We start from the raw sequence: 63,305 nt of genomic DNA on the forward strand, positions 1-63,305 counted from the left end.
CGCACTAATGTAGCATTGTCGCTCTGTGCTTCTGAGACCAGACGGATCAAGGACACGGGAAAAGATATAGAGTGGAGAGAAATAATTTTATTTCCTCCCCCCGTTCCCTCTCTGTCACGTTTCTTACCATTTCAACTGCCATGTAACATTTTCTCTCTCCCTTCTTTTTTCTCTTTCTTGTCATCCCTCCATCCCTCATTCTATTCCTACCCCACTCTCCCCCTCCACTCTACCCATTCCCACTCTTTCTCGCTGCCTCTCTCTCCCCCCCTTGCCATCTCCCCCACCTCCCTTTACCTCTCAGATCTGAACTACTGCGGTACCCACCAGCCCTGTAAGAACGGGGGCACCTGTTCCAACACAGAGCCTAACGAGTACAAGTGTGAGTGCCAAGAGGGCTTCCGCGGGCGCAACTGTGATATCGGTGAGTTCGTTACTTCGGCAGTATTTCTGCATAGAATTCGGAGAATAATATCAGCATGAATGAACTTCTAGCACATGGGCAGTTAGCGACCAGATTCATGATTGAATTTGCCTTGCTTTTGAGTTTGACTTCTCTCTCTCTCTCCTTCTCCCTTCCCCCGTCTCTCCCTCTCTCCTGCCGTTCCTCAGTGGAGCATGCATGCCTCTCCTCCCCCTGTGTGAACGGGGCCACCTGTGCGGAGGACCCGTCAGGTTTCAGCTGTGTCTGTGCGGACAACTGGACCGGACACACCTGCGCAGACGGTAATTAGCGCCAATCAGCACGGCTGAGATTACCCAGGATTGGTTGTGATTGGAGCAGAGCCAATGCCCAGATTCTAATCAGTGTCCAGGATGAGACTAATTTACACAGAACACAAACAACGCAGTAATCAGATGCAGATATAATTCATTACACCACAAACACATGAACAACATGGGGTCGTCCATGCCCCCCCCCCCCCCCCCCCACAGTTGTTATGTGTGTCAGAGAAAGAGAGTGTTCTTCCCTGAGCGTGTTAGTGTGTGACTCACATAAGTAGCCCACATCAGTACAGTCACGGCACCCAGGACCCATTCTATGAGTCTAGTATGTGTGTGTCCCTGTCCGTGTCCCTTCAAAACAGGTAGAGCTTGCTAAGCTGCGCATGTTAACATGGGGTGTGTTTAGGGTAAATGAGGAGCGGTGGGGATATATTTTGACCTTCGCCAGAGATTCCCACATAGCCAATTAGCTAACAGGCTTAAGCATTTAAGGTAAGATGGGCACTTGGCCTTTCGTTAGAATACCAATCACCCCTGTCTGCCTTCCCCCTTCTTCCCACAAGTTAACAGGGGCCCACACAGCTTGGAGAATGTTCCACTTCATCGTTACGGGGGGGGGCATTGAGGTCACAAATGTTTAGGTGGATTACAGTGCCACTCTGGTCCTGCCTCTGATTCGAAGATCTAGCGATCTCTCGTGTGTGTGTGTGTTTATGTGTGTGTGTGAAGCAGTCACACAGCGTACGATAATATAATCATGTATAATAATAATATAATATTTGCCATTAAGCAGATGATTCATTTTACGTCTGGGTATCTAAGAGATGTCTGGATAAACATGCAGCGTTCCACTGTCTCTCGTTTCACCCCCATGTTTGTTCACTATGGTGAGTGACGGTGTCACAGGTGATCTCCTTCCCTCGGTGAGGACAGAGGGGAACCGTAGCCCCGAGTCACAAATGGGAAGGGGGGAGGGGTCCACATGTACTCTATCCCTCCCTCCCTCCCTCCCTCCCTCCCTCCCTCCCTCCCTGTCTGTATCGCTGCTTATTTTCCTTTAAAGTGTGTGGGAAAGTATGAGAGTCTGGCTGTGCTCAAAGAAAGAAGGCAATTTAGTCTGTCTGTCGCTCTCTCTCTCTCTGTCTCTCTCTCGCTCTCAATGGACACCATGTTGAAATGAAAATTCTCAAGGCAATTACATTGCAGTTGTGATACCAATTAGAATGCTATTATTTACGGAGAGTTTGTTGACAACATGGCTTACAGTTGAACTATCTATCTACTGTTTGTCACTGGGTGGGAGCATGAAGTCACACACACACACACACACACACACACACACACACACACACACACACACACACACACACACACACACACACACACACACACACACACACACACACACACACACACACACACACACACACACACACACACACACACACACACACTCTCTGGGGGACAGACTATCGTTTCGAGTTTTAGGGCATGGATGTCGGGAACCACAACACGGCTCTGTTCTTCGACGTGATTTATATATTGAACATTAATTAGAGGGTACTTTGTTTGTTATTGACTTTCCCCCTGCGCTGCGGTGGCTTTGAATTGGGTTACTGTGCAGGGCTGGGGTCAGGACCATGGAAACTGGTATGACTGTAGGGTTAGGTAAATTGGAAAGGTTACGAGAGAGAGAGAGTACGACAGATGAGAAATGTGCGCTTACAGTGGCTGTGCATGGAGAAACGATGACTGCCGTACTGTACAAATATGCCATGTTAGCCTATGGGTTCACCCGACCTACCGCTCTCTTTCTCACTGACGCTTTCTCTCTCACTTCCTCCTTCCCAGCCTCTGCTTTCTACCCATTCTCTCTATATTTGTCTCCCCTTTTTCTCTGTTTTTGAATTCCTCTCCAGAGTAGTGGAACGAGGCGTGGCTGCTCCTTCCTCTCCCCTCTCCCTCTTTCTCTCTCTCTTTCCCTATCTCTCGCTCCCCTATCCGTCTATCTCTGGATGGGAAAGCGAGCTTAGGAGATCCGGTGAGGTGTGAACAATGCGCGGCAGATGATTTTATTTATCAGTGTTTGCTCAGGAACCAGAGCAAGAGAATAGGGGAATGAAAACACGGCCCGCAGGAGCATTCGCATACCGACAGAACAACTAGGAACACACACACACACACACACACACACACATGCACATGTATCGCTAACACACACACTCACACATGCACATGTGTCGCTAACACACGCAACGTACAAGTGCACAGACATTTTTACATTTATATTCTAGTCATTTTTTAGCAGACACTCCAATCTAGAACGACTCGTTATGCGTGCAAATAAGAACGATGAAACAACCACATAAAACAAGCAATAATAGGAAAAACATTTCTAGAAAATGAGGGTAAGTACGAATCACGTTGAACACGCAGACTTGACAATTGGTTGGTTGATAAATTGTTTGATTGTTTGGTTGATTCATGTTCACTGGTTCTTTTATTGTTGGCCGTATAATCAAATGATTTAACTGGTTGATGAAATGATTTCTGTCTCCTTTTAGTGGTGCGGCAGTGTGACTCAAAACCGTGTGGGCGCGGAGCAACGTGCCAGGAGTCTCCGGAGAGGTTCCAGTGCCTCTGCCCCCCCGGCTGGACTGGCAGAACCTGCCGACTAGGTCAGTGAGAAGGACGCTATGGAACACTAGTAACCTAGAAGAGAAACCTCTTCTGTATAGATACGTCGGTATATCCACACAAAGCACTTCAAGCTAGAGAATCCAGTCACCAGATCAAACTCAGTATGCGTACAATGTTACACTGTGTCCATTACCCCCCAAGCACTCTCATATTCAGAAGAAATTCCCCAAAGCCCTGATGCATATTAGTTCTAATGACAGATGATACTTCAGTAGAGGCTTTGTATCAAATCAAGTTAAACGAGCGCACGCACGCTCACACACACACACACACACACACACACACACACACACACACACACACACACACACACACACACACACACACACACACACACACACACACACACACACACACACACACACACATACACACACACACACACACAGAGGATGGGGGCTCATAGTGTCCGTGGCATGTAGCCTCGTGGTTAGAGTGTTGGACCAGTAACCGAAAGGTTGCTAGATTGAATTGAACTGACAATTGAACTGACAATTGGGTTAACTGAATTGAACTGACAAGGTAAAAATCTGTCATTCTGCTCCCGAACAAGGCAGTTAACCCACTGTTCCCCGGTAGGCCGTCAATGTAATTAAGAATGTGTTCTACTTCATCACCCTCCCGGATCCGGGATCCTCCTCATCAAAAAAGCTGACTAGCATAGCCTAGCCTAACGGGACAGGGATATCATATAATATAATTTTCATGAAATCACAAGTCCAATACAGCAAATGAAAGATAAACATCTTGTGAATCCAGCCATCATTTCCGATTTTTTAAATGTTTTACAGCGAAAACACAATATGTATTTCTATTAGCTAACCACAATAGCCAAACACACAACCGCATATTTTCACCATGTTTCCACCGCAAAGGTAGCTTTCACAAAACCGACAAAATAGAGATAAAATTAGTCACTAACCAAGAAACAACTTCATCAGATGACAGTCTTATAACATGTTATACAATACATTTATGTTCTGTTCGAAAATGTGCATATTTGAGGTATAAATCATAGTTTTACATTGCAGCCACCATCAAAAATAGCACCAAAGCAGCCAGAATAATTACAGAGAGCAACGTGAAATACATAAATACTCATCATAAAACATTTATGAAAAATACATGGTGTACAGCAAATGAAAGATAAACATCTTGTGAATCCAGCCAATATTTCCGATTTTTTAAGTGTTTTACAGCGAAAACACAATATAGAATTATATTAGCTTACCACAATAGCCAAACACACAAACGCATTTATTCACCGCAAAGGTAGCTTTCGCAAAAACCAGCAATAGATATCAAATTAATCACTAACCTTTGGACAACTTCATCAGATGACAGTCATGACAGACATCATGTTATACAATACATTTATGTTTTGTTCGAAAATGTGCATATTTAGAGCTGCAAATCGTGGTTATACATTGTGAATACGTAGCAACATTTCCCCAGAATGTCCGGAGATATTTTGGACACTCACCTAATCTGACCAAAGAACTCATCATAAACTTTACATAAAAAATACTTGTTGTATGGCAAATGAAAGATACACTGGTTCTTAATGCAACCGCTGTGTTAGATTTTTTTAAATAACTTTACCACAACATACAGCTTGGGTTATTGTGAGACAGCGCTCACCAACACGGCGGAGAATAGGCATCAACATATTACACAGAAATACGGAATAACATCATAAATGTTGTCTTACTTTTGCTGAGCTTCCATCAGAATGTTGTAGAAGGAGTCCTATTTCCAGAATAAATCGTTGTTTGGTTTTAGAATGTCCATTTCTTCTGTCGAATTCGCGCCACAATGCTAGCCAAGGTTGCTAACATTTCCATCCTCTCTTGGCGCAAAGAACGGAAAACTCCAAAAGTCCCAATAAACGTTGAATAAACTGTTAAAAAACCTACTTTATGATGTTATTATCATATGTATCAAATAAAATCAGAGCCGGAGATATTCGCCGTGTATACCGAACGCTTTTCAGAAGACAATGTCGAGGTCCCTCGTGCGCCGTCGAAGACAAAGAAAATACCGGACCTGTCACTCCAAAAGCTCTTGTTCGGCCTCAGATAAAGCTAGACACCCCATTCCACCTTCCACTGCCTGTTGACATCTAGTGGAAGGCGTATGAAGTGCATACATATCGATAAATAAAAGCCAGTTGAATAGGCAGGCCCTGAAACAGAGCCTCGTTTTCAGATTTTTAATTTCCTGTATGGAAGTTTGCTGCCAAATGAGTTCTGTTTTACTCACAGATATAATTCAAACAGTTTTAGAAACTTCAGAGTGTTTTCTATCCAATAGTAATAATAATATGCATATTGTATGATCTAGAACAGTGTACGAGGCCGTTTAAATTGGGCACGATTTTTTCCAAAGTGAAAACAGCGCCCCCCTATTGACAAGAAGTTTTAACTGACTTGCCTAGTTAATTAAAGGTTATATTTAAACATAATAATTGAAGACATAGTTCGGGATGACAGTCTCCTTATATCCCTCTGTGTTGTAGTGATATGTCACACTGACACCTGATAATCACCTACAGTTCCACTTCATAGCGCGCAGTACATTGCTCACATTTAACTTGTTTGCACTCAGCACACGCACACAACACAGCCCAGGCTTTAGCTCTGACCCACAGGATAGGTTCCCAAAACTCCTGACCCTCCATCTGGGAAAAACAGACTCAGTACACACACAGAGAATATACGTTTCCATAGTTCTCTCTCTGTCTCTGAGCCCTTCCCAGTCTTCACTGTGTGGGTCAGTGAGAATCGCCTGCCTTCAGGCTGTTCCTACAGAGGTCAACGCTCCCCGGTCTCTCTGCTTTTCCCTTGCCTTCAGGCTGTTCCTACAGAGGTCAACGCTCCCCAGTCTCTCTGCTTTTCCCTTGCCTTCAGGCTGTTCCTACAGAGGTCAACGCTCCCCGGTCTCTCTGCTTTTCCCTTGCCTTCAGGCTGTTCCTACAGAGGTCAACGCACCCCGGTCTCTCTGCTTTTCCCTTGCCTTCAGGCTGTTCCTACAGAGGTCAACGCTCCCCGGTCTCTCTGCTCTTCCCCTGCCTTCAGGCTGTTCCTACAGAGGTCAACGCTCCCTGGTCTCTCTGCTCTTCCTCTGCCTTCGGGCTGTTCCTACAGAGGTCAACGCTCCCCGGTCTCTCTGCTCTTCCCCTGCCTTCAGGCTGTTCCTACAGAGGTCAACGCTCCCTGGTCTCTCTGCTCTTCCTCTGCCTTCGGGCTGTTCCTACAGAGGTCAACACTCCCTGGTCTCTCTGCTCTTCCCCTGCCTTCAGGCTGTTCCTACAGAGGTCAACGCTCCCCGGTCTCTCTGCTCTTCCCCTGCCTTCAGGCTGTTCCTACAGAGGTCAGCGCTCCCGGTCTCTCTGCTCTTTCTCACCCCTGGTGGTGAATCCTTATGGGTCTGACAGCAGCAGGGTTTCTATTACCTGACTGCTTCCTGTCTCCTAATTGACGCCCCCCCCGCTATGAGCACCAACACTCTGGAGTATGGTGGAGGAGGTGACAGAGACACTATTGCTTCTATAGCCACGCCGGAAGTGTGGCTATTTATTTAACTAGGCAACTAGGCATTTATTTAACTAGGCAAGTCAGTTAAGAACACATTCTTATTTTCAATGACGGCCTAGGAACGGTGGGTTAACTGCCTTGTTCAGGGGCAGAACGACAGATTTTTACCTTGTCAGCTCGGTGATTCGTTTTTGCAACCTTCCGGTTACTAGTCCAATGCTCTAACCACCTGCCTTACGTTGCACTCCACGAGGAGCCTGCGTGGCAGGCTGACTACCTGTTACGCGAGGGCAGCAAGAAGCCAAGGTAAGTTGCTAGCTAGCATTAAACTTATAAAAAACAATCAATCTTCACATAATCACTAGTGGTTGATGATATTACTAGTTTATCTAGCGTGTCCTGCATTGCATATAATCGATGCGGTGCCTGTTAATTTCTCATTGAATCACAGCCTACTTCTGCAAACGGGTGATGAACTGTCGTTGCACCAAACCTAACCATAAAAATCAATTCCTTTCTTTAAAATCAATACACAAGTACATATTTTTAAACCTGCATATTTAGTTAATATTGCCTGCTAACATGAATTTCTTATAATTAGGGAAATTGTGTCACTTCTCTTGCGTTCCGTGCAAGCAGTCAGGGTATATGCAGCAGTTTGGGCCGCCTGGCTCGTTGCGAACTGTGTGCAGTCCATTTATTCCTAACAAAGACCGTAATTAATTTGCCAGAATTGTACGTAATTATGACATAACATTGAAGGTTGTACAATGTAACAGCAATATTTAGACTTAGGGATGCCACCCGTTAGATAAAATACGGAACGGTTCCGTATTTCACTGAAAGAATAAACGTTTTGTTTTCGAAATGATAGTTTCCGGATTCGACCATATTAATGACCAAAGGCTCGTATTTCTGTGTGTTATTATGTTATAATTAAGTCTATGATTTGATATTTGATAGAGCAGTCTGACTGAGCGATGGTAGGCAGCAGCAGGCTCGTACGCATTCATTCAAACAGCATTTTGCCAGCAGCTCTTCACAATGCTTCAAGCATTGAGCTGTTTATGACTTCAAGCCTATCAACTCCCGAGATTAGGCTGGTGTAACCGATGGGAAATGGCTATCTAGTTAGCGGGGTGCGCGCTAATAGCGTTTCAATCGGTGACGTCACTCGCTCTGAGACTTGGAGTAGTTGTTCCCCTTGCTCTGCAAGGGCCGCGGCTTTTGTGGAGGGATGGGTAACGATGCTTCGAGGGTGGCTGTTGTCGATGTGTTCCTGGTTCGAGCCCAGGTAGGGGCGAGGAGAGGGACGGAAGCTATACTGTTACACTGGCAATACTAAAGTGCCTATAAGAACATCCAATAGTCAAAGGTATATTAAATACAAATGGTATAGAGAGAAATAGTCCTATAATTCCTATAATAACTACAACCTAAAACTTCTTATCTGGGAATATTGAAGACTCGTGTTAAAAGGAACCACCAGCTTTCATATGTTCTCATGTTCTGAGCAAGGAACTTAAACGTTAGCTTTTTTACATGGCACAGATTGCACTTTTACTTTCTTCTCCAACACTTTGTTTTTGCATTATTTCAACCAAATTGAACATGTTTCATTATTTATTTGAGGCTAAATTGATTTTATTGATGTATTATATTAAGTTAAAATAAGTGTTCATTCAGTATTGTTGTAATTGTCATTATTACAAAATAAAAAAATTGTCTGATTAGTCGGTATCGGCTTTTTTTGGTCCTCCAATAATCGGTATCGGCGTTGAAAAATCATAATCGGTCGACCTCTAGATAAGACGCCCACACACAGACACACAGACAGAGACACGCGCACGCACGCACACACACACACACAGCCTCTGGCTTAATTTAGCTTTATTGGGCTAACATTTCAGCTACCACAGCCTCTGTCATCTTTGTTATTTCTCTTTTTAAAAGGTTTCTTGCTCTCTGTATATATGACCGTGTAGATGTGAGTTATGCCAGGCTCTTACAAAAGGACTGCTGCTTTAAATTGGCGCAAGCTAAAAAATTGTCCTGAGACTCCACCAGTGATTTTATTGATGTGTTCTCTCTCTACTTCCCATCTCTCTCCACAGACACCAACGAGTGTGACATGGGTGTGTGTGTCCATGCCCGCTCCTGCCGTAATCTGATTGGTGGATACCTGTGTGATTGCCTGCCAGGCTGGGCGGGGCAAAACTGTGACATCAGTGAGTATAAGGTCAAGGATGGAGAAAGATGGTGTGTGTGTGTGTGTCTATGTGATTGAGTGTGCTGATCTATGTGTCTCTCTGTTCTGTAGGGAACAGCAGTTGCCAGGGGTTGTGTCTAAACGGAGGTCACTGTGAGGACTCTGTGTCAGGCTCACGCTGCCTGTGTGTGCCTGGTTTCTCTGGGAAGCACTGCCAGACTGGCCCCAGTCCCTGTGATAGCACCCCCTGTCAGCACGGAGGCCAGTGTGTGGACAAGGAGGAGCTGTGTAGCTGTCCGATCGGCTACTCAGGGACGTACTGCGAGGTCAGACTCCATTCTCAGATTCGTCATCTTCCCATTGGTTTTCTGTATCCTCCTCACATATTTTGTTCTTGTTCATATTGTCCAGGTGGTGGTGGATCTGTGCAATCCCAACCCATGCCAGCAGGGGGTGCCCTGTCGGAGCACCGAGGGCGGGTACATGTGTGCCTGCCCCGAGGGTTACTATGGTAACGAGTGCACAAGCCTTAAGGACCCCTGTCATGGCCAACACTGTCCAGGTGAGGCGTAGTGGAATGAGATTTTTTTTCACATTATATGTGTGTACAGGTGTGTTTGTTAACTAACTAACTTGTCTCCCTCTCTCTCTCTTTCTCTCTCTCTCTCTCTCCCTCTTTATTTCTCTCTGTGTCTCACTAGGTGCCATGTCGGACCCAGCTCGTGGAGGGGTCAATCTCTACATGGTGTTGGTGGGTGTGTCAGCGTTACTAATGGCGTGCGGCTGTGCAGCTTGCGCCCTCTTCCTCTCCCGTCTCCACCGACGACGGAAAAAGACACAGGGCGGGCCCCAGGAGGAGGGCATCAACAACCAGAGGGAGTTTGTCACCCTCGTCCGAAACCTAGACCGCCCCGCGCCCCTCCTGCCCCCTCTCACCCCCAACACCACCGCCCACACCCCTGTCCCTGTACCGCGCTGCTGCGAGGAGATCGAGCTCACTCTGCCCCCCTCCCCGGCCCACTCACAACTCTCCCCTGCACTCAAACCCTCAACCCCCACCGCCAAACAGGACATCTCCAACCTGGAGAGGGAGAAGCTGAACCGCTTCCACTACTCAGACAATCAGGAACTGGAGGTGTGACCTTTGAACTGTCAGAGGCTTTTATTATTTTGCGTCCACTTCTCTCTGCCTGGCCCTGGACCCCAGCGCTGTGCCATGCTGCATAGGTTCCTGTGGTGATGACCTCACCCGACCCATCCCTCTCTGAGTTGACTCCTCATCTTTTGTGAGCTGAGATTGTCATCTGCTACATAGCACATATTGTTGGTGTAGAATGCTGGGCCTACGGGGTAGCTGAGCAGATCATCAAGAAACAGCATGGCGGTGAACTTTAACCTCCGACTTATAACATCATGCACTTCTGACCTGCTGACCCCGGAGCTAATCTTATGAGGGTTGGCCTTGAGTTAGAGTCTGGCTTGTGTCTGAGTGTCTCTGTGTTTTATGGGAACAACTGTGAGGAGCCATTTGAGCCATTCCCCAGGTGTTAATGTCCCTCTGTAGGCACCCCACTGCTCTGGTTGCCCTGGAAGGCCTAGATGGCCTGCTAGTGATATCTGTAACTAGACCGCTACGGAGACTGTAGACCTGCACTGTGGCCTCCTGGGCCGTAAGGCAACTGACAGGGGATGGGAGGGAAGGGCAAAGTGGTTTTAATTCCAATTAGTCCATTTCCACATTCATTATTGAAGGATAAACGGTGGTATAATTATTGTGTGTGTGTGTGTGTGTGTGTGTGTGTGTGTCTTTGTGTCTGCGTGTGTCAGTGCGAGATGTGTGTACGCGTGTCAGTGCGAGGTGTGTGTACGCGTGTCGGTGCGAGGTGTGTGCGTGTGATAAGCATTACAGACCGTCATGCCTGTTGCCAGGAGAGAGAGAGAAAATGACTGAAGGAGCAACAAAAGAGCAAAAAAGAATCAATGAATGCAAGCTTTAGATAAAAAAAGAGGGAAAGGTCAGACAAGAGAGTAGAGCCTGACCCCAATCCATTTGAACCATGAGAGAACTGAGTTAAAACACGACACTGTTGCCTGTGCCGTCTCTGTAACACACTGCAGTTGTCGAAGATGTCAAATGTTTTTTTATACCTATGTGTAAAATAGCTCTGTTGTATATATGTTGTACATATTGGTATTGTTTTTTTTTTGTACTGTGGTTTGTCTCTGAATGTCGCTGTTTTACTTCGCTCTATTTGTCCTCTCTCTCCTTCCATTCGTCTGGGGCTGCCAGCAGGTGTGGATCGTAATTAAAGTGCATTTACCTTCCAAATCCATGTTTGTGTCACGGTGTTATTTGTGTCTCAGATCCAACACAAATGGATAGGTGAATAGATAGCTTTCAACCAATCCCGTCGCGGTAGATCAGTGAGTTCATCAAGGGAGGTAGGAAGGAAAGACATTTTCAAGTCGTTGAATGGGTCATGCAGTTCCATGGCTGGTAGAGCCATTCTATTCCACCAGTACTGGGAGTCCAGAAAGGATATTCCATCATGGAGAGCATGGCTGTAACCATGACTGTGTCGCCAGATCACGCAACACACACATACACAACCCCACAGCAATCACTCAAACCTAACACAACCACTCATGCACAACCCCACAGCAATCACTCAAACCTAACACAACCACTCATGCACAACCCCACAGCAATCACTCAAACCTAACACAACCACTCATGCACAACCCCACAGCAATCACTCAAACCTAACACAACCACTCATGCACAACCCCACAGCAATCACTCAAACCTAACACAACCACTCATGCACAACCCCACAGCAATCACTCAAACCTAACACAACCACTCATGCACAACCCCACAGCAATCACTCAAACCTAACACAACCACTCATGCACAACCCCACAGCAATCACTCAAACCTAACACAACCACTCATGCACAACCCCACAGCAATCACTCAAACCTAACACAACCACTCATGCACAACCCCACAGCAATCACTCAAACCTAACACAACCACTCATGCACAACCCCACAGCAATCACTCAAACCTAACACAACCACTCATGCACAACCCCACAGCAATCACTCAAACCTAACACAACCACTCATGCACAACCCCACAGCAATCACTCAAACCTAACACAACCACTCATGCACAACCCCACAGCAATCACTCAAACCTAACACAACCACTCATGCACAACCCCACAGCAATCACTCAAACCTAACACAACCACTCATGCACAACCCCACAGCAATCACTCAAACCTAACACAACCACTCATGCACAACCCCACAGCAATCACTCAAACCTAACACAACCACTCATGCACAACCCCACAGCAATCACTCAAACCTAACACAACCACTCATGCACAACCCCACAGCAATCACTCAAACCTAACACAACCACTCATGCACAACCCCACAGCAATCACTCAAACCTAACACAACCACTCATGCACAACCCCACAGCAATCACTCAAACCTAACACAACCACTCATGCACAACCCCACAGCAATCACTCAAACCTAACACAACCACTCATGCACACACAGAGCGATTGTAATTGTGCCAGGAAAAACTAAGGATGTAAATATGTGATTTATATGTGTGTTGTGAGAGAGAGAAAGTGAGAGGTCACAGCAGTTAGAGTGAGCAGGCTTATGGCTATGACGAATGTGACCTTTGCCCTTCTCAGACAGGCTAAAGGGTGGAAAATGACCATGGGCTTCCCGTCCCCACCCTGGCCACAAGGAAATGTAGGAAATAGAGTTTCTACCCCACACACATGCACACACACACACACACACACACACACACACACACACACACACACACACACACACACACACACACACACACACACACACACACACACACACACACACACACACACACACACACACACAAAATCACTGCATTGTAGAGACCTCGTCACACCAGCTATGCAGCTCAGGATGACTCCATAACCCACCCATCATCAACCATACATACAGAAAGGGTCAAAGTTCCTCATTGTACAAAGTTTCAAGTTCCTTGTTCATCGATCATCCATTGATTTTGCCATCATACTAATGCAGGGTATATATTACACATTCCATTTATGGTGATGTATCCTATTGGCTGTTCAGTCCAATGGTACTCGAGTGTGAGTTTGTCCACTTGGCATCTCTTGGATGCCTGTATGTATGCCCCTGCAGCTTTGAATCCATGAACTGGGGGTCAAGGTTAAAATCACAGAGGGTGGTTTCAATGTTTCTACCAGTTCCTCCAGATCTATTTTGAGGAACCAGAGACCAGCAGCTGTTGTAAACCTGCAGTGTTCGTTCTGGCCTCTCGATATTCTTGTCAGAAATTAGCTTTAGAGTGCTTGAAACTAGTGATGTTGAAATTATCAAGTTTCCTACAGGTTTCCTCATGGTTTTATTTCTAATCATGTTATACATTTTCTGGGGTTTTGTGGAGGAAAACGAAGTGATTCGAGCATAACAAGTCAACCCTGTTACCCATAGAAGTTAGGTTAGAAATGTTTGAACAATTATACTTTTATTTGGGAAGATTGCATTCAATTGCCACTCCCTGTTGCACACAACAAACTTCCATTCCCCCTGTCACAAGGGGATTTATGGCTGATTTAAGAAGAAATCGTCAACCCTGTTACGGTCAACCCTGTTATGGTCAACCCTGTTACTTTATTTGGCACTGGATAGGAACTTACTTTTATTATTATTTTTTTACGTGTTTTTTATGCAGAATGTAAAAATTGGACGAAATCAAGTTAGGCTACACTCATCAAAACGCACCGAATCGGTGGAACGACCGACCCCCATTTTCAATGTCAACATAACTCACACGTGTGGGTTAGGTATGATAAATATAAACCATTTGTCCCTCAAAAGTGTCATTTTTGGGAAATATTTCTGAAACCTCCAACTGAAATTGAACTCGACAGATCTCACTTTCTTCATATTCAAAGCAGCAGGGCATGTAGAATCATCTCAAAAGGGTCCTCGCTGAGTTTTGCTGAAGCTTTATCATCTGACAATGACTTCAGAGGTATGAGAGAACCATTAGGTTACTGAACCATGAAGAAAGGATAGGTCCTGTAACGCCATCTGGTGGCCAATCAAGTTAGTAATTCTGTTTACAGCCAGTGAGTTGCCGACGACAATTGTGACTGGTGTGCAGCCATCCTTCATAGCAGTAGGCGAGCTACCACCTCCAGCCGTGGCCAGCCTCTGGCATCGTACTCACCGCCAACGGATGGGCCCCAGCAGACCTGCACCAGCTGAGTTACAGGGTCCTTTGCCACACCTGGGGCGTTCCATGGCGCGGCCCAAGACTGCTTTTGTGTCCTTGTGCATTCTCCTCACGGGGCGGCACCTAAGCCCCTTACGTGAACCAGAGCAGCCACCCTCCTGGCCCCCATGGTTCTCTAAAATGACACTGGCTATCAGCTGCCCCTCTAGTACTGCCAGAGGCACACGAGAACTCGATCCTGTCTGGTCCCTTAGCTGCTCTGCCCCTCTGCCCTGCCTGTCATGCCGGATAGGATTATGCACGCGAGGACTAAACTCCCCATTGAGGCCTGTGGCCTTTTAGAGACTGTGCCATTTAGGTTAGAGCCCTTTTCGTGGATGTTCATATTTCCAAAACATATATTTCAGTCCTATGTATCTTTAAAAACACAACAATTTTACTAGCAAAGACAGTACAGCATGAAGCCAGGAACTGCTTCTCCAGTACAAATCCCTGATCACGCTTGTAGTCGATGTCATAGCGACGTTGGCTAGCTAAATTCACGCACAGAAACACGTCATCGGGTCTAACGGTCATATCACGCCTAACTGCTCATGTGCAGGCCGTCACCATCAAAGGCACTCCGATATAAAGTTGTTTTTGACGAAAATGAAAACATGTCAGTTTGTCACCTTCACAAGGTCTGAGTAATAACATGTTCAACTACTTAAAACATTGGCTAGAATCTAGGTTGTGCCTTTAGATTTAGAGAAAATGAACAACTATGGAAGAATGTTTTCCTTCTCTCGTTGACTTCTTAAACCCAAAATCCCAACCTGGTCTGCTTGGTCTGTTTCAAAAGCGTTCCCGGAAGTCTTGCGATGTTGCGCCTCTGGGGTAAGAAACTCTGTGTTATTAGGTATATAACATTTTATCATTTAAAAACGACACACCAGTGGCCATGAGATGGGGAGATGGGGGAATGCACAAGCCTTCTGGAAGATCTGATGAAGGAGAAGATGGCGAACAGGAATAAAAGGAGAAAATTGGAACATGTTTTCAGTGAATATGGAGTGGTGGATCAAACAGCACTTTTGTGAAGACCGCTGAGTTTGAGCCTCATCCTGATTCTGGCCCAGTGGGAGTGAGATTTTTCGGAGAGAATGGATCCTTGTCTTCTGGCAGATCCATATGTGGTGTCAGGTTGGGTGGAGAAAAGGTTGGGGAATGTTGGGTCGGTGTAAGGCAGTCAAAGTGGAATTGTGTTGGTTTTTTGCATTTCTGCCGTCCAGAGGGAGCGTGCGCTCTAAACCATGCGACTGGGGAAAGGAGTGAAAGGAGTGATAACTGGAGTGCCGTTAAGTATTGAGGAGGATCAACTGAAGTTGAAGATTCCCGGTGTCTGTGACACCCTCTGTTTGGTGCGATGCAGACTCGTAAAGAGCTTGGTGAAACAAAGAAGACACTGTCTGTACTACTGAGTTTTGAGGCAGAGTCTTTACCAGATAAAGTCAAGTTAGGATGTGACAGTTATCCCGTGAGCGCTTTTGTCCCGAATCCATTACAGTGTTTTAGGTGTCAAGCTTATGGTCAGGTGGCAGCAGTGTGTAGGAGGGATATTCCTAGATGTGAGAAGTGTGCAGGAGGACATGAGACAAAGGAATGTGTAGTATCGGTGGGAAAAGTTGTGAGTGTAAACTGTAGAGGTACCCATGGTGCTGGAGATCAGAGGTGTCTGGTGAGAGAAAGGCAGGTTGAGGTTGCCAGGATCAGAGTAGTGCAGAAGGTGTCATATGCTGAGGCAGTGAAGAGAGTAGTAGAGGAAGATGGGTCCAGGGTCAGGGATCCTAAGAGGATCCATGTGAGTAGCCCGAAGCTAATAGAGAGTGATAGGAATAACATGTGCTTCAGTAGGGTTGTTTTTTTGGCATTCAATGCCATGGTTGTCAATTGTACCCCAGGAATGGAACGTAAATCCCAGAGGATAGATGTTGTGATGTTAGATTACCTGTTAGATACTGCTGCAAAGTCGGATCTAGGAGCATAAGCATTTCGCCACACTCGCAATAACATCTGCTAACCATGTGTATGTGACCAATAAAATTTGATTTGATTTCGATGGCAGCTGCGGAGAAGTACTTGGGTGTGTAAGATTTTACTGCAGGAAAATTGCAAGATGTTTTGAACAATAGTGTCCCGTCCTCCCAGGCTGCTGGCCTGGAGTAGGATCAGACAGGGCCAAAGTAGTGGAATAGTGGTGCGGTTTAAATGGGTGCAGGGTTAGCTGGTAGGGCAATTTTTTCACAAAGTGTAATGAATTTATACTACAGAAAAGCAGGCTGATGCACAGCCAACACAATAGATGGCGGCATGCACCTATAACATGTGTTTGCGGACCGCCATAATACCAAAGAAGAAGAAAAATAAACAACACACAACTTTGACAACATTCCGCAAACGAAGAGTGGGCTTCCGGTCTGAAGGAGGTGTGACGGTAACGGGATGATATCGGCTGCCATCGCTCAGCCGAACAATTTGGAGAAACAATTTCAAGTGTGTGTTGGAGGTCTACAAAAACAGGTATCCTAATATGTGCCAAATAAATCAACTAAATTAATGATTGCATGTACTGTATGTATACACAATATTTCGAGTGCATTATTTCCGACCACACATGGAGGCCATCATTGCTAGTTAGCTTAATGACTAAGTAGCTAAGAAAGAGCTAAGCGGCTAGCTAGCTCACGTTAGTGGGACAGCAGTCATTGCGCTTAGTAGCTAGCAAATTCAGGAATCTAAAACGCATTTTCTGCAGACATGGTGTTTTTAAGTCTGCAAAACAAATATCGCCGTACTTCTTGCTCTACTAGGATAGCTAGGTTAACGTTAGCTAGCTAGCGTGCTACACTACACTCCATTTAGTGATAAACAGTTCACCATGTTTTGGTTGTGCTACAGTGCGTTGTAGGGGCAGGTCTCAAAATCAAAATAAATGTGTATTTGTCACATGCTTCGTAAACAATAGATGTAGACTAACAGTGAAATGCTTACTTACGGGAAAAATAGTAGCACGAGGAAATACACTGAGTAACGATAACTTTGCTAAACGGGGTACAAGTACCGAGTCGATTTGCAAGGTTACGAGGTAATTGAGGTAGATATGCAAATATAGGTGGGGGTATTGTGACTAGGCAACAGAATAGGTGATAAGCAGTAACAGCATATCTGATGAGTCAATGCCGATAGTCCGGGTAGCAATTTGGTTAACTATTTAGTAGTGTTTTGGTATGGGGGTAGAAGCTTTTCAGTGTCCTAATGGTTCCAGACTTTGTGCATCGTTACTGCTTGCTGTGCAGTAGTAGAGAGAAACGTCTGTCTTACTTGGGTGGCTGAGTCACTGACATTTTTTAGGGTCTCCTCTATACCACACCGCGTGTGGTCCTGGATGGTAGGGTGCTCGGCCCCAGTGATGTACTGGGCCGTATATACTACCCTCTGTAGTGCCTTGCAGTCAGATGCCTTGCAGTTGCTGTACCAAGCAGGGATGCAGGCAGTCTAGATGCTCTCAATGGTGCAGCTGTAAAACTTTTTGAGGATCCCATGCCAAATATTTTCAGCCTCATGTGGGGGAAGAGGCATTGTCGTGCCTTCTTTACTACTGTTGGTGTGTGTGGACCATGGGTCATACCATGTCATTTCAGCAAACCATGACACTCCCCATCTCAAATTTTTCTGTATTATTTAGCATAAATTAGTGTGAAAGTACCATGTTTTGCCCACTTGATGCCGCTGTTCCTTCTACTGCTTCCACACCCTTTTATTCATTTTGCTGGTCTCTTGTGTTTATTAAATGAATCACAACATTTTCTTAGCAACTTTGTGTAGAAAACCAATAGCTTTGGCTCATGATGAAAATACATGATGTGGTCAATTGTGTGGTAAAGCCAGTCCCCTGTGAAAGCAATTCCGTTTGTCATTTCTTAGCAACCTAATGCTTCAACCCAACTCTCCTTGAATGGACAAACAAATGGCAGCTCTCTGAGAGGGCTGTCCGTATGGTTTTCCTACAAGCCCAGAACTTTAATGGAGAAATGGGCTAGTGACTAAAATGTTGTGACAACCTTAATAAAATAATACAATTATAAACCATTGAATTGTTGTCATATCTTTTTCAATACAATTATTACTAATATGTGATAATTCCATTGAAACTAAATGGACGAAAGACCAGGTTAGTGCTACGATGCTTTTGGGAAACCCAGCCCAGCAAAATGGAGAAAAGTAGCAGGAACAGTGGAATCTAGTGGGCATAACGTGGTACCTTCACACAAAGTTATGGTAAATAATGCCAGCGACTTCAATGGCTAATTTCTCCAAACGGGGGGGCTTCTAGTCCTTAGGAAACTGTGCAGTATTTTGTTTATTTAATGTATTATTTCCCTACATTATTAGCCCAGAAAACCTTAAGTGTTATTACATACAACCGGGAAGAACTATTGGATATCAGCGAGACGTCAACTTACCAGGAATTCGACTTTCCCAAAGCGGATCCTTTGTCTGCACCTCCCAGGGCATTTGAACTGATTCCAGAGGCTGACTCAAAAAAACAACACCGCCGGAGGAGAGGGTGCCGGAGCGGTCTTCTAGTGAGGCTTCGGATGCTCGCACACCACCCACCGCTGCCGAGTATATTACTCGCTAATGTCTAGTCCCAAGTTAACTAAGTCAACGAAATCAGGGCAAGAGTTGCTTTCAAAAGAGGTATCCGGGATTGTAACATACTATGTTTCACGGAAGCATGGCTAGCTGGGGACATGCTGTCGGAGTCCATACAGCCAACGGGATTTTCAGTGCATCGCTCCAACAGGAATAAATATCTCTCCGGTAAGAAGAAGGACGTGGGTGTATGTTTCATGATTAACGACTCATGGTGTAATTGTAACAACATACAAGAACTCAAGTCCTTATGTTCACCTCACCTAGAATTCTTCACAATCAAATGCCGACCGTATTATCTCCCAAGAGAACTTTCCTCGGTTATCGTCACGGCCGTGTATATCCCCCCGCAAGCGGATACCAAGACGGCCATCGAGGAACTTCACTGGATTCTTTGCAAACTGGAAACCATATATCCTCAGGCTGCCTTTATTGTAGCTGGGGATTTTAACAAAGCTAATTTGAGAACAAGTCTACCTAAATTCTATCAGCATATCGATTGCTGTTCACGAGCAAGTAACACGCTCGAACATTGCTACTCTAACTTCCAAGATACATACAAGGCCCTCCCCCGCCCTCCTTTTGGCAAATCTGACCATGACTCCATTTTGTTGCTCCCCTCCTATAGGCAGAAACTCAAACCGGAAGCGCCCGTGATTAGGTCTATCCAACGCTGGTCTGACCAATCGGATGCCACGCTTCAAGATTGCTTCGATCACGTGGACTGGAATATGTTCCGGGTAGCCTTAGATAATAACATTGACGTATACGCTGTCTCAGTGAGTGAGTTTATAAGGAAGTGTATAGGAGATGTTGTACCCACTGTGACTACTAAAACCTTCCTAAACCAGAAACCGTGGATTGATGGCAGCATTCGCGAAAACTGAAATCACGTACCACCACATTTAATCATGGCAAGGCGACTGGAAATATGGCCGAATACAAACAGTGTAGTTTTCCCTCCGTAAGGCAATCAAACAAGCAAAGTGTCAGTATAGAGACAGTGGAGTCGCAATTCAGCGGCTCAAACATGAGACGTATGTGGCAGGGTCTACAGACAATCACGGATTACAAAAATAAATCCAGCCCCATCGTGGACATTGACGTCTTGCTTCCAGACAAATTAAACAACTTCTTTGTGCACTTTGATGGCAATACAGTGCCACTGACTAGGCCCGCTACCAAAGACTGTGGGCTCTCCTTCTCCATGGCCGACGTGAGTAAAACATTTAAACGTGTTAACCCTCACAAGGCTGCTAGCCCATACGGCATCCCTAGCCGCATCCTTAAAGCATGCACAGACCAGCTGGCTGGTGTGTTTACGGACATAATCAATCCCTAACCCAGTCTGCTGTCCCCACATGCTTCAAGATGCCCTCCATTGTTCCTGTTCCTTAGAAAGCTAAGGTAACTGAACTAAATGACTATCGCCCCGTAGCACTCACTTCTGTCATCATGAAGTGCTGTGAGAGGCTAGTTAAGGATCATATCACCTCCACCCTACCTGTCACCCTAGACCCACTTCAATTTGCTTACTACCCCAATAGGTCCACAGACGATGCAATCACCATCACACTGCACACTGTCCTATCCCATCTGGACAAGAGGAATACCTATGTAAGAATGCTGTAAATTGATAACAAGCTTAGCATTCAACACCATAGTACCCTCCAAACTCATCATTAAGCTTGAGACCCTGGGTCTCGACCCCGCTCTGTGCAATTGGGTCCTGGACTTCCTGACGGGCCTCCCCAGGTGGTGAAGGAAGCAACATCTCCACTTCACTGGTCCTCAACACTGGGGCCCCACAAGGGTGCGTGCTCAGCCCCCTCCTGTACTCCCTGTTTCCCCATGACTGCGTGGTCATGCACGGCTCCAACTCAATCATCAAGTTTGCAGACGACACAACAGTGATAAGCTTGATTACCAACAACGATGAGACGGCTAACAGGGAGGAGGTGAGGGCACTCGGAGTGTGGTGTCAGGAAAACAACCTCTCACTCAATGTTAGCAAAACGAGATGATCGTGGACTTCAGGAAACAGCAAAGGGAGCACCCCCTATCCGCACTGACGGGACAGCAGTGGAGAAGGTGGAAAGTTTGACGTTCCTTGGCATACACATTACAGACAAACTGAAATGGTCCACGCACACAGTGTGGTGAAGGCGCAACAGCGCCCCTCTTCAACTCAGGAGGCTGAATAAATGTAACCAGGCGGTGACAAACCCTCACTAACTTTTACAGGTGCACGATTGAAAGCATCTTGTCGGGCTGTATCACCGCCTGGTACGGAAGCTGCACTGCCCTCTACCGCAAGGCCCTCCAGAGGGTGGTGCGGTCTGCATAACGCATCTCCGGGGGGCAAACTACTTCCCCTCCAGGACACCTACAACACCCGATGTCACAGGAAGTCAAAAAAGATTATCAAGGACAATAACCACCCGAGCAACTACCTGTTCACCCTGCCAAGGTCAGTACAGGTGCATGAAAGCTGGGACAGAAAAGCTGTTTTTCAATCTCTATATCAAGTCCATCAGATTGTTAAACAGCCACCACTAGCACAGAGAGGCGGCTGTCTACCTACAGACTTGATATCATTGGCCACTTTAATAAATGGAACACTAGTCACTTTAATGTTTACATATCTCACATTACTCATCTCATTTGTATATAATGTGTACTGCATCCTATCTATTCTTTACTATCTATTGCATCTTAGCTGCTCTGTCACTGCTCATCCATATATTTTATACTTATATTCTTATATATACTTATATTTTCATCGTATTCCTTTACTAGATTGTGTGTATTAGGTTTTGTTGTGGAATTGTTAGATATTACCTGTTAGATACTGCTGCACTGTCGGATCTAGAAGCATAAGCACTTTGCTACACTTGCAATAACATCTGCTAACCATGTGTATGTGACCAATACAATTTGACTAGTCAGACATAGAGAACTGATACTGTATACTGGTTGTTGGGGTGGGATTGGTGTGGGTGGTCTGTGGCTGGCTGCTGATAATTTTTTATTTGATTGCTCATGTCTTACACATTGTTAGGAAGAATTATAGTCCAAATCAGATGTTGTGTACTATATTTATTGAAGATTATATGAATCCTATAAATTAAAAGGACCACTTTTAGTGCTATCAATTAGCTTAATTTCTCAGATCAAATTATATTTCAACAAAATAATGTTTCAGGAATGCTAATCTTATCTGTTTCTAACCACAGAAATGATTTCAGAAAAATTGGAGATGGTGGGTGTAAATCCTCTTTCTTGACCTTTTTTAAAGTGGAATGTTAATTTCTTAGTGATGTGGACATCGAGGAGCTCTCAAGCCACTCCACTACAGCCCCGTCGATGTGGATGGAGACTTGCTCGGTCCTCCATTTCCTGTAGTACACAATCAGCTCATTTGTCTTGCTTATGTTGAGGGAGAGGTTGTTGTCACTGACCTCCCTATAGGCTTATTATCGTCATCAGTGATCAAACTTAATGATGGTGTTGGAGTTGTGCACGGCCATGCAGTCATGGGTGAACAGGGAGTACAGGAGGGTACCAAGCACACACCCCTGAGGGGCCCCCGTGTTCTGTGTCAGCGGGACGGATGTTTTGTTTCCTACCCTGCCAGGTCACTGAATTGAATGTTAATTTCTCTACCATAAACCGCCTCTAACATTGTTTTAGAGAATTTGGCAGAACATCCAACCAGCCTCGCAACCGCAGACCACGTGTAACCACACCAGCCCAGGAGTTCCACATCCGGCTACTTCACCTGCAGGATTGTCTGAGACCAGCCACCCTGACAGCTGATTAACCTGTAGGTTTGCACAACCAAATAATTTCTGCACAAACTGTCAGAGATCGTCTCATCTGTGTCCTCGTAGTCCTCACCAGGGTCTTGACCTGACTGCAGTTTGGTGTCGTAACTGACTTCAGTGGGCAAATGCTCACCTTCAGTGGTCACTGGCACGCTCTTCACGGATGAATCGCGGTTTCAACTTTACCGGGCAGATGGCAGACAGCGTGTGTGGTGTTGCGTGGGCGAGCGGTTTGACGTCAACGTTGTGAACACTGGTCCCATGGTGGCGGTGAGGTTATTGTATGGGCAGGCATGAGCTACGGACAACGAACACAATTGTATTTTATCAATGTCAATTTGAATCCACAGAGATACCGTGACGAGTTCCTGAGGCCCATTGTCGTGCCATTCATCTACCTCATGTTTCAGCATGATAATGCATGGCCCCATGTCGCAAGGATCTGTACACAATTCCTGGAAGCTGAAAATGTCCCAGTAGTTCCATGGCCTGCATACTCACCAGGCATACTCAACCATTGAGCACGTTTGGATGCTCTGTATCGACAGTACGACAGCATGTTCCAGTTCCTGACAATATGCAACAGCTCCGCACAGCCAATGAAGAGGAGTGGGAAAACATTCCACAGGCCACGATCAACATCCTGATCAACTATGCGAAGGCGATGTGTCACGCTGCATGAGGCAAATGATGGTCACACCAGATACTGACTTGTTATCTGATCCACGCCCCTACCTTTTTAAATTTTTATTAAGGTATCTGTGACCAACAGATGCATATCTGTATTCCCAGTCATGTGAAATCCATAGATTAGGGCCTAATGAATTTATTTCACTTGACTGGTTTCCTTATATGAACTGTAACTCAGTAAAGTCTTTTATTGTTGGATGTTGCGTTTTTATATTTTACCTCAGTGTAATATGGTATTGGTTTCTGTCCTGTCTCCTCACAGCCACCGTGCCCCGCCGCGCCCCCACACCCAGCGGAGCCGTCATGTGGCAGGAGGCCCGCAAACATGAGCGCAAGCTGCGCGGCATGATGGTGGACTACAAACGCCGCGGCGAGCGCCGGCGAGAGTACTACGAGAAGATCGTAAGTCGCCCAGCGCGCTGTTTTGCTGTACTTTTCTTGTGCAAAGCCCGTTACACTAATCATCAAGATCTGCTCAACTTTATATAATCTGGTGTTTTAGTGCTGGGCTGGAACTAAAGCCTTTCGCGCCTTGTAGCTCTCCAGGACCAGGGTTGGTGATTACTGAATGAGGATTCCCCATGCTCTGGTGTTCTCCCTTTCCCCCTTCTCCTCTACAGAAAAAGGACCCGGCTCAGTTCCTTCAGGTTCATGGCCGGGCCTATAAGATCCATCTGGACTCAGCCGTGGCGCTCGCCGCAGAAAGCCCCATCAACATGTGAGAAGAGAAACACGCACACAACAACACACGACACGCATATGCATACGCGCCACCACGTCTTGCTTTTACATACGCAAGCGCAGGATATAACACACAAACGTACTTTCTGCACACCGTCGCACCACCTGAGAATACTAATCAGTATGTTATGTTCTCTGTTGCTGCAGGATGCCCTGGCAGGGAGACGCCAACAACATGATTGACAGGTTTGACGTGAGGGCACACCTGGACTTCATACCCACCTACACCCCTCCGCTCCTCAGCACAGCGTAAGTGTGACTGGGGTCTCTCCTTCAGACTTCCTACCTTATTGCGCCACTAGTATGGCGTATTCACTGATGTGTTATTACACACATGCACAGGTTGATTCGTTGTGGTTTGATGAAATGTGATATGAAAGGTCAAAATGTGTTTCGTGGGACCACTGTTTTTCGCGAAACCTATTGAAGTGCTCCGTTTGCGTTGCAGCACCCCAGAACAGGAGTCGGAGGAGAGGAAGTGCAACTATGAGCGTTACAGAGGCCTAGTGCAGAACGACTTTGCCAGCAGTGAGTATCCGCCGGTGTTGGTAATGCCACGTCTCTTGTGCCTCCCTCCCAGTGGGTATGTTGTTTTTCTGTGTTCTCTAACCTCCTGCTGTCCCTCTTCAGTCTCTGAGGAGCAGTGTTTGTACCAGATCCAAATGGACGAGCTCTATGGTGGCCTGCAGAGGCCAAATGAGGACGAGAAGAGAAAGTTAGTCCTATCCCATCTTTTCACATTGTCTATGGTTTCTATAAGTATGCGCTAATTTACAGGTTGTTTGTGTTGATTGTTAATAAGCCCCTCCCTCTTTTGTTTAGGCTTGCTAAAGAGAAGGCCACCATTGGCTACACGTACGAGGACAGCACTGTTACGGAGCCTGGGGAGGAAGAAGAGAAAGGGGAGGAGGATGACTCTGATAACAGCGAATCGGAGGAGGACGAGGGCATCCCAGACATTGGTGAGTCCCAATACCTTCTCACTCAAGCAAGTATGAGTTGTCGGGTTGGATGGACATGGGGCGTGTTCGACTTTGCAGCCTACTGCCGACGGACTGATCTACAAATGACCTTGCTACAATTTGTTTAATAAATTATTATTTGTAGTTCAGTCACAATTTACCCATAATGTAGCATGTTGACTGCAATGATGAACAAGCCAATGTTGCCAGGTCGCAGTTGTAAATGAGAACTTGTTCTCAACTAGCTTACCTGGTTAAATAAAGGTGAAATAAAATTTAAAAATCCCAGTAAATGGTAATGTATGTGGAATGTGATTATGTATTATTTTCTCATACCACTGTCGTGTGCGTGTGTTTTCAGATGTGGAGGTGGACGTTGACGAGCTCACCACGGAGCAGGAGTTGGATCTGAACAAGATGGCCACCCCATATGGAATGGCAGAGGGAGATTTTGTCAGGTCAGTCTGCCTGCTTCCGTGATGTGTTTTTCAAAAATTACATGTGTTAACATTACATTATCGCAGGAGTCAATGGAAATGGCTGTTGTCGTAAAAAAAAAAAAAAAAGCATTTCATGTTTCTATTAAATGACCAGTTGCTTTCATTGCGTCTTTTTAGCAAAGGTAAAACAGTCAAATGTTTGCTGTTAAACTCACTGTATGTTAACTGGCTGACTGTTTGACAGGATGCTGAGGAAAGACAAGGATGAGGTGGAGGCCATTAAACACGCCAAGGCTCTGGAGGCAGAGAAGGCCATGTACTCGGTAAGAAAGAATCCGTGTGTGTGTCCGGTGTGTTGCTGTCATGTCGATGATTGTTGGTAGGCCTATGCTTTCCCCTGATGATGTCACTGACTGACTGTGTGTGTGACACTCAGGGCCGTCGCTCTCGCAGACAGAGGAGGGAGTTCAGAGAGAAGAGACTGAAGGGTAGACAGATCAGCCCACCCAGGTAAACAGCGGTTGATACCAGGGTTTGGGGTCCAGCGTCGGCCGGGGTAGGCCGTCATTGTAATTAAGAATTTGTTCTTAGCTGACTTGCCTAGTTAAATAAAAAATACAAAAATTGGTTTGCTTTGTGAATTTACTAGAATGAAATGGAATTGACCCCCAACCCTGATTTAATAAAATAAAATAAAAATATTTTTTTATACCATACGAGGTAACTCGCCTCATCCACTACCAATGTGTAGCACACACATGGTGCGAGACACACTGTCACACCTCTTTAAACCCCATCTCTGTTTATGATCTCCAGCTATGCCAGGAGAGACAGCCCAACCTACGATCCCTACAAACGGTGAGTGGGAGGCCAACCATTTAACTTTCTGTCAAGGGTTTTCACTTTTTAAAAGTCCATCTAATACTATATTTTTTACAAGGAAAGTAAATGCACAGTCATCCTTTTGATCAGTGCTAACAACTCATGATGAACTGCTTGCTCGTGAGGCTGAGGTGAACTTTTAATCAGTAGAGATGGCACTGATGATTCTCCCCTCCGGCAGCGCGACAGGTAGCTTAGCGGTTAGAGCTAGTTCGAATCCCTGAGCCGACTAGGTAGAAATCTGCCCTTAATGCGAAATGCATCATACTATGAAACTCTATATGTTAACTTGATTGCTGTCACACCAGTGGACTAATTAAACAAATACCAAAATATTGTTTTTGAGTGGAATTTTCCTTTACCCCTAATTGCTCCAGGGTCACTGTCAATAATGGCTGATCCCTGGCCTTGACCCCAATCTCTGAAGGTGTCTCAGGGGGGGTGGGATATGCAAAAAATGTCCATAAATGTCAATTTTACACCACACACTTGTACAGTTTACATGCTTGTACATGTGTTAAACAGGACAAATATAAGCACCCCTATTTGATTTGACCTCCTTCCTCTCCCCCTCAGGCCCCAGTCGGAGTCCAGTTCGGCGTCACGGTCCCACTCCCGTTCCCCAGGCCCAGAGAAGATCACATTCATCACCAGCTTCGGAGGCAGTGACGAGGAGGCTGCCGCGGCAACCCAAGCTCCACCCCCTGTCCACTCTGGCCACACTCCCGCCAACTTGCTGCAACACCCCGCAGGTCATAGCAGGGGCTCCCGGTCGGTAGCTTTCCCCTTCCGCTTTCCATTGGTTGTTTACTCCTGTCAGTCATGTTGCTGTTCAGTGACTACAGCTGTAGAGATTTGGGCTATAGAGATTTGGTAGGTGAAGTGGAGCTCAGATTTAGGTTAGTTTGTTTGACTTGAAGAGCTTACAATTCAAGTAGTGTGACATTTTTAGAGATGCGTGTTAGTTTGTGCGTCCCTAACAGCAAATTCTGCATGTTATTCTGTGTTAAATCAATGAGATCAATCAATGATTCTATGGTAAATCAATGAGATCACATACGATACCAGTCAAACGTTTGGACACACCTACTCATTAAAGTTTTTTTGTTTTTTTTCTACTTTGCAGAATGATAGTGGAGACATCCAAACTATGAAATAACACACATTGTATCATGTAGTAACCAAAAAAGTGTTTTAAATAAACCAAATATATTTTGGTTTACCATTTGCCTTGATGACAGCTTTGCACACAGAAGATAGCCCTATTTGGTAAAAGGCCAAGTCCATATTATGGCAAGAACAGCTCAAATAAGCAAAGAGAAACGACAGTCCATCATTACTTTAAGACGTGAAGGTAAGTCAATGCGGAACATTTCAAGAACTTTGAAAGTTTCCTCAAGTGCAGTCGCAAAAACCGTCAAGCGCTATGATGAAACTGGCTCTCATGAGGACCACCACAGGAAAGGAAGACCCAGAGTTACCTCTGCTGCAGAGGATAAGTTCATTAGAGTTACCTGCCTCAGAAATTGCAGACCAAATAAATGCTTCACAGCGTTCAAGTAACAGACACATGTCAACATCAACTGGTCAGAGGAGACTGCGTGAATCACCACTACTAAAGGACACCAATATGAAGAAGAGACTTGCTTGGTCCAAGAAACACAAGCAATGGACATTAGACTGGTGGAAATCTGTCCTTTTGGTCTGATGAGTCCAAATTTGAGATTTTTGGTTTTAACCACCGTGTCTTTGTGAGATGCAGACTAGGTGAACGGATGATCTCCGCGTGTGTGGTTCCCACCGTGAAGCATGGAGGAGGAGGTGTGATGGTGTGGGGGGTGCTTTGCTGGTGATACTGTCTGTGCTATATTTAGAATTCAAGGCACACTTAACCAGCATGGCTACCACAGCATTCTGCAGCGATACTCCATCCCATCTGGTTTGCGCTTAGTGGGTCTGTAATTTGTTTTTCAACAGGACAATGACCCAAAACACACCTCCAGGCTGTGTAAGGGCTACTTGACCAAGAAGGAGAGTGATGGAGTGCTGCATCAGATGACCTGGCCTCCACAACCACCTGACCTCAACCCATATGTGGGAACTCCTTCAAGACTTTTGGAAAAGCATTCCTCATGTAGCTGGTAGAGATTGTCAACAGTGTGCAAAGCTGTCATCAAGGCAAAGGGTGGCTACTTTGAAGAGTCTCAAATATCAAATATATTTTGATTTGTTGAACACCTTTTTGGGGGGGGGGGTTCCACATGATTCCATGTGTTCATAGTTTTGATGTCTTCACTATTATTCTACAATGTAGAAAATAGTAAAAATAAAGAAAAAGCCTTGAATGAGGTGTGTCCAACCTTTAACTGTTACTGTAGCTCTTAACATTAAAAGCTGCCCTATACACCTTAGTACCACTCTCTTAAAGGCACCATGAGGTAAGGGGAAATGTATATGGCATGTACGCCGTGTGTCTATGTTCAGTATGGTTCACAAAGTAGCAGGAAGTCCTGCGCTCTACCTGTGTGTGGTTACATGATGATGATATGACCAAAAACAATGTATTACTAGCAGCCTAACGAGAAATGAAGTAGATGAAAACAGAAATATAAACTGAGTCAAAGCAGACAGGATTAGAGCAGCCTGTGGGTCGTTGCTAACACATCTGTGTGTTTCTCTGTTCAGCAGACGCCGCTCTTCCTCCAGCCCTTCCTCCTCTTCCTCCCACTCTTCCACTCATCGCTCCTCCTCTCGCTCCTCCTCTCACTCACGCCGCGACAGACGCCACGGAGGAGGGAGGGATGGACGACATTCCCGGTCGAGGCGGCGCTCCGACTCGCGGTCCCGGGGCAGAGGAGCCAACGGAGGAGGGGGGTCACGGAGGAGATACGACCGGACACAGTCACGCTCCAATGACCGGGACAGGGAGCGAGAACGGGACAGAGACAGGGACGTGGGACGTCGCTTCGCAGCACGCAGACGCACACGGTAAGGCAGCCCAGACAAACATAAGACTTTTCTAAATTCAGTCAATCATGAACTCAATGTCTCTTTTTTGTACACTAAAATAAACTGGTGGGCTTTTCGATGTTGTGCTGATCACATCCGTCTGTTCTCTTTCTAGGTCCAGCTCTAACTCTCGGCAGGGGGACCGTGCCAGGCCGGGGGGTGGTAGGCGGACTTCAGGAGGGCATCGGAGGGGTGTCAGCAGCAGCCCTAGCCCCTCCCAGTCCCCCCAGCCCAGCTGCACCCCCTCCCCCTCACACAGAGGAGGTCCGCCCTCTGCCACTGCTCTCTGTGACAAGCTGAGAAAGTGAGTCCACTGACACCTGTACGCTCACACAAGCACGCATAAACACACTAGAGGTCTTTCACGGGTTCAAAGGTCACTAGAGGTCTTTCACCTGTTCCGAAATAGACCTGCGGCTTTCCCACCCGGAACCGATATGCAGAAATACAATTTCAAATAGAAAGACCCGTTCCGAACGGACCCGAGAACAACTAGACCCGTTCCATATAGACCTGGTCGGATCCGAGTGAGGGAAGCAGCAGAAAAGTACATATTTAAGCTACTTTATTAGCCGGAGCTGATAATGCAAGAGAAGGATGCCGCTCTAGAAGGGGTCAATTAACAGCATTCTCATATAGGTGTTCCTTTTGTCCAGGTGGGAAAGGGCAGTGTGGCGTGCGATTGAGATTGTGTCATCTGTTGGGGTGGTATGTGAATTGGACTGGGTCTAGGGTACCCGGGAGGTTGATGTGAGCCATGACCAGCCTTTCAAAGCACTTCATGGCTACCGTCTTGAGTGCTACGGGGCGGTAATCATTTAGGCAGGTTACCTTCGCTTCCTTGGGCACAGGGACTATGAGGGTCTGCTTGAAACATGTAGGTATTACAGACTCAGTCAGGGAGAGGTTGAAAATGTCAGTGAAGACACTTGCCAGTTGGTCCGCACATGCCGATGTGAACAAAAAAGATTTTGTTCACATCGGCTACCGAGAGCGTTATCACAGTCATCCAGAACAGCTGGTGCTCTCGTGCATGCTTCAGTGTTGCTTGCCTCGTAGGGAGCGTAAAAGGCATTTAGCTTGTCTGGTAGCCTTGCGTCACTGGGCAGCTCGCGTCTGGGTTTCCCTTTGTAGTCCGTAATAGTTTTCAAGACCTGCCACATCCAACGAGCGTCAGAGCCGGTGTATTAGGATTCAATCTTAATCCTGTATTGACGCTTTGCTTGTTTGATGGTTCGTCTGAGGGCATAGTGGGATTTCTTACAGGTGTTCGGATTTGTGCCCCGCTCCTTGAAAGCGGCAGCTCTAGCCTTTAGCTCGATGCGGATGTTGCCTGTAATCAATGGCTTCTGGTTGGGATATGTACTTACGGTCACTGTGGGGACGACGTCGTCGATGCATTTATTGATGAAGCCGATGACTGAGGTGGTATACTCCTCAATGCCATTGGATGAATCCCGGAACATATTCTAGTCTGCTAGCATCCGCGTCCTCTGACCACTTCCGTATTGAGCGAGTCACTGGTACTTCCTGCTTTAGTTTTAGCTTGTGAACAGGAATCAGGAGGATAGAATTATGGTCAGATTTGCCAAATGGAGGGCGAGGGAGAGCTTTGTACACGTCTCTGTGTGTGGAGTAAAGGTGGTCTAGAGTTTTATTTTTTATTTTTTATTTTTTTTATTTTTTTTTCTGCTCTGGTTGCACATGGGACGTGCTGGTAAAAATTTGGTTAAACTGATTTAAGTTTGCCTGCATTAAAGTCCCCGGCCACTAGGAGCGCCGCTTCTGGGTGAGCATTTTCTTGTTTTCTTATGGCCTTATAGAGTTGGTTGAGTGTGGTCTTAGTGCCAGCTTCGGTCTGTGGTTGTAAATAGACGGCTAAGAATAATATAGATGAGAGCTTTCTTGGTAGATAGTGTGGTCTACAGTTTATCATAAGGTCTCTGCCATAGCTAGATTATTCATCATTCAATATGATTACAAATCAAATGTTATTTGTCACATGCTTTGTAAACAACAGGTGTAGACTAACAATGAAATGCTTACTTTACGTCGTACCTGTCTTGACTGCATCAAACCGGGATAAGCTAGTTAAGCTAGCTAGCTTCCTAGGCTAATTGAGGCCGCGTGCGCTTTCTCGTCCTACACAGTTAAAAATAGCAGCAACTCCATTCAGATTATTAAGTAGCAGCCTACCTGTTGGCTCTTGGTCGTTGTAGCCGATCCGTCTCCTTTAACTTTTAATTCCATCGTTTTAATTCCATCTTCCATTGATTAGATATCTCCTCACGTTTGCCCCACACGGAGGCTATATGACTGTAGCCTATTGCTGCTTTGATGTCTTATGATTGGCCAACGGCAAGCTGTACGTGCCACTCTCGTGACAAGCAAGAGCAGCAGCATAAATTCTACAATTTCTCTCTCTCTACTTCAGCAGTCGCGTTCAGATCTGTACAGGTCCTTCCAGACAAGTCAGTTAAAATTTACACGTACCTGATACCAGTGACAATCAGATCCGACCCAGACCCGTGATATTTAGTATTCTGGATCGGACCCGCTCAGGTACCGGATTGGGTCTCTGGTAATCGGGTACAGGTAGATCTGTGAAGACCTCTAAAACACACAGACAGACTCACAAATATGTACACACACACAGCCTCCACCCTCATGTGCAGTTTAAAACAAACAGCAGCAATAGGTAGCTAATATTTTCCCTAGTCTGTCCTACAGTAGGAGCTCTCTGATGAGAAATGGTGACATTTTCATCCCTACTTTTCTCCCTCCCTCTCTATTTTTCCCCATTTTTCTCTCTCTCTCTCTCCCTCTCTCTTTCTTTCTCTCCCTCCAGGCCTGATACTCCGGGTGGTAAAGAGACAGGAGCTGCCAAAGTCAGTAAGAATTTGATCTAGCTGGGTTTGTTGCTAAAGTCTACGCCTCCCTCACCCCTGACAGGCTGAGCTGGTTGTCCATCAGGCTGGGGATCCCGCCCCCCCGAATGCCACTGTGCACACAGAGAATGGAAATCATATGAAATGTCTTTTGACTGCCTCTCTCTGTGGAGCTTCCATTGTAACTGGTGACCTTACCTCCCCCTGAATGCAGTGTAGAGTTAAACCTTTCTCTACTCAGTTTAGAGTGTGGTTACAGGGTGAGCTTGCCTCGAAAGGGCAGAACCTACATCGCAGAGTGGTGTATGACAGACTTTTTCTGACACTTTTTTCCCCCTCCTTATCCCTGAAAGGACTTGTGTTCCCAGCACCCTTTCTGTCACTTATGTAATCTGTCTGTTTTATGGATGTTGCTGTATTCTGCGGCACTTAACTGCGCTATGCAAAGTGTCGCGGTCAGACCAGAGAGAGAGAGTGAGTGTGTGTGTGTGAGCAGAGGTGTGCCCCCCTAAATCTCAATGCTGAGACGTTTCACTCTACAGGTAGACAACCCATTGCAAAGCTAGTGCCCTAAGACTGAGGGGAAAGCACTGATATGTCAATGTCAGAGGCTCTTAAATGGCTTCTTTTCCTTGTCTCCTTTCCTTGTCTCCTCTCTTCCATCACCACTGATCTGAAAGGACTGGGTAAGTGAAAGCAAAGTAGTAGTAAAGGAAGCCATATAAGAGTAAAGGGGGGAGAGCGTAGTCTAGAGTCTGGGGTGCGTTCCAATAGTCTTAAGTGACTTCCTCTCCTCGTCTCCATTCTTTCATCTGCACTGACGGTAAAGAACTAGATATGTGAAGGCAAAGTACTGGTAGGCATACTCTATATTTATTTAAATCGCCCATGTTTCAGATCAGCTCAAGTGATGGCGACTCAGGAGAGGAGGCCATTTTAGGCTGTTAAGCACACCCCTGCTATGTAGGTGAGGTCGGAGCTCAGGTGCATGCAGCTGGCGTGGACAGCCGAGCAGTGAGGGGGGCCTGGGCTTGTCTGAGCAGGCAGGAGAAATACACCACCACACCTCTCCACCCAGGACTAACAGCACACACTGTTCCCTGCTGCTTTCCCCTTAGAGGACACGCCACTAGACTTTGATATTAACCGCTCCAGTACAGGGGATTCACAGGGAAAGGAATACATCCGAGTTGCCTGAATAGAAAGCGAGCGTTAGAGGGAGGGTAAATGAATTCTGTAGGCATTTTGGCCTGAAATGTGTGCTTGTCTATCCACGAGCGGAATTCATACCTGGCCAGGGAGTGTCAGCAGGGAATGTACAGGGGAGGGCTGCTGGCGCTACTTGTGACCAACATTTGCCAGACTGTTCTGTTCTTTTTTCAACTCTCTTACCCTTAGAGCTGTCCTCGCAACATTCACATGTTATGTACATGGAAATACGTAAGAAATGTATACTTAGAGTCCAGTTCCATGTAATGTGACCCTGTCCTGCTACTGGGTACAACAGCTGCGGGCACGGAGTTCGTGCCTCCTCGCCGCACGTAGCCGGCTCTACCAGTCCAGCAGAAAACAGGACAGGAGATGACAAACAGCTCACGTTATTTACGACTGTATACCGCCACCTGACAAACCGTGGCCTTACCAGCTGCTATATGGGGCAATGGTGGTCCTATAGGCGCCCCAGTCCCCTTAATTCCACACACACACACACACACACACACACACCCTGCGCTCCTGCCCTGCGAGTGTGTGTGCTGATGCGTGCCTGTCTCCTACAGCCCAAGATGACCCCGCAGGAGAAGCTGAAGATACGCATGCAGAAGGCCCTCAACAGGCAGTGTGAGTAGACAAGACTGGACTCTGTTTGGTCCGTCTCACAGATGCAACTCATTTATGCTGTGTTTGTATATACATATTCATCCTTCCTCTGCTCTCCTGTTTCTCCCTCAGCCAAGGCGGATAAGAAAGCAGCCCAGGCGAAAGTCACTCAGCAGGAAAATAAGCGAGCGGTGCGTGTGGAATCGTGTTTAACTGCTAGCCCCCCCCATTATAGCATAATGTGTGAAGTTTCCTCTTGAAACAGACAGTTTACCCCTGAGACAGTCCTTTGATATATATGTTGTCGTCTGCCATTGGCCCTCGTGGCTGTTTGCTTTACAGGAGCGCGAGGGAGAGCTCAGAGCCATGGCACGCAAGATCCGTATGAAGTAAGACTGTGTGTGTGTGTGTGTGTGTGTGTGTGTGTGTGTGTGTGTGTGTGTGTGTGTGTGTGTGTGTGTGTGTGTGTGTGTGTGTGTGTGTGTGTGTGTGTGTGTGTGTGTGTGTGTGAGTGATGCTGCATTGTGGTGCCGTATGACTCTGGTTAAACGGTGGTGTGTGTGTCCCAGGGAGCGTGAGCGTCGGGAGAAAGAGAGGGACGAGTGGGAGAGACAGTACGGACGACAAAGCCACTCGCCCTCCCCATCTAAATATGGTGAGTTCAGTGAGTCACCCCTTACTGTTATATCATTGTTAAATCCATGACGGGAAGTGTTCAATTGCACACTTTTGGGAAAAGGGTGTAGAATTGGGACGCAGCCCATAAGCCTGTGATAGTGGCTCAGTACTGGTTGTCAAATCCAATTTGATTTGTCACATGCGCCCGAATAGTGGCTCAGTACTAGTTGTGACAGTGTTGTTATTGAACTTTCTGGCAGGCTGTTGTGTTTGTGGTCATTCTTTCATCAGAGTCTCTGTCCTCTGTCTGTCCCTCAGGTCGCGACCACAGCTCATCCAGAAGGTATGTGAAAAGCCACAAGAGTCTCTACTCTTGAGGAAGGATGTTGCCTCTCACGCACTTTATCTCAGTAGCACATCGTACTGTCCCTCTGCATTCTGTCACAACTCTTTCTCGCACTGCGATGGGGAAGTGTAAGATCACTGAAGTCCATATTCAGTTTAGAGTGATTTAACACAATGTTGAGCATATTTTCCCTTTCTGTAACGCTCATGATCTCCAGTGTTCTATCTGTGACTCACAGGACAGACATACTCTCTTTGTTTCTCTCTCTCTCTCTCTCTCTCACTCACTCACTCACTCACTCACTCACTCACTCACTCACATTCAAACTCTTTTGTCCCAATCAAAAACATGCATACTCTGAGGGCTGTTAGGCCCCCTCGTCCCTAGTCCTCCCTGGGGAGTGTGTGGCCTGCCAGGCCGACTGTGGTAGTGGGGACAAACTGAACCCTGAGTCTCAGTACATCAGAAACAGATGAGGCTTAACACTGTCAGTCTCAATACTCTACAGCAGTGCTGCACTTAGACCATGTGTGCTCGAACAGAAAGATGGTAGTTTTAGTCAAATATGATACAAGCTAGCAAGTACCAGCAAATACTGGAGGGCAACTGTTTACACCAGGAAGAATCCAAACATTGTAAAGAAAGTTATGTGTTGTGTAATAACTGGCTAGTCATGTCCAGTTTGACATACAGCAGTATATATGGTAGGTCATGTTGGAGGTAGTGAATGTACTGCGGGGTCCAAGCGAAGCACTGTGTCACCTGAGACTCACTCACTCTTTTCTCGGGTTTCCAGGAGGTCCCGGTCCCGTTCCCGGTCGAGGAGTCCATATTACCGATACTAAACACACCGTTGGGACTCACCAACCCCCACACCCCTCCTCAACCTCTCCTCTGCCTACTCTTCCAGTGAAGAGATGAGAGAAGTGGGGGACAATGTCCTGAATGGAAGAGTGGTAGAGAGACTGAATGAGAGAGGGTAGAGATGGAGAGAGGAAAATGGAGGAACTGAATTGGAGGCCGGAGATTGCTATGAGTGACGGATTTTTATGTTGTTATTGCTGACAGCTTGTCACATCTGGACACATTTTAGTATCTCAGTAATTCTGCATACATATTCTCTCCTTTATGATGGCCATAGGTTGCTTTTTCTCTTCCATCTCTGATCGCTCTTTCCCCCGTTCCCCTCCATCTCTCTCTGAGAAGGGTGTGTTGGCATCACTGTCTTATCACAGGAATAGGATGTAAAAGAATCGGATTGAAATTTGACCTTCATCTGTGTACATAATTTTCTTTGATTACAAATGAGTGAACATTAATGAAATCCTGAGGGGGTGTAAAGCCCCATGTGTGAGTATGAAAAATAATTTGTATGCCATGCCCCCCAACTGCTCACCCTGTGAATTGACTTGATTGTACTCCTCTGAGGTAACAGATGAAGTCTTTTTTTGTTTTAGTCCAAATATGATAAGATATCAAACTGGGAAGTCCAAATAAAATGCACAAAAGTATCTGATGTAGGTCTATTGGTTTGGTGTGTCTTTACTTGGAACGTTATCTCTCATACATGCATTATAAAGGTGCCCAAGGCATAACTTCACTATTGAGGCGTTGTTGAGACAAGAAGCAAAGTGTCTTGTCCAACACTTGATTAAAGTTGTTTGGGCTTGGTTATATTAAAGTCAGTTACCAAACCAGTAGTTTGGTTATTGTAGGTAAGATTCAGTACTGTTTAGCATTTACAATTATACAGTGTATAATGCTCTTCTTTTTTTTTAACTGTTGTGCTTTATCCTACTGGTAAGATCAATTCACTAAGTGATGAGTGAATGCTGATATCTAATGTCGGCATTTATGTACTATTAACCACCAGGTGGCGCCAAATAGCTGGTTTCGTCAAATAATCTACGTTTAACACACATTTTGTCTGCATGTGTTACATTGTCAAACGTGCTGGTTACGTTGTTGCAGCTAGCCATTTACAATGTTTACCACAATACTGGTTAGCTATATTGTCTCCTAACCTGTCTGAATAAATTTCCAAACAAGATAGGCTGGAGCCTAGGCTACTTAGTTTGCCTTTGTAAAAGTTTAAGGTCAGGCCTATGGGTTTTCCCCGCCACTGTATTTTATGTCCCGTTTGGTGAATAACGAAAGGAGAAACTAACAGACCGTTTACTTTGGTTTCGAAACTAGCCGGACAGCAAAACACCTGTCTTCAGCTGCCTTGTTAAAGCCACTTCCGCCTCACCCACATCCTTAGCAGGCAGCTATAACCAGTAGTCTGCATAGAGGGTGCAAGGAGGAAGTGGCTGTGCAGCTGTAAAATCTTACTGTTGCTTCCCATCATCCCATGTATTGTGCAAAGCGCATTTCCATATCATTACATAAAATAGTTCATGAAATAAATAGGCCACTAATATTGATTGCTTATAGAAGCCAAACCAGTCTAGACTATGATGACACCATTGCAGGAGGACTGTGTGTGAGAGAGAGAGAGTGTGTGTATTATGTTTTTGGTGTTACTATCCTTGTGGGGAACAGAAGTCCTCACAAGGATAGTAAAACAATGAACATTAGGACAAGTGGATGCATTTTTCTGGTCGCCACAAGGACGTCTATTTAGGGTTAGGAGTTAAAGTTATGTTTAGGAGTTTGGGAAATGTGATTTTTGAATGGCAATCAATTGTTTGGTCCCTAAAAGGATTGTAAAACAAACTGTGTCTGTGACATTGTGTAGAGGGCGGGGTCGGAGTAGTATAGTGGCGGGCGGCGCCTATGTTGCCCCTGCCCCTTCTTTCATCCGCTGTGGGGCTGGTAGCCTGAACTTGAACACTGGCTGGTACACAGTTAGTCACGACGACGTCCCGTCCGTGACGTAGAGCTACACAGTCATTTGGTCAAGGCTATTCTTTATCAACTTGATACTTTTTAAATTAGATTCCGATTTGGAGTGTGGATGCACCGGGCGAACATTGACTGGTGTGATTAAGCAGAATGTCCAGACGCAAACAAGGCAGCCGACCGCAACACCTGAGTGCAATTCAAGGTAAGCTGAGAGGCCATGTCCATAGTTCCCTAATAAGAGGTAGCCTATATGCATGTTATGTATTTCATATACGACGTATTCATGTTAACCTTTTTTTTGGTGGGTGGGTGTGGGGTTGTATCAGTCAGGCTATGTTGGTATGCGGACCTTGACATTGAAGTTCAATCATTGATAAAAGTTCATCAAAAATATATTTTTAAAGAGCTGATATATAGGCCCCACACACTCCCTTTTGTAACAAATAGTTAAAATAAATTAAATATGTTCGTAGGCGACACATAAAAGGTCGCTTTAATTAAGCACAGGTAATAAACATTTTTGCTCTGGGTTCTGAAAAGGGGACTCGGCGTTATACTTTATTTCCTTGCTGGCCCACTGTCTTTTTTTCCCTGGGTTTTCTTTATGTCTTGTCTGTGGAGACTGTTTGAATTATCTCATATTTTGTGTTTGAATTATCTCCTATTTTGCGAACGCTTCCTTGTGGGGCAGACCGCGTGTTCACGTGTATGACAAGGCGAGAGAGGAGATGGATATAGTCTGCCCTCACAACAACCCCACTGACCTCTTTCGCATATCTCAGTTTCTTCAAAATATACCCTGGAAACCCCACACATTTGACTTGTGACTAGGCCTTTATGTAGGCAATCATAATGATCTATAGTTGTATGTCAAATTGATACACGGCTCTGGTTAAGCCACGGGGTTCTGTGATGAGATCGTTTTTCTTCTCTAGTACACTTTGGGCATGCGTTTGACTAAAACACTGAAGTGCTCTGAAAGAACACGCAACTTTCTCTGTTCCCTAACGAAGGCCAGTAGAGCGTGTCTAGTTTGACCACACGCCTTGACTATTCATAGTGTGCGTGCAACCGCGCCTAGCTTGTCTGCACTGAAACAGGAAAGGTGACATTTTTGAGTAACCACCGGTGAGCTCCTCAGCGTGACTGTACTGTCTGTACCTGTTCTGTACTCGGCCTTGTCCGGGCAGGTGAAGCCCTTCCAAGCGTTAAGGTGTGTGTACATGACCTTATTGACTCCCTCTCTCCACTTTTTTTTATCGAGTTTTGAGGACCAGTCAAACAACTGTCTGGAACAACTCCAAACCTGACCAACAGTCATTAACCATCCCTGTGGTTGGCTGAGTCTACATGGGTCATAAATGAGTCACGGACATGTTCTTTTGTAGCCTACGTTTATGGCTCTGATGAGAGAGACTGAAATTGGAGTTGAGTGTGAAACTAGACTACATCCCTGCAGAGGTGCTAAAATCTAAACCATACATTTCATTTTAGTAATCTCATGTTAGACTCATAACTCTCTTTAGTGATAATGGTTCATTTGGCCTCAAGCCCCGGGTGAATGTGAACATCTTCAAGTCATGGCTACTCACTTTCTCACTTGCCTAGTTGCCTGGTTGTTGAGAACGTGTGTGAACGTTCGGGGATTGGTATCCATTGATAAATATATATTTTTTACTTTACCATAAATATATATTTTTACTAAGCAGTGATGTCAGTGAACACATCATGCAGCCTGCCATCTCAGAGAAAGGAGCGGTTGGGGGGGAATTGGTCAGTGTCGGCTGACTGGAATAGCCTGACTCCCACTGTGGCACTGGTGAAGAGTGTTGGCTGGAGTGGCTCAGCATCAGAAGTAGCATTTTAAGAAACGGGGAGGGGTCATTTTCTCTGAAGGCCCTATCAGCAGTTGCCCAATCAACATGGTGTCTCCCATGGTCTCCCTGTTGTAAGATCTTACAGGATGACACGAAGGAAAGAATATACAAGTTCTTAGTCATTGCTATTTTGTTAAATGTTCATCTTCCTCCCTCAGTCTTCGCCGCCTTTCCACTAACACTCCAATGCCCTAATTACTTTCACACTCTTCCCCCTCTTCTTTATCTAACTCTCCCTCGCTCATCTTTCCCAGATGCCCCTGAGCCCTCGGACACTGCCGCTCCTTCGTCATTAGAGGAGTGGGGGTCCCTTCCCCAGGTCAGGGGTCGTGAGGAGAGTCGTGACCTGCTGACCTGTGGGCAGTGCGATCAGGCCTTCCCTCTCGCCCGCATCCTGGCCTTCATCCAGCACAAACAGGGGGGCTGCCGCTCCCGGAATCACGACCCCAACACTCGCACCCCTCCCTCCCCAGCCAACCGGACACAGCAACGCGGCGCTGTCACTCAGGTAGAGGCTGGGTTCGTGGAGCTGAGGAGAGTGACGGACAGGTCCAGAGGGGAGGAGCATAGTGTGAAGGTGGAGCCTAACAGAACAGGTGAGTGCTGGCAGGTCCCTAATTAGTTACTTTAAAAATATATATGTATTTCTTGCTTTTGTTTTCTTCTCTTCTCCCCCCTTCCAGTCCAGCTCATTAACTGGGCGTTGCTGTGCTGCGGAGGCCTCTGAGTTTGCAACGCGCTGGGTAATTGTGTGGAAAGGTTAGGCAGCAGTGTTTTGAGGCCCCAGGGGGCCCCTGAGGGCTCCAATGCACCTGAGCTCCCCTCTATCTCCTTGACACTCTCTCTCAGGTGAAGTGGCCAGGTAAACACGTAGGGCAAGGCACAGTGCTCTCTGGCCACGCAATAACACGGCCTGCGCTCACTGGAAGATTGGCTGTGCTATAAGCCCAGAGGGACGATGAGATAGTGTCACAACAGGCTGTGGTGTGGTCATACTTCACAACATGTTTAAAAGGATAATGTCACCATCGTTCTGGTGGGTTTGCATGGCTTCTCAGTGCAGGTGTACGTTGTCCATCAGATGGGCATCCCAATCATCTGCATTTAGATGAGACTTAGGGCGGCAGGTAGCCACTGTTAGAGCTGCAGGTAGCCTAGCGGTGAGAGCGTTGAACCAGCAACCGAAAGGTCGCTTGTCCGAATACTCGAGCCAATCAGGTGAAAAATCGATCAATGTGCCCATAAGCAAGGCACTTAACCTTCATTTGCACCAGGAGTGCCAAACTTCTATGGCTGACCCTGTAAAACAACACATTTCACTGCACCTATCCTGTGTATGTGACAATAAAATATACTTTTTAAAATGTTTTGTTCATATGCATATTTTTGGAACTGGGACCCTTAGACACTCTTTCTCAGACACAAACGCACACAGCCACTTGCACTTCCTTCCTTTGTGTAACGCTCAGGGGAATGCTGCATGCTCTGTTTCCGTCTGTCCGTGTCTTTCTCTTGTTTTTCTCTCTCGGTCTCTCGCTGCCTGTTTTACATGTTCTCTCTTTTTCTCTCTCTGTCTAACTCACTCACTCTCTGTCTCTAGCTGCTTTGTTTTCATGTTATCTCTCTCCATGTCGGTGTGTCTCTCTCTCTCTCTCTGTGTTTTTTTTCTTCTTCGTGCCCACAGGCTTATACAACAGAGCTACCCACGTGCACTACCCAAGATCTGTACCGTATCTCCACCAAGCAAAACAAGGTCACTTTTAATAACGAAATGAGTCAATGGTGCATGACAACATGTACAGTTGAAGTCGGAAGTTTAATACATTTAAAATACATTTAAATACATTTAAACTCAGTTTTTCACAATTCCTGACATTTAATCAGAGTAAAAATTCCCTGTTTTAGGTCAGTTAGGATCACCATGTTATTTTAAGAATGTGAAATGTCAGAATAATAGTTGAGAGAATGATTCATTTCAGCTTTTATTTCTTTCATCACATTCCCAGTGGGTCAGAAGTTTACATACACTCAATTTAGTATTTGGTAGCATTGCCTTTTAAATTGTTTAACTTGGGTCAAACGTTTCGGGTAGCCTTCCACAAGCTTCCCACAATAAGTTGGGTGAATTTTGGCCCATTCCTCCTGACAGAGCTGGTGTAACTGAGTCAAGTTTGTAGGCCTCCTTGCTCGCACACGCTTTTTCAGTTCTTCCCACAAATCTTCTATAGGATTGAGGTCAGGGCTTTGTGATGGCCACTCCAATACCTTGACTTTGTTGTCCTTAAGCCTTTTTGCCACAACTTTGGAAGTATGCTAGGGGTCATTGTCCATTTGGAAGACCCATTTGCGACCAAGCTTCAACTTCCTGACTGATGTCTTGAGATGTTGCTTCAATTTATCCACATCATTTTCTTTCCTCATGATGCCATCTATTTTGTGAAGTGCACCAGTTCTTCCTGCAGCAAAGCACCCACACAACATGATGCTGCCACCCCCGTGCTTGACGGTTGGGATGGTGTTCTTCGGCTTGCAAGCATCCCCCTTTTTCCTCCAAACATAACGATGGACATTATGGCCAAACAGTTCTATTTTTGTTTCATCAGACCAGAGGACATTTCTCCAAAAAGTACAATCTTTGTCCCCATATGCAGTTGCAAACCGTAGTCTGGCTTTTTTATGGCGGTTTTGGAGCAGTGGCTTCTTCCTTGCTGTGCTGCCTATCAGGTTATGTCGATATAGCACTCGTTTTACTGTGGATATAGATACTTTTGTACCTGTTTCCTCCAGCATCTTCACAGGGTCCTTTGCTGCTGTTCTGGGATTGATTTGCACTTTTCGCACCCAAGTACGTTCATCTCTAGGAGACAGAATGCATCTCCTTCCTGAGCGGTATGACGGCACCCGGACTATTACATTGACGACCCCCCCCCCGGCCCCATTTGTTTTGTACACTGCTGCTACTTGCTGTTTATTGTCTATGCATAGTCACTTCACCATTACCTATATGTACAAATACATCTAACCTGTACCCCCGCACACTTGACTCGGTACTGGTACCCCCTGTATATAGCCTCGTTATTGTGTTTTATTTCATAGTTTTGATGTCTTCACTATTATTCTACAATTATTCCACACTGATGTTGGAATAATACGGCCATATTGTGAAAATGACGACAATTCTCTATTGGTGTGAGAGCGGTTTTAAAAAGACCACCTGAAATTTCAGCCTGTTTTGGTGGGATGGAGTTGTTTCCAACCTCTCTGCCAATAACAGCTAGTTTTCAGTTTTCCCTCCCCACTCAGACCACTCCTAGACAGTCCTAGTTAAATTCTTGCTTGACAAATTGCTCTTTGCTAAGAAGCTATTTTTGTTTCTTTTTTGACCATTTTAATTGAAAACAATGACAGTAAGGCACTACATTTTTACCCAGAAATGATTTGATATTGAAATAAAAAACGTCTGCATTGGACTTTAAAAAAAAAAGTAACTCAAGTTAAATGTTTTTGTATGTGGTATGCTAGGATTGAATACAGTACTGTATGCGCTATGTGTTGTGGGTCTTTCTGACCGTGGGAAGGAGAGTGAATATGCAGTAGCGGTGTGTGGGTAAAATCACTGGGGAAGCCCCATCCACAAAAAACATTACAACCTATGTGAAATGATGAAATTGTGATGTTTGATCTATTACCTAGTAGTTCATATGCCTTGTGACAGTGAGATAGGTCGGTCTCACTGACTACTGTTCATTTGTATGAACTCTGACCCACCCATTTCATTCACAATAAATCATCACTGATATGGTAGCTAAATTATTCTCACTTTTTCTACACAGTAAATGGTATCTTTGCACTGGCACAAGGGAGAAATATATGTTTGTTTTGATAGTTCAAACGTTTGGGGCCACTTAGAAATGTCCTTGTTTTTGAAATAAATTTTAAATAACATCAAATTGTTCAGAAGACATTGTTAATGTTGTAAATGACTATTGTAGCTGGAAACGGTCGATTTTTTAATGGAATATCTACATAGGCGTACAGAGGCCCATTATCATCAAGCATCACTCCTGTGTTATAATGACACGTTGTGTTAGCTAATCCAAGTTTAACATTTTAAAAAGCTAATTGATCATTTAGAAAACCCTTTTGCAATTATGTTAGCACAGCTGAAACTGTTGTGCAGATTTAAAGAAGCAATAAAACGGGCCTTTAGACTAGTTGAGTATCTGGAGCATCAGCATTTGTGTGTTCAATTACAGGCTCAAAATGTCCAGAAACATTCTTCTGAAACTCGTCAATGTATTCTTGTTCTGAGAAATAAAGGCTATTCCATGCAAGAAATTGCCCCAAACTTTTGAACGGTAGTATGTGATATACACCTATGGCAGAAACAATAAGAAGACAGTGGCAGAATAAATTCAACCACACCTTTGTTTCATCACTGTCCGGTGAAGTCCACAAAGCATATGGCTTTACATGACCTACAGCATGGTCAAGGACGTTACTGTTTCTGACATTTTCGGACGACTAAACAACTATTGATTTAGAACCACAGAGAGTTAACACAAGTCGCAAAGAAAACAGGAGCTGCCTCCACTATTCCATCACCATTTCAACATCATCAAATCACCTCTGTTTAGTCTAATACAGTGACAACTAATAGATACCAAAAACAATTTAGTTCAACGTAAGCTAAATATGATGTCCATGGTTCTAATTTCTTGTGTGCGCTCGTTCGTTGAAGTACAATTTTTTTTTTGACTTACCCTGCCGCCCTCTTTCATGTTGACTAAATGGTCTATGACTCTGTCATACAGGAAATGCTTTAATTTTTTTGTTGTCCTAGGCTACTTGGCTAAAATTCTTGCGCACTAGCCCTAACGTCCTTTCATGGGCAACCATGTGCCAGGCCGATGTGATTAGAGTGAAGCCAAATCCAAACTGACTTCACTTTACTTTTTTTGTTGTTGGTTGTGCCAGGACCATTCACAGTTGAGTACACTCAGTTTAGCTCAACGCTGATTGACTATTGTTTTATACTTTTATATCAAGGGAGGTGAAATACTCACTGACTTCCCTTGCATTCAGTGCTATGGTCGGCAACAGTCCTATTTTTAAATGTTTTGTAGAAGCCTTGGTTCCCTTGGCATTCATGAATACATGCCACAGTGAATGTCTGAGGAAGATGACTCAAAGTGAAAGAGCAGTTATCCCACAACGGATAGGTGTCCCTTCACACTAGTGTGTGTGTGTGTGTGATAGAGAGAGAGAGATGGAAGAATGTGATAGGTTATTATGATGTCTCATTTTATTTGGTATTTATTCTATTTTAAATTTATTTTCTCATCTCTAACATTATTCTCCCCCCTCAACTTCAACGGACTCTCTCGCTTGCCCTCTTCCAATCTCCCCCCACACTCTTTTCTCCTCCCTCTCTCTCTCTCCCTCGGGAGAAGCGATTCTGCCTGCTGCTCGTTAGTACTCCTAGCCAATCTGCATTTTTAATTAGCACTTATTGCTTCTGCTTAATATTCAAGTGCGACCCCCCCCCCCCCCCCCCCCCCGGGCCAAATGGGAATCGTTACAAAAAAGAGAGCGAATGAGAAACCGTCTGGGTATTGTGTTTCACTCCAGGACCCTGAGATAATATCTCCCCCCCCCCCCCCTCGGGGAGAGATTTGGAGGGTTAGGGAGGCTGAGAGGTGGGAGGATGGGTCTGAAGTACAATCCAAGGGGTGACATTTTTGTGGTGTTTCTCGACCGGCACTGCTACATCCTTTAAAAAAAAATATTTCTCATCTTATCAACTTCTCTCCTACTCTACTCATCTCTTCGGGCTAAGTTAAAGGATGTGTCCGCCACGTCTCCCATCCTCTCCAGGCAGGGAGACGGCGAGCGAGAGAGTTGCTCTCTTTTTCATATTTTCTCTCCTCCCCCTCCAGTAAAATACAGAAGGATTTTGACTTCAGGAAACAAGAAAGAGGCTTATACCAGAATCGGCTTTGAACCATTACAAAAAAATAGAACAGTCCCCCCCCCCCTCAATATTTGAGGATCTTCTTTCCAATTTAGATTTATGCAAAAAGGTCTCATTTGTCAAGCTGGCTGAGTCAGTCCCTGATTTACATAAAGCCTTCGTTTTCTCGGTTCCGCTAATTAGCAATTTGCAGCTTAATTGGAGAGTGGTTCTCGGTTAAGAGACAAAGCTAACCACGTTTAAAAAATGTCTCCAGATGTACTTAACTATCCATCTCCCCTTTCTGCTGGCCTCCGTCTCTGTCCTTCCTTTTTTTATCTTTCATCTTTCATCTCTCCCTTGCTTCTGGTCCAATCAACAGCCTTCGCTATCTCCGTGTCCCTCTCTCCTTGGCTTCTGTCTCAAGAAGGAAGAGAGGCAGGAAGAATGCATTTTTAAAATATATTTTTGAACTTCAGACTACCTTGTCCTGTAGACCTGACCCAGAGAATGTTAAGCATCTTCCCCCTTGCTGTAGTCATTCACTCTTCACTGACTGAACAAGCTTAGTTTCTCTGCACCTAACCATTGCCCTAACCAGACTGCTTTTTCGTACTGTGTTCCTTTTTATATTCTAGCTATCCACAATACTTCCCACTGTCTGATGTGTGCTGTTTTAATAAAACCTATTGAGAACCCTTACATTTTCTCAGATCAAGAAAATGTTTGGCTTACTTACTAACTGTTTGTTGTTTCTGTAGCAGAAGAGCCATCCTGCTTTACCTGCCAGCTGTGTGAGTGTGTGTTGCCCTCTGCCTGGGCCCTGCTCCAACACGCCCAGCACATACACTCCTTTAGTATCTACCAGGAGGACGGGGAGAAGGATGAGGAGGAGAAGACGGGAAGAGGGGGTCACCAGCACTCCAAACCTGCAGCCACCCTGGATCCCTGTCAACTGAGCCACACCCTCGCCACCGCCTTCCACCCTTCCGTTCTGCGTCTGCCCCACATCTTCCGTCCACGGCAGAACCGCAGGCCAGCTTCTCAGGCCAGCTCCGCCACTTCCTCCAGAGAACGACAGACCCTCAACTTCTGTCTGAGAGAGCTGGCTGATGGCGGTAACACCACCGCTGGTGTTCTGGTCCCCTCTCCGTCGCCGTCCCCCCCGGCCGCCTCTTCCTTCCCCCAGTGCGGGCCCATCCAGGTGGGGTTTCCCTGTGAGCTGTGTGGCCAGGGCTTCCATTCCCTACGAAGCCTTTCAGCCCACCGGAGGACCCACGCATGTGAGCGGCCCTACCACTGTGGCTTGTGTGACCAGGCCTTTGCCCAGAGTGGTCAGCTGGCTCGCCACATGAGGAGTCACCGCAGAGAGACGGGCGTGGGTAGAGGGGGCTACGAGGGAGTGGAGGTGGGGCTGGTAGGGGAGGATGAGGGGGGTCGGCAGGGGATGAGAGAGAGGTTTGTAATGCAGGGGGCAGGAGAGAGGGTGTTGAGTGGAGCACCAGGAGAGAGGGAGACCTCTGAGGTGGACCTGTCCCTGTCCAAGCATCACTCCCCAGACTCTGGACTGATCCTTCTCTCCTCCCAGCCTGGAGGTCCAGACATGAGCCTGCTCAGGCTGTTCCAACCCCAGGGAGAGTTGGCGGACGATGAGGTGGAGGGACAAGAGGAGCCCCAGCACGCGTCCCCCTGCGCCAGCCCCTCAGAGGGGTCACTGGAAAGCGGAGAGACTGGGGGCAGTGGGGAGAGTGGCATTGCCAGCGGAAACTGCACCCCCAAACGGCCGGAGAGGGAGGACAGGGCTCCGGTAGGGTGGGAGAGCGAGCGGGACGGAGAGATGGCGGATGGAGAGAAGGAGTGGCTTGCAGGCGGGAGCAGCGAGGTGGTCCAGGAGTGGCAGAGGGAGAGCGAACGGAGAGGAGGAGGAGGAAACGGCGTCATCGGCAGTAACGGTGGTAACAACGACGGGGGGTCAGGGAAGAAGAAGAAGGAGGAGGCCTGTGAGTACTGTGGGAAACAGTTCCGGAACAGCAGCAACCTGACGGTGCACCGGCGCAGCCACACGGGAGAACGGCCCTACCAGTGTGGCCTGTGCAGCTACGCATGCGCCCAGAGCTCCAAGCTCACACGCCACATGAAGACCCACGGCGCCCACGGGGCCCGCGCCCCGTTCCTGTGCCAGCTGTGCGGGGTGCCCTTCACTGTGTACGCCACCCTGGAGAAACACCTGAAGAAGGTGCACGGGCTGAGCCATGCCAGCGTCGGGACCTACACCCAGGCCAGTGCAGCTGATGTCAACTGGGCCCTTATCCAAATGGATGACAGGGTGGTCATCAAGATGGAGGAGGATGAAGCCAGTACGGACCAGACAGAAAACAACATGGCTGCCATGGAGGAGATGGGATTGGAGGCGGAGGAGGAGAACCAGAAAGGGGAGGTGGATGGTACTGTCAGCCCAGCTGTAGTGGAGGATAGTGTGGGTGAGCTTCCTACTGAAGGCAGTGCGGACGTGGGCTTGGCGTAAACTTCTGGTCCACCTTAGCCGTCATATCACACTTTTGTACACTGGCTTGGACTGTCACTCATTCCAGCCACTTTGACCAACATAAATATCCATAGAATTGTAATTGACCTTTCCTAGCACTCAACTGCGGATTAATTCAAACTGGAATCTAGGTACCAACCCTGCTCTCCTGTTAATTCCCTATCTGTGCAATGCTGAGGTACATCACGTCTCGCCAGAGCTGACAATTAGCATATGCAAACCCGCCTACTTGGACCACAGCACAAAACCCTGACATGCAATGGAAAGGAGGGCGGCAAATAGAACTTGAGAACAGGAAGTCAACCACCACAGTCCACCAGATCACAGGAAGTTGATCACCATGCTCCAGCACAATATAGGAAGTGGACACCAGTGGTCAATTGATTGGTTCACTCAGTCAACATACTAGTGATGATTACCAATCAGAACTGTCAAATGTAGAAAGCAAAAAAGGGCTTGTAATATTTTTTTTTTTTACATTTTATATATCTAGTGGCATGAGATTACTATGATAGTGAGGCTTTCATATCCTGTTCTGTTGCTGTGGTGACAACTGGCAGGGTGGTTGTCACACTCTAATTCGTCCACAGACTAGTTGTTTGGACAGAGATGGGGTCAAAGGGGAAACAAACCCAAACACAGGTTTCTCAGTATCCATTTTAGATGTGCTTTTGTCACAACACTTGCCACTTAATGTAAAGTTTACAAGGCCCAGCAAAGTCCTGTTGTTCCTCTGTGTGTATTGATGTTTTTTTTTCTAAATGTGTAGAAGTCTCATCTGCTGACGTTTTCCTAGCTTAGCTGCTAAGCATAAAAAAACTGCCATTTAACTTCAAATGAAACAGGTGTGGATTTATTTCCTTTTGTACCTCATAATTTGGGGGTATCGTTTTCTTTCCTTTGTTTACAGTCATAAAACGCTGGACCCCTTGAAGCTTACGTATGCGTGTTTTGCTGCCGTTTGAAATGTTTTGAATTTGTCCTTTATTTATGGGCACTGCATGTTAGTGGTTGGCAAATGAAACTACACGTTGGAGAGCTATAGTAAATGGCTTGTTGATGGGTGGGAAATTAAGCACTGCGAGTGTGTGCAGGGAAATTAATTTGGTAACACTTGAACTGTCGGTCAAATGCCTGGCTAACTACAACCGAAACATGACGAGCTGTTTTATTTGCTTGGAAACGGAGCCTATGCCTACGACGACGATGCACGCAGCGGAAGGCAAGATGACTGTGGCTAACCTTTTACGTATAGTGGCTGAGAACATGGTTTGAGTGAAGTGTCACCAACTATTTTGTGACTTACATTATCATTATTGATGTCAATATACACTGGTGGCAGGGAACCCTTATGTTTGGACACTTTGAAAAAACAATTGTTTGCGTTGTGTATGAAACTAGTGATAGGGTAAAATGTGTACGATTTGATGGACATGAGCGGCGTATACTTGTTCAGGGACCAATGTTATGTACATAGAATGGCACTCGTAGATGTCGTTGCCACTGATATCGTCAATTGACTGTGCCGAATGCCTCAAACTCAACAGTTTCCCAGAATTCTTGGTTTTCTCTGTCTGTGCTGACTAAAATGAGGCTAACTGCATCACTGTCTTTGTAAACTTGACACCATTTTGTCATTTGACCTGGTTATGAGGAGTCTCATTAAAGAATTGAGGCAAAGCGATCTCTCTCTCTTTCTCGTGTGTGCTTGTGCGCATTTCGGTCTCACACAGTGTAGGAATGGCGAACCCGCTCCTGAAACATCAGACTGATGTAAACGAGCATAGAGGGTCTCTCATCCAGTGCTGTGACATTAAACATTCATAACTCAGGATGACTGAAGTCGGTACACAGAGAAACGACCCACACAGATCAAACTAACACCAACCCAAAGAGTTCTTAAAAGGCGGTGACGGGACACAATCTGTTGGCCAGTTGAACTTTATGTAGTATGGATAGGAAGGCTACATATCCAGGGAATTGGGATGAGACGGGCAAGCTGGAAGGCTTCTGGGTGCCAGGGGGTTGAGCTCGCAGGGGGGGAAGCATTGTAATTGCTGACTGCGCCAGCATCCTATAGCCTTGGCCCTGCCCCTTCTAATGAGAAGGCAGGTCTATGATCCTATAGCTCATTAATAGCAAGGCTTTTTAATGAGGTTTCAGCAGGGCGGATGGAGGGGCACCAGATGCGCGCACACACACGCCCACTATCAATTACTATTGTGTAGAGAACCAAAGCCCTTCACTGGACCAGACCCAGAGGAGTTGGTCCGCTCTTCTCCCCAAAGAGGGTGAGAGGGCAGGTACAGCACAGGTGTGGGACAGGTAACTGCCTCCTCTGCTCCCCTTGGAGCCAGGGCAGATACGCTACGTGGGCACTCCTGCGCCACTTGGTGTCTGAATGGACCCAGTTTACGTAAAGGTAAGGTGACACAAAGCAGTGCGGTAGCCACCATGGTAAGTGCACACCTTCCCACCCTCAACTGGCCCTTCGTATTCCTGCCAGCCACCTCCAGTCCACGCCTCTGTACCGGAGCAACAATGACCGACCCTGACCCTGCCCCATTCACACCTCTCTGAACTTTAACAGACACGGGCTGTCTGCCAATAGAGCAGGGTAGGGTGCGGGGAAATCCATCAGCTGACCGCGCGTGTGTGTGTCTGCCCAGGGCGTGGACTTTGAGATCTAATAGCCGTGTCTCAGCCCTACAGAGAAGGCTTTTGTTGGGCCAGGAGAGGGGTTATAGGAGGACAGGCTCATTGTAATGGCTGGAATGGAGTCAAACACATGGAAGCCATGTGTTTGACTCCATTCCATTTACGCCAGCCATTACGATGAGCCTGTCCTCCTACAACTCCTGCCACCAGCCTCCTCTGGTTTGACACTTATGGAACACTTTATGTCTCTGCTGTTGCTCCTGCAGTGAAAAGGTCAGAAAGCCATCACGGTTGTGCAAGACTAAGAGCATTCTGTGTGTGTGTGTGTGTGTGTACACAAAATAATTCCAGCTGTACCAATTGAAGTGTTTACAGAGCTAACAGCACAGTCATGGTTACCTCCCCTGCCTTATGGCCATGCAGTCATGGGATACATTTATGATATTGTCTTTAACTCTTAGTATTAGTATAATCTCAAGGGGTGAACACATTGATAACTTTCATCATTGGATGTCTTATCTTAAATAGCCCAGACAGACATGCAGGTCTGTGATACACGGTGGTATTGTATGGGGCAGGGCTGGAGTTACAAACATGCCTCTACCTTAAATTAGAAGTGAGGTTACGCTTTCTCATGTAAAATGGCAATTCACTTCTCTCAATTATGTCTTAACGTATGCCATCCAATCCTCCTCCCCTGTTCTTGGGGAACAGAATGGAGAAGGGGGTACAGTTTAGAAGGCAGGGCAGGGGTGAGGGGAAAAGGGAGAGATGCGTTTGGGAATGACTAGGCTGACCCTTCGTTCCCACGATCTCCACCTCCCTCCCCCCAACAAAGACCACAACGTGAAACCTAAACCCTGGAATTACACTCCTCTTCATCACCTAACTCTCCCAGTGAGAGTGTGAGAGGATGGGTGAGAGGCGACGCGGTCCCAGCCGTCAATCCAGTCAGTCTGTGCCATTCAACACCACGTAATGAGCAGGGGGAACAATGCATTCAGATGGTGTCCATTCTTCAGGGGTAATGTAATGATATTGAACGGCGGGGAGGACCGTATGAAAGTGGCCGTGCCGGACTTGTTTGGGGTATAGTTATGTCAAGGTGGGGACGCTGTGATACTAGATTATGAGAAAAACTGTGCAGGAAGTCTATTGATATCTGCCATTCAGCTGAAGGACATCACACAAAGCAAACAGCGAACCTCTGGTCTAGGATCCATAGGATTTCAATGGACACAACTGCCTATACACTGAAGCCTGAAGTTCACCATAATGGCTAATATTACCAGCATTGAGATGTGTGTTTAGTAGTGTTTTCCTAAAGGTGAGTCATGTCCTCAAGAGTAGTTTCAATGAATAGCCTAACTGAAAGTTTGTATCTGCCTGATTGTCTTGAGTGAATTGTAGCCTAATACACTGATCGTGCGTCATAGATGCCACTGTCTCCATCTCTCCATTCATGGTCTCGTACTCTTTGTCAGGACCCACAGTGGTCGAAGCCTTGCTTAAAACTTGGAACATTTCAACTTCTTTATTTTCACTCGATTCATCACGCCCCATCATCATTTTTAGCACTATTGACACAGTGAACATATTTGCTGGAATTCTCTTTGGAGTACTGTCATTTCATTGGGAACTCTCGTATCCACTGGTTGAATCTCGACCTCTTCCACCCACCTCAATACACCCTTATGACCAGCATAGAGAAAGATAGAAGCAACGTGATATTCTAACCTGCACCTTCACAGTCTCGTTCGTCCATTAGCTACCTATTCATAAGGGGTGGCAGGTAGTCTAGTGGTTAGAGCGTTGGGCCAGTAACCGAAAGTTTGCTAGATCAAATCCACGAGCTGTCAAGGTAAAAATCTGTCATTCTGACCCTGAACAAGACAGTTAACCCACTGTTCCAGGCTGTCATTGTAAATAAGAATTTGTTTTTAACTGACCTGCCTAGTTAAATAAAGGTTAAATAAATCAATTAATTAAAAAAATAAAACCTTCACTGCCACCTCCACCCACTCAATAACTAGCAGTCTGTTAACACGTCTGACACACATGAACATGTGCCCTCTGCACCTGGTGACCCTGGTTATAAACCTGACACTCTCCCTCTCTCTTGCTCTAAACACACCTGAGGGCCAGTCACAGGGTCATTCTAGCCCCCTAGCAACACACAAGCTAGCCCCTCTGACCCCAGATCCATTCTTCCAGGACACACACACACACACACACACACACAGTCTAACTGCCATGACCTGGATGTCCAGCTAAGCCAGCTCTAAGGAGAGTAGGCCCTGATTTGTGCTAGGAGAAGGAGGAGTTAGCGATGATTGTGGATAACTCTGCTGTCCACCGTTCGTCTGAGCGTGTCAAAACATGTCTGCTTTTTGAACGACTTTAATATGGATTTTCAGATGCAAAGACGTCATGGTGGTGGCGGCGGCGTCGGAAGGTTAGTATTCTTGATCATTTCCTAACGTCTGTACTTTGTGTATGATTAAGCACCTGAAAACACATACAAGGCTCTCCCTCACTCTCCCTTTGCCAAACAAGCAAGAACTCAAACAGGAAGTACCAGTGACGCGTTCAATACGAAAGTGATCCGAAGAACCGAATACTAAGCCACAGGACTGTTTCGCTAGCACAGACTGGAAAATGTTCCGATATTCATACGATAACATTGAGGCGTTAACCACATCAGTCACCGGCTTCATTAATAAGTTCATAATAAGTGCATCGACAGTAACCGTACGTACATATCCCAGCCAGAAGCCATGGATTACAGGCAACATCCGCACTGAGCTAAAGGCTAGAGCTGCCACTTTCAAAGGAGCAGGACACTAATCCGGATGCTTATAAGAAATCCCGCTACGACCTGAGACGAGCCATGAAACAGGCAAAGCATCAATTCAGGACTAAGATCGAATCAAATCCTACTAAGCCGGTTTTCAGAGCAACACCATTATCCCAGACACCCTGGACCCACTCCAATTCACATACCGCCCTAACAGATCCACGGATGACGCAATCTCTATTGCACTCCAGGCTGCACTCTCCCTCCTGAACACGCGGAACACCTATGTGAGAATGCTGTTCATTGACTACAGCTCAGCGTTCAACACCATAGTGCCCTCCAAGCTCATCAATAAACTCAGGACCCTGGGACTGAATACCTCCCTCTACAACTGGATCCGGTATTTCCTGACGGGCCGCCCCCAGGTGTTGAGGGTAGGCAACAACCCATCCGCCATGCTGACCCACAACACGGGGGCGCTTCAAGGTTGCGTACTTAGTCCCCTGTTCACCCACGACTACGTGGCCGCGCACGACTCCAACCATATCATTAAGTTTGCTGAGGACATGATGGTGGTAGACCTGATCACCGACAACTATAAGCCTATAGGGATGAGGTCAGAGACCTGGCAGTGTGGTGCCAGGGCAGCAACCTCTCCCTCAACATCAGCAAGACAAAGGAGCTGATCGTGGAATGCAGGAAATGGAGGGCCGAGCACGCCCCCATCCACATTGACGGGGGTGTAGTGCAGTAAGTCGAGTGAATCAAATTCCTCTGTGTCCACATCACTAATGAATTAACATGGTCCACACAAAAACACAGTTGTGAAGAAGGCACGACAACGCCTCTTCCCCCTTAGGAGGATGAAAAGATTTGGCATGGGCCCTCAGATCCTCAAAAAGTTCTACAGCTGCACCATTGAGAGCATCATGACTGGCTGCATCACCGCTTGGTATGGCATCTTCTTGGCAAGGCGCTACAGAGGGTAGTGCACACGGCCCAGTACATCACTGGGGCCGAGCTCCCTGCCATCCAGGACCTCTATACCAGGTGGTGTCAGAGGAAGGCCCTAAAAATTGTCAAAGACTCCAGCCACCCAAGTCATAGACTGTTCTCTCTGCTACCGCACGGCAAGCGGTACCGATGCACCAAGTCTAGAACCAACAGGACCCTGAACAGCTTCTACCCCCAAGCCATAAGACTACTAAACAGTTAATGATCGGCTATGAAAAGCCAACTGACATTTATTCCTGATTATTATTTGACCATGCTTGTCATTTATGAACATTTTGAAAATCTTGGCTCTCTCTAATTCTCTCCTTCTCTCTCTCTTTCTCTCTCTCGGAGGACCTGAGCCCTGGGACCGTGCGTCGGGGCTGCCGGGCGTGATGGCTCCTTGCTGTCCCCAGTCCACCTGGCCTTGCTGCTATTCCAGTTTCAGCTGTTCTGCCTGCGGTTATGGAACCGCCACCTGTCCCGGACCTGCTATTTTCAACTCTTGATGATCGGCTATGAAAAGCCAACTGAAAATTATTCATGATTATTATTTGACCATGCTTGTCACTTATGAACATTTTGAACATCTTGGCATAGTTCTGTTATAATCTCCACCCAGCACAGCCAGGAGAGGACTGGCCACCCCTCATAGCCTGGTTCCTCTCTAGGTTTCTTCCTAGGTTTTGGCCTTTCTAGGGAGTTTTTCCTAGCCACTGAGCTTCTACACCTGCATTGCTTGCTGTTTGGGGTTTTAGGCTGGGTGTCTGTACAGCACTTCGAGATATTAGCTGATGTACGAAGGGCTATATAAAATAAACTTGATTTGATTTGATTTGATTTAAGCAAATAGCTAGCCAGACTATCTGTATTGACCCCTTTTTTGCACCAACTCTTCTGACTCATCACATAAGCTGCTGCTGCTGCTTACTATATATAATGTTGCCCAGTCACTTTACCACTACCTATATGTAGAGATCTACCTCAATTACTCCGTACCCCTACACATCGACACGGTACTGTGCCCCATGTACAGTGCCTTCAGAAAGTACTCACACCCCTTGACTTTTTCCAAATGTTGTTGTGTTAAAGCTTGAATTTAAAATGGATTACATTTAGATTTTCTGTCACTGACCAACACACTTTGAATAATGTCCATTATGTTTTTAGATATTTTTTTTTTTACAAATTAATGAAAATCTTAAATGTCTTGAGTCAATAAGTATTCAACTCCTTTGTTATGGCAAGCCTAAATAAGTTCAGGCGTAAACATTTGCTTAACAAGTCACATAATAAGTTGCATGGACTCACTCTGTGTGCATTAATAGTGTTTAACATGCTTTTTTGAATGACTACCTCCTCTCTGTACCCCACACATACAATTATCTGTAAGGTCCCACAGTTGAGCAGTGACTTTCAACCACAGATTAAACCACAAAGACCAGGGAGGTTTTCCAATGCCTCGCAAAGAAGGGCACCTATTGGTAGATGGGTAACAAAATACAAAACAGAGATTGAATATCCATTTGAGCATGGTGAAGTTACTAATTACACTTTGGATAGTGTGTCAACACACCCAGTCACTACAAAGATAAAGGCGTCCTTCCTAACTCAGTTGCCGGAGAGGAAGGAAACCGCTCAAGGATTTCACCATGAGGCCAATGGTGACTTTAAAACAGTTACAGAGTTGTATGACTGTGATAGAAGAAAACTGAGGATGGATCACCAACATTGTAGTTACTCCACAATACTAATCTAATTGATCAAATGAAAAGAAGAAAGCCTGTAAAGAAAAATAATATTCCAAAACATGCATCCTGTTTACAACAAGGCACTAAAGTAATACTGTACAAAATGTGGCAAAGCAACAAACTTTTTGTCCTGAATACAGTGTTATGCTTGGGGCAAATCCAATACAACACATTACTGAGTACCACCACTATTTTAAACATAGTGGTGGCTACATCATGTTATGGGTATGCTTGTAATCATTGAATATTTCAGGATAAAAATTAAATGGAATGGTGCTAAGCACAGGCAAAATAACAGAGGAAAACCTCAGTCTGCTTTCCACCAGACACTGGGAGATTAATTCACCTTTCAGCAGGACAATACCCTAAAACACAAGGCCAAATATACACTGGAGTTGCTTACCAAGAAGACAGTGAATGTTCCTGAGTGGCCGAGTTACAGTTTTGATTTAAATCTACTTTAAAGTCTATGGCAAGACCTGAGAATGGTTGTCTAGCAATGATCAATTCAATTCAATTTTATTTTTTTATATAGCCCTTCGTACATCAGCTAATATCTCGAAGTGCTGTACAGACACCCAGCCTAAAACCCCAAACAGCTAGTAATGCAGGTGTAGAAGCACGGTGGCTAGGAAAAACTCCCTAGAAAGGCCAAAACCTAGGAAGAAACCTAGAGAGGAACCAGGCTATGAGGGGTGGCCAGTCCTCTTCTGGCTGTGCCGGGTGGAGATTATAACAGAACTATGCCAAGATGTTCAAAAATGTTCATAAGTGACAAGCATGGTCAAATAATAATCATGAATAATTTTCAGTTGGCTTTTCATAGCCGATCATCAAGAGTTGAAAAACAACAGGTCTGGGACAGGTGGCGGTTCCATAACCGCAGGCAGAACAGCTGAAACTGGAATAGCAGCAAGGCCAGGCGGACTGGGGACAGCAAGGAGTCACCACGGGCGGCAGTCCCGACGCATGGTCCTAGGGCCCAGGTCCTCCGAGAGAAAGAAAGAGAGAAGGAGAAAATTAGAGAGAGCCAAGATTTTCAAAATGTTCATAAATGACAAGCATGGTCAAATAATAATCAGGAATAAATCTCAGTTGGCTTTTCATAGCCGATCATTAAGAGTTGAAAACAGCAGGTCTGGGACAGGTAGGGGTTCCATAACCGCAGGCAGAACAGTTGAAACTGGAATAGCAGCAAGGCCAGGCGGACTGGGGACAGCAAGGAGTCACCACGGCCGGTAGTCCCGACGTATGGTCCTAGGGCTCAGGTCCTCCGAGAGAAAGAAAGAGAGAAGGAGAAAATTAGAGAGCGCCAAGATTTTCAAAATGTTCATAAATGACAAGCATGGTCAAATAATAATCAGGAATAAATCTCAGTTGGCTTTTCATAGCCGATCATTAAGAGTTGAAAACAGCAGGTCTGGGACAGGTAGGGGTTCCGTAACCGCAGGCAGAACAGTTGAAACTGGAATAGCAGCAAGGCCAGGCGGACTGGGGACAGCAAGGTGTCATCATGCCCGGTAGTCCTGACATATGGTCCTAGGGCTCAGGTTCTCAGAGAGAAAGAGAGAACGAAAGAATTAGAGAGAGCATACTTAAATTCACACAGGACACTGGATAAGACAGGAGAAGTACTCCAGGTAACCAACTGACCCTAGCCCCCCGACACATAAACTACTGCAGCATAAATACTGGAGGCTGAACAACCAATTTGACAGAGTTTGAAGAATTTTGAAAAGCATGATGGGCAAATGTTGCACAATCCAGAGACTTACCTAGAAAGACTTACAGCTGTAATCGCTGACAAAGGTGCTTCTACAAAGTATCAACTCATGTGATGTTTCTGTATTTAGATTTCAATAAATATTCCAAAATGTCTAAAAACTTGTTTTTACTTTGTCATTACGGGATATTATGTGAAGATGGTCGAGAATTTTTTAAATATTTAATCCATTTTGAATTCAGGCTGTAACCCAACAAAATGTGGAATAAGTCAAGGGGTATGAACACTTTCTGAAGGCACTGTATATAGCCAAGTTATCGTTACTCATTATGTATTTATTCCTTGTTTTATCAACAACAAAAAAATGTTTATTTTCTCTCTACATTGTTGGGAAGTACCCGTAATAATTTCCTTGTTAGTCTACACCTGTTGTTTATGAAGCATGTGACAAATAAAATGTGATTTGATTTGGGTGTACTTTTCATATTGTCGCCAATAGTCCATGTGAAAGGAGAGTGATGGAGTGCTGCATCAGATGACCTGGCCTCCACAATCACCTGACCTCAACACAATTGAGATGGTTTGGGATGAGTTGGATCGCAGAGTGAAGGAAAAGCACCCAACAAGCGCTCAGCATATGTGGGAACTCCTTCAAGGCTGTTGGAAAAGCATTCCTCATGAAGCTGGTTGAGAGAATGTCAAGAGTGTGCAAAGCTGTCATCAAGGCTACTTTGAAGAATCTAAAATATCAATATTTTGATTTGTTTAACACTTTTTTGGTTACTAGAGTTGAAGTCGGAAGTTTACATACACGTTAGCCAAATACATTTAAACATTTACATTTACATTTAAACTCAGTTTTTCACAATTACTGACATTTAATCCACATAAAAATTCCCTGTCTTAGGTCAGTTTGGATCAACACTTTATTTTTAGAATGTGAAATGTCAGAATAATAGTAGAGAGAATGATTTATTTAAGCTTTTATTTCTTTCATCACATTCCCAGTGGGTCAGAAGTTTACATACACTCAATTAGTATTTGGTAGCATTTCCTTTAAATTGTTTAACTTGGCTCAAACATTTCGGGTAGCCTTCCACAAGCTTCCCACAATAAGTTGGGTGAATTTTTGCCCATTCCTCCTGACAGAGCTTGTGTAACCGAGTCAGGTTTGTAGGCCACCTTGCGCACACACACTTTTTCAGTTCTTCCCACAAATTTTCTATAGGATTGAAGTCAGGGCTTTGTAATGGCCACCAATACTTTGACTTTGTTGTCCTTAAGCCATTTTGCCACAACTTTGGAAGTATGCTTGGGGTCATTGTCCATTTGGAAGACTCATTTGCGACCAAGCTTCAACTTCCTGACTGATGTCTTGAGATGTTGCTTCAATATATCCACATAATTTTCTTTCCTCGTGATGCCATCTATTTTGTGAAGTGCACCAGTCCCTCCTGCAGAAAAGCACCCCACAACATCGTGCTTCATGGTTGGGATGGTGTTCTCCGGCTTGCAAGCCTCCCCCTTTTGCCTCCAAACATAATGATGGTATTTATGGCCAAACAGTTCTATTTTTGTTTCATCAGACAAGAGGACTTTTCTTCAGAAAGTACGATCCTTGTCCCCATGTGCAGTTGCAAACCGTAGTCTGGCTTTTTTATGGCGGTTTTGGAGCAGTGGCTTCTTCCTTGCTGAGCGGCCTTTCAGGCTTGTTGATATAGGACTCGTTTTTCTGTGGATATAGATACTTTGTACCTGTTTCCTCCAGCATCTTCACAAGGTTCTTTGCTGTTGTTCTGGGATTGATTTGCACTTTTCGCTCCAAAGTACGCTCATCTCTATGAGACAGAACGTGTCTCCTTTCTGAGCGGTATGACGACTGCGTAGTCCCATGGTGTTTATATTTGCGCACTATTGTTTGAACAGATGAACGTGGTACCTTCAGGCGTTTGGAAATTGCTCCCAAGGATGAACCAGAATCGTGGAGGTCTTGGCTGATTTCTTTTGATTTTCCCATGATGTCAAGCAAAGAGGCACTGAGTTTGAAGGTAGGCCTTGAAATACATCCACAGGTACCGCTCCAATTGACTCAAATGATGTCAATTAGTCTATCAGAAGCTTCTAAAGCCATTACATCATTTTCGGGAATTTTCCAAGCTGTTTAAAGGGACAGTCAATTTAGTGTCAGTAAACTTCTGACCCACTGGAATTGTGATACAGTGAATTATAAGTGAAATAATCTGTCTGTAAACAATTGTTGGAAAAATTACTTGTGTCATTCACAAAGTAGATGTCCTAACCGACTTGCCAAAATTATAGTTTGTTAACAAGAAATTTGTGGAGTGGTTGAAAAATGAGTTTTAATGACTCCAACCTAAGTGTATGTTAACTTCCGACTTCAACTGTACATGATTCCATATGTGTCATTTCAAGGTTTGGATGTCTTCACTATTATTCTAAAATGTAGAAAATAGTCAAAATAAAGAAAAACCGTTGAATGAGTAGGTGTGTCCAAATGGTACTGTATAAATAATGGAAATGTTATCCAGCTAGCTAGTTTTTACAGTGCGTTAATATGCGTTATGAAAGTGAAGTGTATATCTACTAAAGTAGCTAGTAGTTTGTTAATAGTAATCTAACTCTATATCTTACTATCTAATTGTGTGCTCCCTTGAATTACGCAAGCAGTTGGTGTGGATTGCAGTGATTAGAAGCAACAAAACATTTGCCTTACCAACCATGGATATGACAACACAGGGACCATAGTCCATCTCAACTATTCCATGGACCCATCCGTACTGCACGATAACTAGTTAGATGACTAAAACTACCCCTTTAATATAGCCACTTGATCTACGGTTACCTGTGAATTTTCTCTGTTGCATCTATCCACCTCCCCGTTCTCCTCCCCTCTTCCTGTTTACTCTGCTCCATTTCTACAGAATCTAAAGAGGGGTTCTGCAGCGCCAGACAGCAGATACCTCCAGGGCTCCTTTCCCAACATCCAGAGTCCTCCCCCGTGATCTACCCAACATCAGACATCCAACCTCCATCAAGATGCATCATACTCCTAAATCTCATCTCCCTCAACGCATTTCAGTTGTAGGTGTGTGTGGTGTGTTAACGTGTGAAACGACAGTTTAAAATTATTTTCGTCTTTAAGTGTTTCAATTATGAATGTGAGACGTCACAGGGATTTCCTTTTATTTTACAATGATTTTCCAACTGCCATTTTCATGTGGTATCTACGATTTACCTTTATTGTCCCTCATGCTTGAGACTCACATTGCCTTCAGATATCAAGTAGGCTGCCCTCTGAGATAGCTAACACACAGGATGACCTGACCGGTTTAAGCTCTGATCTCCCACTCAACCAGACAACTGCCATTTTCATGTAGTATTTATGAATTACCTTTATTGTCCCTTATGCTTGAGACTCTCATTGTCTCAGACAGTTCCTACATTTTCACATCATCACACAAATCCTTTCACTTCTTGAACAGATTTAGAGCCCAAAGCCCGAGACCTGAACACAACAGCAGCCCAAATTACTAGACAGCATACAGTAACACTACCACACGCCCTTAAGGAGATCACAAATATCATGGACATACAGTGCATTCGGAAAGAACTCAGACCCTGGAATGAGTAGGTGAGTCCAAACTTTTGACTGGTACTGTATATATATATATATTTTATGTCTTTATGTAACTGTGTAAAAAAAAGTAGCGTGTATGTAAAATGTGTGTAAAATGTATATGTAACAAAAAAATCTGTAGAAGCAAAAATGTAAGGGCAAAGTTACTTTTGTCCGAGGAGGATGGGGGGGTGGATGGGCTAAATTAAAAATAAAATACCACAGGCTGACTGTGCAACACACTGCTACAGCACAACTAACCTTCAGTGTCTCTCTTTCTCTCCCCTCTGTAGTCAGTGAAGCACAGGGACAGGGTATTTGTTGGCGGAGGACAAGGTGTTTGTTTATTGTGGTGGCATGCTCCTGGAAGGAACCCTGTTTAACTCTAGCCTCGAACAAGCCTCGAGCCTCGAGCTGGGCCAGGATGTGTCTGTGTGTTAGTGTAGGCCAGGCGATCAAGGCATTGGACCTAAGTGTAGTTACTATCACTGTGTGTGTGTGTGTGTGTGTGTGTGTCGTGTCATGATACGGCACCGCCGGAACACTCCCCTCGTCTTCCAGGTGACCTTCTGTCTGTCTGTGAGGGATTGAGAGTGTGTTTTTTAGCTATACATTCAGTCAACATTGACATGTGTGACTTTGTGAGAGCGCTTCAATTCATATTTTTCATATTTTGTTTGTGTGTGTTTGGTGGAGCGGTTTGAGTTTATTTTAATTGTATTTATTTAACTAGGCAAGTCAGTTCAGAACAAATTCTTATTTACAATGACGGCCTACCCTGGCCAAACCCTAACCCGGACAACGTTGGGCCAGTTGTGCGCCACCCTAAGGGACTACCAATCACGGCCGGTTGTGATACAGCCTGGAATCGAACCAGGGTCTGTAATGACGCCTCTAGCACTGAGATGCAGTGCCTTAGACCGCTGTGCCACTCGGGAGCCCACAAGGGACTTCTGGGACCGGGAACATGCCAAGCATAATAAAGGAGCTGCCGTAGAAGGTACACACACACAAATGTATCATCATCATTATTAAGTATTTGTTTGCCGAGGCTGGCATAAAGATTGCATCAGTTGCTCTCTCTATATTCCCAGATGAAGTACCTAAAATGGACAAGACAGTAGCTGCAACTGCAGCAACCTACCACAAG

At 45.6% G+C, this 63,305-nt stretch overlaps 3 protein-coding genes across 8 annotated transcripts in view; all 3 read left to right on the top strand.

The window, feature by feature from the left end:
- The window catches only part of LOC139547665 (protein jagged-1b-like), a 41,282-nt gene extending 29,778 nt beyond the window's left edge, over nucleotides 1–11,504 (top strand). The window contains exons 7-13 of the mRNA XM_071356646.1: nucleotides 305–424; nucleotides 613–726; nucleotides 3,291–3,404; nucleotides 9,077–9,190; nucleotides 9,283–9,497; nucleotides 9,583–9,733; nucleotides 9,873–11,504. Coding sequence (XP_071212747.1) covers nucleotides 305–424; nucleotides 613–726; nucleotides 3,291–3,404; nucleotides 9,077–9,190; nucleotides 9,283–9,497; nucleotides 9,583–9,733; nucleotides 9,873–10,312 — 1,268 coding nt within the window. The 3' untranslated portion in view covers nucleotides 10,313–11,504. The remainder of the gene's footprint in view (nucleotides 1–304; nucleotides 425–612; nucleotides 727–3,290; nucleotides 3,405–9,076; nucleotides 9,191–9,282; nucleotides 9,498–9,582; nucleotides 9,734–9,872) is intronic.
- Nucleotides 11,505–16,895: 5,391 nt separating this feature from the next.
- Nucleotides 16,896–36,890, top strand: LOC139547666 (CLK4-associating serine/arginine rich protein-like). 5 transcript variants are annotated; one of them, XR_011669578.1, is made up of 21 exons: nucleotides 16,896–17,017; nucleotides 23,933–24,072; nucleotides 24,291–24,388; nucleotides 24,559–24,660; nucleotides 24,860–24,939; nucleotides 25,042–25,126; nucleotides 25,234–25,373; nucleotides 25,735–25,831; nucleotides 26,058–26,136; nucleotides 26,250–26,323; nucleotides 26,630–26,671; nucleotides 27,272–27,466; nucleotides 29,381–29,683; nucleotides 29,820–30,008; nucleotides 32,553–32,596; nucleotides 34,371–34,431; nucleotides 34,543–34,601; nucleotides 34,753–34,799; nucleotides 34,980–35,074; nucleotides 35,347–35,371; nucleotides 36,171–36,890. XR_011669578.1 is itself a non-coding variant. In XM_071356647.1 (21 exons), the coding sequence occupies exons 2-21, from the start codon at nucleotides 23,974–23,976 to the stop codon at nucleotides 36,217–36,219; spliced, it is 1,959 nt and encodes a 652-aa protein (XP_071212748.1). In that variant the 5' UTR covers nucleotides 16,896–17,017; nucleotides 23,933–23,973; the 3' UTR covers nucleotides 36,220–36,890. The 5 variants fall into 5 exon arrangements, 3 of the variants coding, with proteins under 3 accessions (XP_071212748.1, XP_071212750.1, XP_071212749.1); XR_011669577.1 differs by having other exon boundaries at nucleotides 34,980–35,065; XM_071356647.1 differs by having other exon boundaries at nucleotides 32,553–32,592.
- Nucleotides 36,891–38,039: 1,149 nt separating this feature from the next.
- Nucleotides 38,040–50,280, top strand: LOC139547667 (B-cell lymphoma/leukemia 11A-like). Of its 2 annotated transcripts, none has more exons than XM_071356651.1 (3): nucleotides 38,040–38,423; nucleotides 40,353–40,694; nucleotides 46,816–50,280. In XM_071356651.1, exons 1-3 carry the CDS (start codon nucleotides 38,372–38,374, stop codon nucleotides 48,573–48,575), a joined length of 2,154 nt encoding a protein of 717 aa, XP_071212752.1. In that variant the 5' UTR covers nucleotides 38,040–38,371; the 3' UTR covers nucleotides 48,576–50,280. The 2 variants fall into 2 exon arrangements, with proteins under 2 accessions (XP_071212752.1, XP_071212751.1); XM_071356650.1 differs by having other exon boundaries at nucleotides 38,043–38,423; nucleotides 46,813–50,280.
- The last annotated feature ends 13,025 nt before the right edge of the window (nucleotides 50,281–63,305 follow it).

This window comes from Salvelinus alpinus, chromosome 21 (assembly GCF_045679555.1).
Source record: "Salvelinus alpinus chromosome 21, SLU_Salpinus.1, whole genome shotgun sequence".
NCBI classification, from domain to species: Eukaryota; Metazoa; Chordata; class Actinopteri; order Salmoniformes; family Salmonidae; genus Salvelinus; species Salvelinus alpinus.

Coding starts and splice junctions, on each gene's coding strand:
- LOC139547666 (XM_071356647.1), top strand. CDS start 23,974: ATGTGGCAGGAGGCCCGCAAACATGAGCGCAAGCTGCGCGGCATGATG. Junction 26,324..26,629: donor AGACAGATCAGCCCACCCAG/GTAAACAGCGGT, acceptor TATGATCTCCAG/CTATGCCAGGAGAGACAGCC. Junction 34,602..34,752: donor AGCAGGAAAATAAGCGAGCG/GTGCGTGTGGAA, acceptor TTTGCTTTACAG/GAGCGCGAGGGAGAGCTCAG.
- LOC139547667 (XM_071356650.1), top strand. CDS start 38,372: ATGTCCAGACGCAAACAAGGCAGCCGACCGCAACACCTGAGTGCAATT. Junction 38,424..40,352: donor ACACCTGAGTGCAATTCAAG/GTAAGCTGAGAG, acceptor CATCTTTCCCAG/ATGCCCCTGAGCCCTCGGAC. Junction 40,695..46,812: donor GGTGGAGCCTAACAGAACAG/GTGAGTGCTGGC, acceptor TTGTTTCTGTAG/CAGAAGAGCCATCCTGCTTT.